The 61,440-nt window shown below is 38.1% G+C and overlaps 1 protein-coding gene across 2 annotated transcripts; it reads right to left on the minus strand.

Moving 5' to 3' along the window:
* Positions 1 to 12,490: 12,490 nt before the first annotated feature.
* Positions 12,491 to 59,937, minus strand: LOC307122976 (B-cell receptor CD22-like). Of its 2 annotated transcripts, none has more exons than XM_079811328.1 (14): positions 59,830 to 59,937; positions 59,618 to 59,674; positions 48,143 to 48,225; positions 47,971 to 47,992; positions 46,946 to 46,990; positions 25,143 to 25,490; positions 24,807 to 25,055; positions 18,164 to 18,421; positions 17,792 to 18,034; positions 17,606 to 17,708; positions 17,486 to 17,531; positions 13,524 to 13,601; positions 13,243 to 13,312; positions 12,491 to 13,095 (listed from the first exon to the last, which is right to left on the minus strand). In XM_079811328.1, exons 4-13 carry the CDS (start codon positions 47,975 to 47,977, stop codon positions 13,268 to 13,270), a joined length of 1,422 nt encoding a protein of 473 aa, XP_079667454.1. In that variant the 5' UTR covers positions 47,978 to 47,992; positions 48,143 to 48,225; positions 59,618 to 59,674; positions 59,830 to 59,937; the 3' UTR covers positions 12,491 to 13,095; positions 13,243 to 13,267. The 2 variants fall into 2 exon arrangements, with proteins under 2 accessions (XP_079667454.1, XP_079667453.1); XM_079811327.1 differs by having other exon boundaries at positions 47,971 to 48,009.
* Positions 59,938 to 61,440: the final 1,503 nt, after the last annotated feature.

Below are 61,440 nucleotides of genomic sequence, written 5' to 3' on the forward strand. Positions count from 1 at the left end.
AAAGATGATACATACCCACCCAGCCAGCACAGTCATGTGGGGCCCATATGGGCGTCACCTGGGCTGTCTAACTGGGGCCCAGCCAGTTTTGTCCTCAGTTTCCATGTAGGCCCCACATGGGCTAGCCCAGATGAACTGAACACTGCTCAGTGTGCACACTACAGGCTGTTAAATGTAACTGAATCAGTGTTGGAGTTAATGAGATAATTAAGTGATTAATAGAGTAAAGACTGAATATTACTGAAGACTCCTGATGATAACAAGCAGAATCACTGAAGGACAGAGAAACACAACAGACTTCAGACACAACTTCACAAACAGCATTATCAGCTTCCCTTTTTACCTATTAGATTGACTTTCTGTCATCTTAGTTCTTATTGATAATTAACAGAGGTTTAGATATTGAAGTTGTTTTGAAAATAAGAGTTGGTTTGATGTCACCATTGTGGTGATCAGTGTTTTCTTTAGTTGGCCCGTTTGACAACTTTTTTAATGTTAGTGATTCTCTGGCTGCTGTAACTGAGTTTGCTATGGCAAGAAAAGCAAGTAAAAAGTACAAGTGCATGTCCATAAATGAACATGGAGAGAAATACTCTGATGCTGTGACTTTAAACATCATGTGTGAGTTAATAATGGTTCAGTAACTGTGATTAGTGGATTAACAATCATAAAACATGAGTATAAAATGTATTTTGTCCTTTTCAGACCCACCCAGGAGTGTCTCAGTGTTGATGAGTGGATCTGGTGTAATAGTGGAGGGAGATTCAGTGACTCTGAGCTGCAGCAGTGATTCAAACCCTCCTGCTCTGAACTTCAGCTGGTTTAAGGAGAATGAAACCTCAGCTGTTGGATCTGGACAGAGTTTCAGTGCACTACAGAGTGGACGCTTCTACTGTCAGGCTCACAATCAACATGGATCTCAGAGATCAGACGCTGTAACTGTCACAGGTGAAGCTTTTATTAACACACTCCTGCATATACCCAGCAGGCACAGTATGTCAATGTGACGTCAGGAAGATGTTGGACTCCAACTAATCCAACGTCAGTCAGACGTCATATTTTGGTTGAAAATGAATGTCGTATTGATGTCTAAACCCAACTTTTGTTTGACATCAACCTCCAACATCAGACAGAGATTGAATTTTGGTTGGAATAAGCATCGGTGTTGCTTTGGGGGGCAGGGGTTATTCCAACCAAAATTCAATCTCTGTCTGATGTTCGAGGTTGACGTCAAACAAACGTTGGATTTAGAAGTCAAACCAATTTTCAACCAAAATCCAACGTCTAACTGAAGGAGTCTTCATGATTCATCAGTTTGGAGAGTTAATCATGATGATCTTCCTCTTTCAGTTCATCATGGTGCTGGTAGGAATGTGATTGTGATCACAGCGGCATCTGGAGGATTATTCTTCATCTTCATCATCATCCTGTTTATAATGTAAGATCAATACAATTATAATTTTTTATTATTAATTATTATTAATCTTTAAAAACAGCATTCATATCTTCAGTTATTTTAATAGACTCATGCAATATTCTGTTAAGGGTTAGTTCACCCAAAAATGAAAATTCTGTCATTAATTACTCACCCTCATGTCGTTCGACACCCGTAAGACCTCCGTTCATATTCAGAACACAAATTAAGATATTTTTGTTGAAAGCTGATGGCTGAGAAAGGCTTCAGATAGGCCTCCATTGGCATTCAGTACATAATTTTACGATGCGACGACAATAGTTTTTGTGCGCAAAAAAAAATCAAAATAACACCTTTATCCAGCTTGTTATTGTCTTCCGTGTGTGCCTCCACGACGCATGCGCGAGAATATGACGTAGCGCCGGCGTTCGGGAATCCATGAAATGCACACTTAAGCCCCATTTTGAGAACTACACCGAGACCTAAAGCACGATCAATGTAGAATCCAACAGCTGAGATACGCGCGTCTTCCTCTGCTTGTAAACAAATCCCTTCTGGGTCATGTGTCCGAGCGCCGGATCTGCGTCATATTCTCGCGCATGCGTCGTGGAGGCATACACGGAAGTAACGGCGTTTGTAACGGCGTTTTTAGTGCCTTTTATGGGTCTTGGGAGTATTAATGTACTGAATGCCAATGGAGGCCTATCTGAAGCCTTTGTCAGCCATCAGCTTTCAACAAAAATATCTTCATTTGTGTTCCAAATATGAATGGAGGTCTTACGGGTGTCGAACGACATGAGGGTGAGTAATTAATGACAGAATTTTCATTTTTGGGTGAAATAACCCTTAACAGAATATTGCATGAGTCTATTAAAATAACTGAAGATATGAATGCTGTTTTTAAAGATTAAATTTTTGGGTGAACTAACCCTTTAATGTCTGTCATTATAACAGAAAGAAACGAAGGAGTGTTAAATCTGAAGATTTCACATTGAAAGAGGTAAATCATCCAGACACAACACAAAGCAGAATCAGATCTGTGTTTCAGACTATATATCTCAGCAAACAAATTTTTGTTGTAAGAATGTTTTCCAAACATTCTCTTTTTGTTATGGACATGTTAAAATGTCTAGAAACATTCTTTTAAACATTTGAACGCCTGCTGTTAACAAGCAGAATCACTGAAGGACAGAGAAACACAACTGACTTCAGCCACAGCCTTAGATGAAATCGACTGAAGATAAAAAAGACATTAAATCTCTGAAGATCTCAGCAGAGGAGGATTAAACAACTCCACAAACAGCATTACCAGCTTCACACATTACTAACCAGATAGACTTTATTTCTGTCAGACGTCTACAGAAGCTTTGAGAATTAACAGAGGTTTAGATGTTGATGTTTTATTTAAAATAAGTTTTATTTGATTTCACCATTATGGCGACCAGGGTTTGAATTAGTTGTGCTCTTGACCCTTAAGCTGTGTTTTAGGGATGCAATGTAATGGAAGTTTCACACATTACGATTATTAATATTATCACGGTTTTGTTCAAATGTGATGAAAGTGTTCAAAAAGAACAGATGCACACACTTAAAACATTTCAACAAGTTTTATATTTGAAAATCAACAAACAACAAATAAATCAAGCAGCTCTATGCACTTTTTTATTCTGTGGGATTTCCTTCCTTATAATGACCATCGTCAATAGCAACGCATAATGCATAAATAATAATATTTTATGTAAATATAATCTCTAATATTATCTCTGTAAATATATCCTCAAGCAATATTCTCATCAGTGTAAAACTCAATAGAAACACGTGTGATTGGTTATTGGCTTTTGAGAAGACTATAATAAGTTAATCCGCCAAAGTGGCTAGTGTGAGTGACTGAGTTACCCGCCACAGCCAAAATACACCCGCTAATGGCGGCTGTTAATGTCAAGCCCTGATTATTAACCCTTAAATGTTACCCTAGACTTGTCTGAACTTGTTCTTTCGTCTTTGGCTCAAGCTTCACGTTATTATTTCCCAGACGTAATTTTGGTATTGAGGTCAAAGTCCACTTGCCTTGTTTTCGCAGATTTGAAGGCTTTCCCCCTATTACAGCGACTTTCTTCTGGCATGTTCTGCAGACAGGGTGACCATCTTCGATTAAGTTTCCCTCAGGACTTTTGCGAAAGCCAAAATATGACCACGCCTCAGATTTGGTCCTTTTTGAAGGCAAAAAAATCTCCGGGCACTGGCACTGCCAATCACTATACTGGGGTGTTAGGACCCACACAGACCACAGGGTGAGCACCCCCTGCTGGCCTCACTAACACCTCTACCAGCAGCATCCTAGTTTTCCCAGTTGGTCTCCCATCCAGGTACTGACCAGGCTCAGCCCTGCTTAGCTTCAGTGGGAAACCAGTCTTGGGCTAAAGGGTGATATGGCTGCTGGTCAAAAACTGCATGATTTGCAATGGACGCAGACAAAATAATGAATTGGTCTCTAAAGAGATAAGTGGGTTGAGCCTTCGTCCTCCATTGCGCTACTGAAAAAGAGTCATGTGAATGGCGTTTGGTGTCCACCTGAGTTGATGTAATTTGCCACCATCACTTTTTCAATGACAATCAACTCACATTGACCGAGGAATGCCGTCTGTTTGCATGGCAGACACAAATGCACATATCCGATTTGTATCAGATTTATTTCCACTTATGAATGAAGCCTGAAACCAATCTGATAATGTCCTTCTGTCTCTCCTGTAGATCTCTGATCCCAATGAAGACACATATACAGCTCTTGAGCTCAAGTCTTCGACCTCTGACCTGTACGACACAGTCACAGTAAGTGAGACGCCAGCGTCAGATCCTCCATCACAGATGATCACATGACCGATCTCTCGCTCTCTTTCACACAGACCGTTGATCCCAGACGTCCTGAAGACTCTTGATCCTCAGAGCTTTTCTGAACATGAGAATCCATCAGTAAGTGTCAGAACCTGCAGCTCTTCTCAATATAATCAATAAAACTCTCTTCAGCACGAGTGTGAGTGCTTTATGATTCTGGAGAAAGGTTTTATAATGTTGTTGATGAACTTCAGTCAGTCTTTCTTCATCTATTGTGTGTTCAGATCAACAGGAAATGGCGGAGCTCAAAGGAACCAATCCTGAGCTATGTGGGCGGAGCCACTGATGATTGACAGGGATCTTCAGTGATTATTATTTTCTTAAGAAACATGATGTAACAGTGGAATTAAATGAAAGTTAAAAGCTGGTGAATTGTCACTGTGTAAAAATATAAATATAAATGATAAAATGAAGTCTAAGGAGTAAAAACCCCTAAAGAGATGTTTAGTGGTGGATTCAAGTGTTTTCTTATTTTACGAGAATCATACTTTTAAATCACAATTGATCATTTTACTGATACACTGAAAAAAAATCAAAATTTTAATCAAAAGTTCCAACGTGCTCAATATTATCAGCTTCAGTTATTCTGACTATTGTGCTCCTGTAACTTTCCCTTTAAGTGGTCAGTTTTGTTTGTGATTTTCACATGTGCTTGTTCAGACCGCCACCAGAGGTCACCATTTCCTGCTACTGACAATTATACATCTTCATGTGTTTATTGTTTTATCTTGTCCTGTGTTCAAAGACATTTATATGTTTGCATTATAACTCTGAATGTTTCAATCCCTGCATCTCCTCTGGTTTCTTCCATCCCTGTTCCCTTTAATAGCAGCTCTTTATCTCATTATTTGTATATTTTCTATTATATTTCCTGCTTTTGGGAGAAGGGTACACTCTCAAAAAAAAAAGGTACAGTGGAGATACAATTTTGTTCCTTGGGGAACAAAACGTATGTATCTGTCCATTTAAAGGTACACAATTGGTCCTTAGGGTACAATTATGCCATTGTTTTCCTCTACTTAGAGCAGGGGTGGGCAAGTTCAGTCCTAGAGAGTCACTGTCCTGCAGAGTTTGGCTCCAACCCTGAAAGACATCTACAGAAGCTCTTATTGAGAATTAAAGGTCCTGTTCTTCGTGATCCCATTTTTCAAACTTTAGTTAGTGTGTAATGTTGCTGTTAGAGCATAAATAATACCTGTAAAATTATAAAGCTCAAAGTTCAATGCCAAGAGAGATATTTTATTTAACAGAAGTTCCCTTTCAAAGCCTACAGCGAACGGCCGGTTTGGACTACATCCCTGTACATCCTGCTTTAATTACGTCAGTAGAACAGTTTGTTGACTAACCTCCGCCCATAAGAATACGCAAAAAAGGGGGCGTGGTCTTGTTGCTCCCGCGTGGAGAAGAGGAAGTGTTGCGTTTGTATAGTTTGTTTGTCGCCATGTCGTCGAGACGCTGTTATTTTCATCCCGGAGTCAAATCACCTTTGTTTGGCTTTCCCAGGGACGCTGTACTTAGAGATCATTGAGCGCATGCATCTCCCTGTTATGGTAAGAGGCGTGACCTTACCGGGCAACGTGTGCTAAGCTGCTGTCGAATCACAACACGGGAACCGCTGGCACAATCAGAACTCGTTACGTGTTTCTGAAGGAGGGACTTCATAGAATAAGGAAATTCTCAGGCCGTTTTTAGGACAGTGAAAACAGCGGTATACAGATAAGTAAATTGTGTGAAAAATACAGTTTTTTTACACGCGAAACATGAACACATGTTATATTGCACACTGTAAACTCAATCAAAGCTTCAAAAAAACACGAAAAATGGGACCTTTAACAGAGGTTTAGATGTTGATGTTTTATTGAAAATTGTCAATCAGTGTTTCATCTAGTTGGGCAGTTTGACTCTTTACTCTCAAGACAACACACATAATCTGTTCAAATCAAAAGAAACCATACATTTAAACTTTTTTCTCCCTTGAATGTATTTAAAAATCAAAATTCAGAAGGTTTAATCTGTAGCATGAAAGTGTTGTTGGTGTAAAATTATTTATTGTTTTCAGTCAGTGACAATTTTAGTCACACATCGTTTCTTCATAACAATTTTTGTTTATGGTTTCTTTAAATCGGATTATATGTTCTGTTAACATTGTAACACTAACGCACATAAAAACTCAAGAGTCAAACTGCCCAACTACAACAAACACTGATCACCATAATGGTGACCACACATTTTCAATAAAACATCAACATCTAAACCTCTGTTAGTTATCTATAGAAGCTCAATAAGAGCTTCTATAGATGTCTTTCAGGGTTGGAGTCAAACTTTGCAGGACAGTGACTCTCTAGAACTGAACTTGTCTACCCCTGCTCTAAGTAGTGGAAAACAATGGTATAGTTGTATCCTAAGGACCAATTGTCTACCTTTAAAGGTATAGTTATACGTTGTGTTCCCCAACAGTGGCGGATCTAGAAAATGTTACATGGGGGGGCAAAGGGGTGGCAAGAGGTCTTGGCAGGGTGGCAGGGGTAGACGGTACATGGAAATCCCTATATGTGAATTGCTTTAACCCTAAAGGGACCTTTGGGACAAATGTGGGCAAAATCTTTTTTTCTTTAATTTTAAAAATACTTCCCTTAATCGGAGCGGTACAAGGCTTGGCTACTTTTTATAAGTTTGCCGCCTGAACACACACAAAAAAAAAATTGACTTGATTTTACAATGTTAAGTGGTTGAAAAAAAAACTCCTTAATTGGGCCTTCGTGGACAAAAATGGGCACCCATAGGATTGAATGGGAATTTAATAGATTTCAGGGCTTTTCTTTTTATTTGTCCAAAAAAAAAAAAAAAATCCAACACAATACAGATCATACATACACTGTAAAAAAAAATTGGGGGGAAAAATTGTGCAAATTTATCATTACATATTGGCCCAATAAATGACTTCCAAATAATTATCGCCATGCAAAAAGATGCATTGTACTAATCATAGCTTAAGGTCTTCACTCAAAATTAAAATTGTATATTCACCGAACATATTTAATTGTGCTCAGTCAATCTATGAAGTCGAAGTGAAAAATCCATGTTGGCTGAACAAGTCCTACGTCCGAAAAACGGTATACGCATGCGCAAAATGCACTTGAAGAAAACCGTTTGTGTGGAGATTTTAAATGCGGAGACACGGGAGCGGCAGCGCGAGCGGAGCCGAACCAGCAGGTGCTGAAGACCGAAACAGACATTCCCAAGAGAATAGAGAGATATTCATCTCACATAGACGTTGGTGAGTAATTATTCTCTGAAATTATTCTCCAGAGTTTTGCTTTATGACCGGGTATGAAGTTTAAAAGACATTTTGTAGAATCACGAGTTCATGCATTCATTGTTCATGCGTGTGTTCTCGTTTAATTATCTAATGGTAGCCTGTAGCCAATAGTTTTATTTTCCTCATGTCTTATATGTCTAAAACAATAGGTAATAAGGAAATTAAGTCATTTGTGTGATATGTGCGGCATGCGACTGTTGAACACGGTGCGTTTGGCGTCGGCCTCTTTCAGGGCTTGAGTTATTGCCTTTTAATATCAAACACGTCAAGCTCGTGATTTTCTTATGTCCATTCATTCGTCTCATCCTCATTATATAATGAAGAAACTTCTGTTCTGTCTCTTGCCAGATGTGATGCAGGGGAGCTTTGTCATTAATGTTTTTATTTTTATTTGCAGGTTTTTAGCTTGCAGTGCCGTGTTTTCTTCACCACAACAAGACATCCTGTTATGCAGAAGACTTATTGAATGTATTCAGAGTTTTTCCTTATTGAAAATAAGGTATTTTCACCCAAATATCCTGTGTTGGAATTTACTTGTTAATAAAGTAATGTGATAAAATGTCAACCCTGTTGTCTGTTTCTGTATTTTGCTTAATATATTTATGTTTTTAGTCATTTTCGTCTTTTGGGACAGTGAGAAATAAACAAGTGTTACTACAATTTAAAATATTTAATTGGACCAACCACACAGTTTCACTGTAAAACATAGTGTTCAAGTGACTGATCACATCTAAATGTTTTAGTTGGCCAAATTGAAAAATTTAGATAATAATTTAGAAAATTTTTAATTGGAGAGGCCTGACATTTTTTACAGTGTTGGTAAATTACATTTTTCCATTGGCTCAACATATTAGTTCTAATTGAGCCCATGTTAACAGACTGTTGCCACAATGGATAAAATTCAATTCACAGAAATTCAATTTGGCTAATTGAAAATTTTAGATGTGACCAGTCACTAGAAAATTTTGAGTTGGGAAGATTATACATTTTTTACAGTGTACACATAAATGTAGAGATCACAGCAAGAAGATCCTGGATTGAATCCCACGATTCTCTTACAATCCAAAGATGTGTGAATTACAGATGCTAAGTTGTCTAAAGTGTCTAAAGGTGTGAGCTAAGTTTCTTTTATTTTCATGATTTCTGGACAAACACACACTGTCTGTGAGTTGTTTTGTAATTACAAATGGAAAATATGTCCACAATGAGCACATTACTAGTTTTTAACCTTGAGGTTCCATGAACGTCTATATCGGGCGTGCAGAACACGTCAAAAACAGACGTCATAAAAACTTTCACTCTGGCTCCTCAGTGGACATCTTTCCAACGTACGCCTCTAGGGGCAAAGACATTGAAAAGACGTCTTTTGGACAGAATTTTGCTCAGTGGGTACTCTTGCCTGAAAAAGTCAATATGTGAAAACCTCTGGTTATCCTTGTATTACATTACACTGTAGGGCAATGTAGCTAATAAGTAGCCTATATAACAAATATACAATCAGAAAGATTTATCACATGCACACACCAGATATGTTTAGACTCCTTAATCCTATTGTATTTGTTATTTCCCCAGTTGTAACCTGGGGCCTGTACCATGATGGTAGTTTAACAAACTCAGGGTTACAGGATTAGTTTTGAGTTGATAAAACCAAACCATATTCAGGCTTTGATATGGTTCATCTATTCAGGCTTTGTTGGTCCCATGATGCTGATCATCAGCTTTCTCTGTCAACTCAGGCTTTAATCCTGAGTTTAGGATTTTTAGCTGTGACATCAGTAGTGAACAGCCAATCACTTGCTGTGATCAGTGAAACTGACATCTACTTCTCACGAGAGAAGCAGCGAAATTGATTTCTGTTTTCTGCAGAATATTACATGAAAAAATATTAAGAATTTAAACAATGTACCAGGAAGAAGAAAAGAGCTGTCTATGAAAGTGGACAAATTTTAAGAAAAATCTTACTTAGTCAGTGCAAGTAAAAGTTATGAAGTTAGTTTAGTTGATATACAGAGAGAATTGAAAATTTAAACTCACATGTAGTAAATTTGTATAGCTTTATTTATTGATTTTAAAGCTTATTTGTATTACCTTTATATAGGCTATTTATATTAATTTTATGTGCCTATTAATGATTGATTAACTAAAATGATACCTGTGTAATTGATTAAGGGTATAATAATTACATAAATTATATCATCATATAATATTTCTCAGAAGTCATTCAAAATGATTATTATTATAAATAAGCATTGTTAAAAGCCAGACACTTTAGTCTTTAAGAACCATTTGCTATGTAGTGACCTTTAATTTGGAGTAGAAACTGGGGGAATGACTTTATTGCATCAGATATGTGTCACTTTGCTCACAGCTGATTGGTCCAATTTCAGTTTGAGATCTCTTATCCAGAACATAACCTGCCCTGGACCAGGTTAGCCGTGGAGCGTAAGTTACTATGGAGATGAACACTGCTAAAAGCCAAACCACTTTAATGGTACCTAAAACCCAGGATTGGCACAAACTAAGCTTAAACATATCTGGCTAGCCAGCTAAACCGGCTTCATGGTAAAGGCCCCTGGTTTCATTGCTGTGATATCTGAGAGGAATTGGATTTAATAGGACTGCTTAGCTAAATCAAATGTAAAAAAAATAAATAATTGCATCACAATAAGTGTACTGTGATTGTCACTAACATTTTAGTAACAACTGAATTTTATTAGGTTTAGTGACAACATGTTACAGTGTTTACATGGTACAATTTCTAGTAAGCTACGCTTTTTTGTTATTTCAATTAAATTAAATTATTGTGATTTGATTTAATATTGACTCATTTGGATAAATATTAGGCACACAAGATGTACCTAATCTCAAGAAAAAACAACTCACCTAATGCCGTAAACATACAGAGAGCCCTATCAGCTGGCAGTGTTATTTAAGGTTAAAAATAACTCAAATTACATATAATGCGTTTTTTTAATTATAATAACAACTTTATTTAATGATATAAATAAAAATATAATAAATATGTAATATGGTACACTACACATATTTAGCAAAATACTCTCTAGCTCTTTTTTTCTAGCCAACTAATGTGTCATCAAATGGCTTTCCTGAGGTAAATGTTATGTGACATAATTGTTCTCCAGTTGTTTTATTGACCCCTTTGTTAGACTGATTGGTCGATATTATGTATGAGGAATATACATTTAGGTAAGTTGTAGGCTACTGTTTCTTTCAACATTGTTCATTCGTGTTTATTTACTATTAGCTATTAGAGATGATCGGTCCACGTGCAGCTAGGGATCTGTCACGTAACATTTACAAGCGCCAAAACGGCATTTATTGTTTGAATTTCGTAATAAAAGTGACAGAATCTGAGAGCTGAGATTTTTTTAATATCACAAGTAACCTGCTCTGTCTAGTCTGTCGGTCTCCGTGTCCTCTTTTCTTCGCGATTTTTCTGTGCGTGAGAAAATGTGTGTGCGGCGTGAGAGCGTGTCAATTGCGTGTGTCTCACGGTGAATGCGTGAGAGTTGGCAGTTATGGATACAATATTTTTATATTTTTTATTAAGCTGTTCTTGTCTTTACTAAAATCAAAATTAGGCTAATCAAAGGGAAGAGTGCTCTTACGAATCACAACCGCTGATTTTGGCTAATGTAATATACTCGCTGTTTTTGCTGATGCTGAATCGTCTTTAGCATAAAATACATTCATTACAAATGTAATTTTAAGTTAAACGTGTGTTTAAACTACTCCTGGGGAAACTCACTTCACCTTCAGGGGCTCTGGGGCAGCTCAGTCTCTCCAGTTGGTTTGTAGGGCCACCGCACCGCAGCAGACTCGCTGTGTGTGAGCCAGACTGAGCGAACGCCGCTCTGCACGCTTGAATCAGGGACGTAGCTAAGTATTTGAGGGGCGGGGGGAGGGGTATTTTATGTATTTTAATTTTAATACATTTAAAATTAAAAATTAAATGGCTTACTTTTGGTAAATGTATTGAACATACTGACGGGTTGTTTTTACAAGTACAGTTTTTGGATCATCAAAGTTAGGGGGGCAGCTGGGGGGGCAAGGCTCCATTGCCCCCCTGTAGATCCGCCCATGTTCCCCGAGTTATACATATACAAACTTTTGATGGTTTCTGTTCTATGGACTGTTACTACAGTATGCATGAGTGAAGAAATTAGTTTTTTGTGTTTTGACTTTGAACACTCAAAGTGCTTTACATAGAAGGGGGGAATCTCCTAAACCACCACCAATTTGCAGCACCACCTGGTTGATGTGACGGCAGCCATATTGCGCCAGAATGCCCACCACACACCAGCTGATTGGTGAAGAGGAGACAGAGCGATGAAGCCAATCATATATATGAGGATGATTAGGAGGCCATGATGGACAGAGGCCAATAGGCAAATTTAGACATTGCTTCTATGTGATAACTGCCTACAGAACTTAAAGATCTCCCTCTTTTTATTTTCTTTCTTGCAGCATTAAAGATGAAATGGTTCAACTTCCGAAAATCGCACAGTGTATGCCCAGCTTAAGCCTGTGGCTGAAGTCAGTTGTAGTTTTTGTGTTTCTCTTTCCTTCAGTGATTCTGCTCATTATCATCAGATGTCACCAATTATCAAACAATCATCACTCAATGAATCACTTAAGTACCTTATTAACTCTAACACTGCTTCAGTGTTACTTTAACACCCTGCTGGTGGTTCCCATATGAACACAGAGCGGTGTTAATTCAACACTGAGGAATTTACTGTGTGTGCTTCAAGTCAAGTTTGCAGGTTGTGTGAGTTCATAACCAGGTGAACAGAATATCATTGCATTTAAATTTTTGGGTTAACTATCCCTTTAAACTGCATGAGGTTATTAATCAGGTTTATTGAAGGCCCTAGTTATAAAAACATACAAAGTAAAACATAAAGAGGGGATTCATCATAAAATACATAATACAGCATAATACATAAAGATAAAAAAGTAAGATTACACTCCAAAAAATATTACACAAAAAAAAACAAAAAAAAACAGACATTACATTAGCCCAGCAGACAATAAGTTTTTTTTTTCTTCTTCTTGCAAAGGTTCAAAGAGAACAAATGAGGGTAAAATAAAACTATCACCCGGTATCACAGACAAGGCTTAAAATAGTCTCAGACTAAAGTGCATGTTTGAGCTGTTTTAACTGAAAGCAACTTCCATTGGCATATTTTAAAATATGTCACTGCCATTATTTTGTCTCGAGGTGCACACCAGTAATATTTTTTTTCTTCTAAGGCACATTTATAAAAGTACTTAAATGTTCTAATTTAAGTAAGACCTAATCCTGGCTTAATCTAAACCCTGTCTGTGAAACCAGGCCTTTAGACTCATTACTAATGATCCCTGTCAATCATCAGTGGCTCCGCCCACATAGCTCAGGATTGGTTCCTTTGAGCTCCGCCTCTTCCTGCAGCATCTTCCTGTTGATCTGAACACACAATAAGATGAAGAAAGACTGACTGAAGTTCATCAACAACATTATAAAACTTTTCTCAAGAATCATAAAGCACTCACACTCGTGCTGAAGAGAGTTTTATTGATTATATTGAGAAGAGCTGCAGGTTCTGACACTTACTGATGGATTCTCATGTTCAGAAAAGCTAAAGAGTTGTGCAGGAGTCTTCAGGAGGTCTGGGATCAACGATCTGTGTGAAAAAGAGCGAGAGATCGGTCATGTGATCATCTGTGATGGAGGTAGGCTTGTTCAAGATGCATCGGCGCTGCGCAGACCGATCGGCGTATGACATCAAAGTAACGCGAGAGCGATTGGAGAGCAAATGACTTGTGCTTTTGAATCGCTCTCACAGTACCGATGCAGCTCGAAAACAAGCCTTCTGACTTTGACGTCTTACTTACTGTAAGTGTGTCGTATAGGTTTAAGGTCATGGACTTGAGCTCAAGTGCTTTAAATGCGTCTTCATTGTAATAAGAGATCTGTAGGGACAGAGACAGAAGGACTTACGTCAAAAAAATGGGAGCAGGCAATATAAGCAAAAGTAAAGCATTATATATATATATATATATATATATATATATATATATATATATATATATATATATATATATATATATATATATATATATATATATATATATATATTATATATAAAAAATATAAAAACATATAATAAAATATCAACATCTAAACCTCTTTAAATTCCGACGTCCCGCCCACGGGACATTGAAGTGTTTCAGAAATTAAACTTATTGACCGAGAAAATTCAAAAAATAAAAATAAACATGTTACATATCTCTGGAAAGCTGAGATTCTCGTGATTCGAACGATGTAAACCATATTAGGATACAATCAACACAGCCGGTACAATCTGTGTCTTTGTCAGACCACCAACAGCCAAACAAACAAACATAAACTGGAAGAAACTCACCCTTGAAGCCTTCTGTTAGTTCACTGATCCATTACATTACAACAAAAATGGTTTTGTTGCACTCTCAAGGGTCCATACAATCCAATTCAGCGAATTATTTAGTCCATAACATATTTATATATCAATAAGCATCCATGGAATGTAGTAGTAGCATTTCAAGTTAGCCGACAGAGCTATCACAACTTCGATGCATTCTATGGTCTAGTTTCGTTTCACATGTAAACACGAAGAAAAATGTGAAGTCAAAATGGCCGCTGACCCCTGAACTTTTGATAGACAGGTCATTTGAGCCAATCGATTCATGATAGAGGTGTCACCAAGGTATCAATAGCCAAGGAGTGCCTATCAGAGCCATGGTACCTCCCTCTCTTTGATTGACAGTAAATCGATCCAGTTGAAATGTATGATGGAAATGATTGGCTTTTTTGATAGCCAATAGATTTCTTTAAAGAAAAACATGCAGCTTTAGTGGGACGAATCATTTGGTCATGCGTGAAGCTCGTGCGCAAAGCAGCATAGTGATTCATGCGCCCTCTGCGCCCTGCGCGTAAAGTTAGTTTTGAGCTAGATCACGAGTGGAAGACAATAGGTGAAGGCAAAGATGGCAAAGAGAACAAGAAAAACACACTTCTTACTTGAAGAAGTTATTGAAAAGTGCACTCGCCGTGATAGTGATGAGTCGGAGGATGCCATTTCTGATGAAGAGAGCGAATGTTCATCAGTTGACTCCATAGCAGAGGAGATATTTTTGGATGGTGGAGACGTCACTCTCGACAAGTAAGTTTTTTATAATATTATACAACTTATTTTACTATATATATACTGAGTTATGTGTTTGTTTTTAGGTGTACTTGTCAGCTTATGTCGTGTGTTAGGTCGAGTGTGTGTGTGTGTGTGTGTGTGTGTGTGTGTGTGTTTTGACATGTAGCTGCAAACTTGTTGTGTGCGCTTGTGCATGATTTTTTATTTTTGTGGGCTCAAGCACCGGTGTGTGTGTGTGTGTGTGTGTGTGTGTGTGTGTGTTTGTTTGTGCGCTCGTGCAGTAATGTTTGTTTATGTGGGCTCAAGCACAGGTGTGTGTGTGTCGTGTGTGTGTGTGTGTTTGTGCGCTCGTGCGCTTGTGCAGGAATGTTTATGTGGGCTCAAGTACAGGTGTGTGTGTGTCGTGTGTCGTGTGTCGTGTGTGTGTGTGTGTGTGTGTGTGTGTGTGTGTGTGTGTGTGTGTGTGTGTGTGTGTGTGTGTGTGTGTGTGTGTGTGTGTGTGTGTGTGCACTCATGAATGGTATAAGCCTGGTTGTTTGTGTGCATGTGTTTCTGTTTATATGCGTGTGGATACAGAAACAATGTAAATGTTTTGCAAATCACTTATTTCTTTATTTTTTTTATATCACAGACCATCATCTGAAAATGAATCCAATGAAGTCTGGGAGCCAGTCAGTAAAAAACAAATTACTGAGGGACAGAAGGACAGCACCTCATCAGAAGAGGAGCCCCATTCCCCACCTTCAAAGAGAGGTTCTGCCACCAAAACTCCAAGAGGCAGAGCACGGGGGAGGGTTATCTGTTGTAGAGCCCCCATAGTTTTTTTTTTGAGTAGATGTGCCACTGGTAGATATATTTTCTTTGATTCTAAAAAATATAATTTGTAAATAGTTTGAAATACATATAAATACATGTGTGTGTGTGTGTATATATATTTATTTATTTTATAGTGTGAGTTCTAAAATTAAAGTGTTTTAATGCATAGCAGTTTTTTTGTCTCTTTATTTGTAGAAAGTTTGGTTTCAAGAATTGGAAAAAAAACCACTATAATGTGTTTATACTTCAGTAACTATGTATCAGCAATTACTGACAGTGAATCTGGATAAGGTATATAATAGCTCTAATTGTAACCTTTCATTAGAGCCCAAAATTATGACTGTAGAGTAAAGTATTCAAGAATAGCAGCATGTTATGTGTCTGTGGTTACAAAGGGTCATTTGGAGTCTCCAAGTGGCCTTTTTTGGGGAGCGCCTAGACATAAACTTAGATAAACATGTGTAAAACACTCATTATCCAAGGTATTGTTATCAAATTTTAAACTGGGTTTGGTAAGGCTTCATGCTGTGATCCCATTGTGTTTTCCAGCTAATACCTCCCAGCTGGAGTTATCTGCAGTCATGTTGTTACAAAAAAAAATGTAGGCGGAAATTTTTTTCCCCTTTTTCAGTGTGTTCAAAGTTCTATTACTCAATAACAGTAAGACTTATAGTGATTCTGACAGTTCAGGAAGAAACCTCAAAGTGTCCCCTTTCAAAAGAGACCAAAACCATGCATATACTCCAAATGGTTCAAGAACAGCAAGCAATTTAATTTGGGGAGGCCTTTTTAGGCGTTGTTGGCAAAATTTGCACGACCGCGAAGAGGTTAATTCTCAATAAGAGCTTCTATAGATGTCTTTCAGGGTTGGAGTCAAACTCTGCAGGACAGTGACTCTCTAGGACTGAACTGCTCTAAGCAGAGGAAAACAATGGTATAACTTTACCCTAAAGACCAGGGTTATTCGAATCTTGTCCTGGAGGGCCAATGCGCTGCAGAGTTTAGCTCCAACCTTGATCAAACTCGCCTACCTGTGATTTTCTAATGAACCTGAAGACATTGATTAGCATGTTCAGGTGTGTTTGGTTAGGGTTAAAGCTAAACTCTGCAGGAAAGTGGATCTCGTGGGCCTGATTTGAGGATCCCTGCTAAAGACCAATTGTGTACCTTATAAAGGTACAGTTAAGAGATACACTCTTAGAAAAAAAGGTACAGTGGAGGTACAATTTTGTTCCTTGGGGAACAAAATGTATAACTGTACCTTTAAAGTTACACAATTGGTCCTTAGGGTACAATTAACCCTATAATTTACCATTGGCAGGCCAGTTCGGTCCTAGTGAGTCGCTGTCCTGCAGAGTTTGGCTCCAACCCTGAAAGACATCTATAGAAGCTCTTATTGAGAATTAACCTAATAAGTATTAGGGAAAAAAATACTATGGTAGTCAATAGTTGCTCTATCTGCTTTGTTACAAACATTCTTCTAAATATATTATTTTGTGTTCAGCAGAACAAAGAAACTCATACAGGTTTGGAACAACTTGAGGGTGAGTAAATGATGACAGAATTTTCATTTTTGGGTGAACTATCCCTTTAAGGGTACAGCCACAGTGACAAAAGGTACAATTATGTACTTTATTTTCTGAGTGTGTATAAGAGAATATAAGAGTACATATATATATATATATATTTAAGATTTACATCCTTATACTTACAATATAAGAGAATTGTCTCATATGAGTAATTTGTTTGTGAAGCTGCTTGTGCTGTGCAGATCACAGAGACAGATTACACAGATAACGGCTGATCGACTGATTTTCTGCTTCTGTAAAGTCGTGTTGTGTTCGAATGATTTACCTCTTTCACTGCGAGATCTTCAGTTTTAACACTCCTTTGTTTCTTTCTGTGATAATGACAGACATTGATCATTTCAAATACATTCATCCATATGCTGTTAATGTTGTTTGTGGTTCTCACATTATAAACAGGATGACAGTGATAATGATGAACATGACGGTGAATATTGCTCCACATTCCACTGTGATCCCGAAAACTGCATGCCAACTGGATCTATAATGCTCTGAAAGAAAGAATCATTATCAGCTAAAACTAACTGTCCAGACTGAAGAAAGTTATACAGGTTTGCTCTTACAAAAGCTTCACCTGTGACAGTTACAGCGTCTGATCTCTGAGATCCATGTTGATTGTGAGCCTGACAGTAGAAGCGTCCACTCTGTAGTGCCCTGAAACTCTGTCCAGATCCAACAGCTGAGGTTTCATTCTCCTTAAACCAGCTGAAGTTCAGAGCAGGAGGGTTTGAATCACTGCTGCAGTTCAGAGTCACTGAATCTCCCTCCACTATTACACCAGATGGACTGATGGACACTGAGACGCTCCTGGGTGGGTCTAAAAGCAGTCATCAAACTTATTATTACAAGGTTCTTAAAACATTTCCGTGCAACTAATTATTGATGAAAATCATTATAAACATACTGAAATGTTCTACAGTCTCTTGTGTTTTTATAATAAACTCACACATGACGTGTAGAGTCACAGCATCAGAGTATTTCTCTCCATGTTCACTGATGGATCTGCACTTGTATTCTCCACTGTCATCAGAGCTGATCTTTGAGATGCTGTAGATTATTCCAGATCCTACAATTGTTCCTCCTTTAAACCAGCTGAAGTTCAGAGCAGAAGGGTTTGAATCACTGCTGCAGTTCAGAGTCACTGAATCTCCCTCCACTATTACACCAGATGGACTGATGGACACTGAGACGCTCCTGGGAGGGTCTAAAAACAAACTAATTGTGACAAGGATCATAAAACATTTCCGTGCAACTAATTATTGATGAAAATCATAATATGCTGACATGTTCTACAGCACACCGCAAATTCCCCAGTGTTGAATTAACAGCGCTCGGTGTTCATATGGGAACCCCCAGCAGGGTGTTATGCTGCGTTCACACCAAACGCGAATAGAGCGTCTGGTGCGAGTGATTTCAATGTTAAGTCAATGGAAAGGCGCAATGACGTGCGTCTGGAGGTCCCGCAGCAAGGAAGGCGCGTTTCGCGCGACGCAAATCCGCCTCATTCGCGTCCAGTTCGCGCAAATGACACACAGCAAAAACTCCACTGTTAAATTAACTCTCCTGGGAGTATATGTGAGACCACACTCAAGAGTGTTAAAGTGTTAAAATAAGAGTGTTAAAGTAACACTGAAGCAGTGTTAAAGTTAATGAGATAGTTAAGTAATTAATTGAGTGATCAGTGTTTCCATTAGTTGGGCTCTTTACTCTTATTAAAGGTCAGCTTCTTTTGGCTTCTGTGAATGTGTGTTGGTAAAACACATGTGAAGTAGCAAAGGAAGCTAAAGAGAAGTGACATCAGGTGAACATGATTACCTGGTGAAGGTTTTAAAATTATCATGAATTTAATTATGTCATTTGGTTTTTACAATTGATTTATTAATGCATTTTTATTACAAACACTGTTACTGAATTACAAACTATTGTTACTGAAGCATCAGATCTTGCAGTGTTTTAACAATCAGTTAGAAGATTTTAACAAACATGAGCATAAAAATTAACTTAACTTAGCTCACACCTTTAGACACTTTAGACAACTTAGCATCTGTAATTCACACATCTTTGGATCGTGAGAGAATCGTGGGATTCAATCCAGGATCTTCTTGCTGTGAGGAGACAGTGTTTCCCACTGAGACACTGGTGCTGCCCTTAATCACAGACATAAGACACACTTTGACTATTTCTGTCAGACGTCTACAGAAGCTCTTACTGAGAATTAACAGAGCTTTAGATGTTGATGTTTCTTTTGAAGTCACCATTGTGGTGGGAAGCGTTTGCTTTAGTTGGCCTCTTGGTCCCTGTACTTGAATCAGCTTTTCTTTGGCAGCAGCTGTGTGTGTGTGAAACACAATAGTTATGGCTGAGAAAGCAAAGATAAAGTGACATCAGGTGTTGTCAGATTCTTGTTGATGATTATACTTTTGGAAAGTGAGCATCTGGGGTCTCATTTATAAAGCTTTGTGTATTAACCTTACTAAAAGTGTACGTACGCACAAAAAAATTCAGATTTATAAAACCATGAGTACGTCAGAACCTGCACAAAAATCCCTTTATAAATCACAGCCAGCAGAAGAATGTGCGTACGTGCATCTCCACCCTGAAATCACCATATATGGAGCTTACAACGCCTAGTTTTACTATGCATGACCTCATTTGCATATCATTTGCATGCACATTCCCATCCACGTGACACCATGTTTAACACTGTCAAAGGTACAAGACATAGACAAATATTAGATACAGACTATAAATGCCAATTGTGCCTTACACAGTACATTGCTGACAATCATCCAATATCATTTTTATGTTTTAGAATAAATATACCAAAATATCCATAAAAACAAAATTGTATAAAATACTTCTCAGATATTTTTTTAAAAAATAAAGTTTATTCATTAATTTCCACGGGCAAATTGTCATTTTAATTCAAAATATGTTGTTAATTTTAAACCCTTCAACTGAAATTCCTGCAGTTTTGCTGATAATGTGAACATATAGGATGTCAAGGCTATTTTAATTTAAACAGATAGGCCAACTAATTTATTGCAGTGTAAATACAATCATCTGACTCAGAGCGTCATTGACAAATAAAACGACAAACAAAAAAAGGAAACGTGCAAATCGTAATTTTTTCTTCAAGTTGTGTCCTTCAAATACAGTGGTATTTTTCATAATTTTGTGAAGACGTCTTTACACTCCGTGTAAAACCGGATAATGGACCGCTCGACCACCCAATCCTGCAGTGTCTGTGATATCGAAGTAAGTGTGCATCATTGATCATCGTTCTCGCTAAAACATATTTTGTCATAACATGAGATCTGCAGTTTAGTTTAAAGAGGAATTATTGGAATTGGCCTATATTTAATCCTTGCTGTCATTAAAACAGCCTGTCACAGGAAAAGTGGTCAAAAGTCGCACGTCTATCTACATTCATATAATTTTTGTTAAAATTCTGTGTAATGACTTTATGTAATTTCAGTGCATATGGCCAATAATGAAACTGGAACATTAATGTAAATGTGTATATCAAAATGAAAACAGAGTAAATTTGTTCTTACTTCATTACTTTTCTCACTCTAGTAAAAGAGTTTGTGCGCATTTTGAGTTACGTTTGGATTTTACTAGATGTATATAGCCTAAAACAATAGGCACAAATAACACTGTTGGATTTAATCTTCATGATAATGTGGATATAACGTATGAAATGGAGTGAAAATTAAATGTCATTAATTCTTATAATCGTTCTTCTCACATTTATTTTCTACAATCTAACGTCAGTTCACGACCTCACCATCTGTGTCGCCAATTCCCTTTGTCTCCAGAATGTGCGTACGCACGGCTCAAAGTTTGCTTAAAGGTGCGCACATTCTCCCGCCAAGTTTGTTTTTTATAGATCCCAACCTTTGCGTGGGAACTGGCGTACGTATGTTTCCAGCCCCGTTTTGTGCATACGCACGCTTTATAAATGAGACCCCTGAGGCCTATTGCACAAAACTAGGATAAGGGATTAAGCCGGGATATCTTGGTGATCCTGGCTTAATTTATCCGTGATCCGGTTGCACTAAAGCTGGATAGGATGGCAGTTGGATGTTATGGTATAAATTACCATGGAGATTTATTCTGTTGAGCTAGCCTGCTCCAGACCAGGCTAAATTCCAGGATCTATTTAATCTCATCCCTTATGTCAGTCAGCAGTCACCACAAACGGAAACCAATAGTTATTCCACTGCCCACTATACATTGTTATCACATATAACTAGACCCACTGTCATTATTTAAACGTTTGTGATCATAATTTCAATAATTTTGGATAAATTATGATTTTTAGATGATGTTGCTATCATTAGATAACTTACGGTTTCCCATAGACTATAAGGCTATATATAAAAATGATAGAATATTAGGGCCACAGAGGAAAAAAAAGAAAAGTCACAGACTTCGAAAAATTAAGTCATAATATTGTAACCCGTTGTTTTAGAGGAAGACGGTTGTTAAAATTACAGCTGTGGGGCATTTCGTGGAATTGTTCTTCAGTATGGTTTCACAAACAAGGACATACTTAATCTTTTGGCACATCAGCGTCACATTGTCATAAGTATCAGGACTGTAAAAAGAATATGCATCTTTTCCACAGAAAGAACCAGCCTCATAAATGTATGACTTTTTCCTTCTTCCTCAGTGTGGCCCTAATAGTCGGTCGTATAAAATACACATTCCATATAGGCTAAATATAAAAACACAAAGTGTAACATTAGGTTCCTTTATTGAATAAGGATAAAACAAAGCAGGTAAACCATCAGCTCCTTTCGAAACTGAAGTCACACAGTGACTCAACAATACAACAAAAGGATAAATACACATTCAAAGATAGAGATTATATATATATATATATATATATATATATATATACACACCCCGCTTGTCTGCACACTGAAATAAATGCAGGACAAATCCATACACATCAACTGAACAGACAAATGAATGGATGCAGTAGCCTCCCTGCAAGCTTGTATTACACACAGTATACAGCACAAACATCATAAGAGGCCAAAAAAAACAAAACATCGGTGGACAGCAGAAGAAGCAGAGTACAACGGCTAAGATTAAACTGTACTACTGAGCGTAGTAATTATGTAAGCCTTTGATAATAATTTATCAAAGCCTTATACAGTGTGATGGGGTTACTTTACACAATTTCACTCATATCTGTTGTCCATTTAAATTAAAAGTTAAACTGTTTCATAATCAGTGTACAACTGCATTTTTGGAGATGTGAATTAACTATTTGGATTGTAATTGTGATGTTTCAGCGGAGCGGTGAGTGTGTAATTGTGCACTACTTACGCATTCAGGAGGTCTGCAATACTTTTTCTCTTTGCTTTATCACTGTGGCGGTGTTGCCTTCCTTCTTAATTATGTCTTTTACCTCCTCGTATGCCTCCAGCCTCCAACGGGGAAAAGTACGCCGCTCTAGTTGCCATGGTGAATCAATGAATCTGTGATCGGTGGCGGGTCTATTTGAGTGAGCCGTGAGCGCGCACCTATCCAAGATTGGTTTAACCTGGCTTGATGAATCCATGTCTGCTCATCCTGGCTTGGTCTTTGTGCAACCAATTAAGCCTGGATGCACTTGTTTTGGCCTCATTGAGCTCAGCTCAGTCATTTATCCTGGATGTCTTAATTCTACTTTTGTGCAACGGGCCTCTGATGGCTTTTTTTTAAGTTTTGTGTGCTTGTTTGGGTAAGAGCCATTTATTATAACCTGTATTAGCATCAATAACATTAGCATTTATCCTGAAGGATGATAAATCAGCATGTGCACACAATGTTTTGAGCGAAAATTTCACATGGTCACACACAGACATCAAGATTTTGCATATGATTCACAACAACGGTGACAATCAAGCATGAGTTTTGTATTATGAAGCTACCCATCATGCATTGCCGCATGAAGCTTTTTTGTTTTGATTGTCAACGTTGTTGTGAAGCATAGGCAAAATCTTGATGTCTGTGTGAGATTATGTGAAATAAATACTACAAACCAACTTTAATTTACTATCCTTCAGGATAAAGGATCATTTAATGCTATTGGTGCCAAAACAATAAATTCACAAGCTTATAATGAATATAACAAATTACTATTTGCCAAAAAAACCCCACAAAACTTATAACACAATATCAGATGCTCGCTTTCTGATGAAATAGTTATCGACAAGGAGCTGACAACATCTAATGTCGCATGGTCTTTGCTTTCTCAGACACAACTATTGTGTTTCACACATAAAGTTACAGCAGCCAAAGAAAAGCTAACACACGAAGCATGGGGAGCACAACTAAAGCAAACGCTTCCCACCACAATGGTGACTTCAAAAGAAACAAACATCAACATCTAAACCTCTGTTAATACTCAGTAAGAGCTTCTGTAGACGTCTGACAGAAATAGTCAAAGTGTGTCTTATGTCTGTGATTAAGGGCAGCACCAGTGTCTCAGTGGGAAACACTGTCTCCTCACAGCAAGAAGATCCTGGATTGAATCCCACGATTCTCTCACGATCCAAAGATGTGTGAATTACAGATGATACGTTTTCTAAAGTGTCTAAAGGTGTGAGCGAAGTTTCTTTTATTTTCATGATTTCTGGACAAACACACACTGTCTGTGAGTTGCTTTGCAATTACAAATGGAAAATATGTCCACAATGAGCACATTTGAACTAGTTTTTAACCTTGAGGTTCCATGAACGTCTATATCGGGCGTGCAGAACACGTCAAAAACAGACGTCATAAAAACTTTCATTCTGGCTCCTCAGTGGACGTCTTTACAACGTACGCCTCTAGGGGCAAAGACATTGAAAAGACTTCTTTTGGACATAACTTTGCTCAGTGGGACACACTCACACACTCACTTACTCGCGCAGACACACTCACTCACTCGCGCGGACACACACACACTCACTCACTCACGCGGACACACACAAACTCACTCGCGCGGGCGGACACACACTCACTTGCGTGGGCAGACACACACACAAACTCACTCGCACGGGCGGACACACTCGCACACACTCACTCACTCGCGCGGACACACTCATTCACTCGCTTTGCACGGACAAACACACTCGTGCAGTCGCGGAGACACACACACTTGTGCCTGCCTGGCCCATAACGTTACAAGTCTGATCACGAGTGAACAAATTCAATAACACCTCCACCCTGTGACAGAACTAAGGCATGTAATCAATAGATTTCAAACGATCTGTAATGTTATGCAAAACCTCAAACACCTCAACCTGCTCAACATATTGAATCACAATGAGCTCACATATTACTCACACTGTGAGTGTCACCGTAAGAGAATGGTGAGATGTCATTGTGATCAGAGCATGATCTCACGTGTTGACTAGGTTCCACATCCTACAATTGTTCCTCCTTTTAACCATTTGATTTCTGCAGGAGGGTTTGAATCACTGCTGCAGTTCAGAGTCACTGAATCTCCCTCCACTATTACACCAGATGGACTGATGGACACTGAGACGCTTACATTTAAAACACATCTCTTGTTTTTAAACAACTGAACAAATGAATATACTCACACATGACATTGAGATGAATATCAGGAGAGATGGGATTGTTTCCGTGTACAGCACAGCTATATCTGCCTGCATCCTCTCTTCTGACTGACTGCAGCAGGAGTTCATTGTTTCTGTCTCTTCTCTCAGTTAATGGCTGTGAGTTTCTGTACCAGATGAATGTTGCTCTGTCAGTCAGAGTGCAGCTGCTTTTACATGTCAGACGGACTGAATCTCCCTCTGTCACTCTCTCAGGAGACTCCACCTGAAGATCTGAACACAACACACACATTATATCTAGTGCTGCAGTCATATACCGATTATTATTCAACATAATGCAGAAGAAGAGATAAACCTCACCAAAGACATCTGTGACAGTAAGAGTCACTCCTGTTTTACCAAACCATTTGTCTTTATCAGTGATGAATCTGAAATAGTACTCATGTGAATCCTTCAGAGTCACATGACTCAGTCTGACGGTGCAGTTCTGCTGTTTATCTCCCAGATACTGAAGCCTCTGACTGTATTCAGTGTCATTAGATAGATCTGGATACTCTACACCCTTTATAGACTCTTTAGTCCAGAACACATTATTGATCTGATGTCCAGTAGGGTATGTATAAGAGCATCTCATTATCACTGTTGAGTCCTTTAGTGCACAGATGTGTGAAGGACTGTAACTCACACCCCAACCAGCACTAGAATCCACTGAAACACAGAAATAATAATAAATAATGAATATGTTGACATATGCTCGACATAAGACATAATTGACATATGACATTCCGCCCTTGTTGACGTCACACAGACCCATACTCTGAAAAAAATGTCCGGAACTTGCAAGAAACCGGAAGGAGTATATTTAGCACAGAAATACTCTAGCAAACGTCCAACTTATTTTTTGAAACTTTGCCCTCCAACTTATTTTTTGAAACTTTGCCCATGTTTAGCATGGGAATCCAATTCTTTAACAGTATCAAAAACTCAGAATGCATGACACATTGTTCTTTGTATCGTTTGCAGGGAAGAGAAGATATTATATTGTATTGTATGTTCATTTGATGTTTTCGCTGACGTTTTGAAGAATCCGGTTCACAATGTTTATCTGGTCACCATGAAAACACTGTCAGACGCTGTGCACTCGCTGCTGCTTCAGCCATCATTATATGGTAGAAATATGTACAAATAAAAATGTGTTCAACAAGCTGACAGAAGTCGATCTATTTCTTTGTTGGAAAGGCGTAAATGCAACTGAAGCTTATTGTTGTCATTGTAAATACACAGTAAAATCCGCAGTGTTAAATTAACACTGCTCAGAGCACATATGGTCCCACTCTACAGAGTGTTAAAGTAACACTGAATCAGTGTTAAAGTTAATGAGATAATTAAGAGATTAATTAAGTGATGATTGACCATTAGTCATGACACCTGATGATAATGAGCAAAATCACTGAAGAAAAGAGAAAAACACTACGACTGACTATAAAAAGACATTAAATCTCTGAAGATCTCAGCAGAGGAGGATTAAACAACTCCACAAACAGCATTACCAGCTTCACACATTACTAACCAGACTGACTTTATTTCTGTCAGACGTCTATAGAAGCTCTTAATGAGAACAAACAGATTTTTAGTTTGATTTTGTTTAGAAAATTGTTAGTTTTTAATGTGACCATCATGGTGATCAGTGTTTTCTTTAGTTGGGTAGTTTGATGACTTTTTAATGTTAGTGTTCCTCTGGCTGCTGTAACTGAGTTTGTTATGGCAAGAAAATCAAGAGAAAACACAATCATATGATGGCAGATGCTCAGTGATAAGAATATGATCATTGTGTAGTGATGTAATTAATCAATTTTATGACTGAGTAGGAGCAATATCCTATTAACTTTTTTTTTATTGTGATTCCTGATAAGATCCATAATGGTTTAAATCAGAAAAGCTGAATTAGTTTTGAAACAGATTGTACACTAATCACTTCTAACTCCTGCAATGTTATTTCACACACAGACATCAAGAATCTGCCTATGAATCTCAACAATGGTGACATGCTTCATGCCACAATGCATTCTTTGAGCCCTAGATGAGTTTTGCGTAATGCACCCAGAATGCATTGCGGTGTCACCATTGTTGAGATTCATAGGCTGATTCTTGATGTCTGTGTGTGAGTAAAACACGCAGGAGCTGGAAGTGCTTATTGTGTGATGTGTTATTATTAAACCGGAGTACAAAACTTATGTACACATTTTTTGATGATCTTTTAGTTTATCTGACAAAAACAGTGCTGGATCTTTTGGCGTAGAGTCACAAGGCTCCTATAATCAATGACTCTCAGGAGATCAGCAAATAAGGCCATTATATGATGATAACAACTGTATCATCAACAAGCATCAAGTTTATATAGCCATTCCCACTGTATCAAAAAGTTACAGCAGCCAGAAGAAACTTATGTTAACAACTCAAGGGTCAAGAGCCCAACTAAAGTAAACACTTATCACCATAATGGTGACTTCAACTTTTATTTTCAATAAAACATCAACATCTAAACCTCAGTAAGAGCTTCTGTAGACGTCTGACAGAAACAGACATCCCAACCTGAAAAAAGTAGGGGAGGTATCAGGGAGGTTTTAACTAATTTGCGGGCATCAGGGAGCCGCTATAAATATGCGGGAGACTCCCGGTACTTCCGGGAGACTTGGGATGTCTGCAGAAATAAAGTCAGTCTGGTTAGTAATGTGTGAAACTGGTAATGCTGTTTGTGGAGTTGTTTAATCCTCCTCTGCTGAGATCTTCAGAGATTCAATGTCTTTTTTATAGTCAGTCGTAGTTCTTGTGTTTTTCTTTTTTCTCTTTTCTTCAGTGATTTTGCTCATTATCATCAGGTGTTCATCACTAATGGTCAATCATCACTTAATAATCTCTTAATTATCTCATTAAATGTAACACTGGGGATTTTACTGTGTATATAACAAAAGATGATAATATACAATATTTAAATAACCAATAAAAAGATACAAAGAGAAAAAATAGTAACCTGGGGAAAAGGACACAAAGCAGCACCAAAGAAAAGAACAGAACAAAACAAAATCCCAAGTTCAACCTCTAACCTAACTAATGAAAAGAAAGTAAGAAAAGCAAGTCTTCAGCGTTTCTCACGCCTAACTTACCTCTCCTCTCTAACAAATCAAAACATACACAGGTGGCGCTCACTTCTAACTAGTGTGTCTATACATTAGTCACTAGGTGTTGCAAGGTGTATGTCACGTGACATGCTACCTGTCCAATTTTCCCATGGACCAAGGAAACGGTCAAGCCACTCGAAATGTAACACATAAGGAAACAAAAGACAACTCAAAACTATCCAAAGTAACTTAATCAAACGTAACGAAAACAAACCAAAAGGGCATATTACACAACAAACACAAATGAACAGGAAAGCAAAGCCGTTCTTGTGTCCATCCTGTCGCTCTTTTAAACTCTGGCGCTAGACAGGATTGGCAGCGGAAGTTATGACGTCACGCCCGTTACCGAGGATGGACAGCTTCTTGGACCAATAGTCGTCCCGTGAAGGCGTGCCTAAGAAATTGACAGGAGGCGGGAGAAAGAAAAGAACACACACACGGACATCTTTTCCCGCACAATTGGGCTATTTTAAAAAAGGAGTCGCGGGAAAGGTTACGGAGCTGCGGGTTGCGTTTTTTTGGACTACTTTTATAATGTACCGCGGCCGCAACAAAAATTGCAGGCAAAGAAATATGAAAATGGAACCGTTTATTAGTTTGTATTGATCCCCCGGGAATGAATACTTGGCAACAACCGCTGCTGCTCGTGTGCATTTGACGTAACATCATCACACGAGTTATGGTTGTAGTAGAAGCATCGGTTCGGTTGTCCGTGTAAGAACAAGCAGCATTATAAATTGTCAGGTAAATGGAGAAAAACCATCACTGCAAATGCTTTCTCTCTTTACTGCTGAAATCTATTCAGAAAGGTGGGGAAGAGAGCACAAATGTCTAAAAGAAAACAGCCCTAAGATTGTATATAGTTCTGTTATGTATACACACACACACACATACACTATACCAGTCAAAAGTTTGGAAACTGTACTATTTTAATTGTTTTTAAAGAAGTCTCTTCTGCAAAATACAAAATAAGCTGTAATATTGTGAAATATTACTTAAATGTTAAGTGACTGTTTTCTATTTGAGTATATTTTAAAATGTAATTTATTCCCACTGTAAAAAATGTGGAGTAGGATTTACTTGAAAAAAGCTTGGAAACAATTTTCACTCAGAAAAGGCTAGTAAAATCTATACATAAATTATTAGTAGCTTTAATTAGAAATGTTTAAGTTAAGTTTACTTCGGAATTCCCAGTACATTTTAATGACTCTTTGTTTGTAAATTTTACTTGAGTAATGCTTATAAATATAATATGATTTATTGCATGTCTTTTACATAAGAATCCTAGTTATCTTTTTTAGTTATCCTGAGTAACCTTTACTTCAAATATTATTTAAACATTACTTAATATAATTTGTGATATATTACTACTGATGTTTTCAACAACAAAAAAACACACTGACAGACATTTTCCTTGAGTTTTATTTGAATTACACTCCTGAAAAAAACAAAAAAAACAAAACATTTTTAGAACAATCTCACTTGCTGAAAAAAGTTAGCTTAAGTTCAGGGAGTAAATGAAGCCCATGAGCACAAGGCAAGCATTTGTGAGATTCTTACAACAGCACCTCAGTCCCCTCAATGAAGTCAGCTATGTTAGCATTTTCCTCTCCTGCAGTGCTGCCCAGTACAATGATCTTCATCACATGATTGGTGAAGCTATCTTTAATCATGTCTCTGCTGTCATCCTGTCAAATACACAAATAAGTGCAAAGTGGTTAGAATCATGTACAGTAAGTTGTATGTTCTCTTTAATTTTATGTGACAAAAGTCCCACACAGAGATTTGGTCTCACCATCATTAAATCTGTTATTACATGAAGAAAGAGGGAAACAATTAAGACAGACTTAATCAAGAAGAACTGTCTGCAAGACACTTAAAGGGTTAGTTCACCCAAAAATGAAAATTCTGTCATTAATTACTCACCCTCATGTCGTTCGACACCCGTAAGACCTCCGTTCATATTCAGACACATATGAAGATATTTTAGTGTAAAGCTGAGGCTGAGAAAGGCTTCAGATAGGCCTCCATTGGCATTCAGTATATTTACACTCCCAAAACCCATAAAAGGCACTTAAAACGTCGTCACAAAGTCCATCTCACCACAGTGGCTCTACAATAATTTTACGATGCGACGACAATAGTTTTTGTGCGCAAAAAAAAAAATCAAAATAACACCTTTATCCAACTTGTTCTTGTCTTCCGTGTGTGTCTCCACGACGCATGCGCGAGAATATGACGTAGCGCCGGGGTTCGGGAATCCATGAAATGCACACTTAAGCACCATTTTGAGAACTACGCCGAGACCTAAAGCACGATCAATGTAGAATTCAACAGCTTAGACACGCGCGTCTTCCTCTGCTTGTAAACAAATCGCTTGTGTGTCATGTGTCCGAGCGCCGGCGCTACGTCATATTCTCGCGCATGCGTCGTGGAGGCACACACGGAAGACAAGAACAAGTTGGATAAAGGCGTTATTTTGATTTTTTTTTGCGCACAAAAACTATTGTCATCGCATCGTAAAATTATTGTAGAGTCACTGTGGTGAGATGGACTTTGTAACGATGTTTTAAGTGCCTTTTATGGATCTTGGGAGTGTAAATGTACTGAACGCCAATGGAGGCCTATCTGAAGCCTTTCTCAGCATCAGCTTTACACTAAAATATCTTCATTTGTGTTCCGAAGATGAACGGAGGTCTTACGGGTGTCGAACGACATGAGGGTGAGTAATTAATGACAGAATTTTCATTTTTGGGTGAACTAACCCTTTAAATTACTACCTGCAAAGCTACTGTACTGTAAAATGTTTTAGGCACTTGTGTAAAAATTCTGTAAAGTGGGGATGCCTTTAAAATGCTTTCATAATTGATTTTAATTTACCTTCTATGGACTAAATCAATATTTGGTGTGATCACCCTTTGCACTTAAAGCAGTTTTTGGACTAGGTACACTTGATATAGTTTTTCAGGTAGCTTCGCATGTATTTAGGCTGTCTCAATTGTATCTCTTTCTTCATGTTATAATAGACAGACTAAATGATGGTGAGACCAGACCTTCTGTGGAGCACCAACTGTTGTCAGACTCCCTGTGCATACAAAAATCTCCCTAGATTATTACAAACAATGGCAAAATAAATGTTTAGGAATTTAAACTGATATTTCATACACTCTAAAAAAAAATGGTGCTATAGCACTACAAGTGGTTCTTGGCTTGTAATCATAGGGGAACTACTTTTGGTGCTATATAGCACCATATTTTTAAAGGTGCTCTACAGCACCTTTATCAAATCGTACTGTGAAGAACCCATAAGGGGTGTCATATTGCATTTTATTTCTTTTCATTTTATTTTGCTAAACAGCACCAACAATGGTTCTTTGGCTCGTTAAGAATCTTTAAAGGGGCTTAACAGGTTCTTTGTACAGCAGTGGTGCTATATAGCACCTTAACCACCCTGAAGAACCGCTGAAGAACCATACAGGGGCTTAAACAGGTTCTGTATGGTAGCGGTGCTATATAGCGCATCAGTCATCCCAAAGAACCAGTGAAGAACCGCTGAAGAACCACTGAAGCAACAAGATTTGGTGCTATACAACACTTAAAGTAGTTCCCCTATGATTGATAAGGCTGCCTGAACCACTGTAGGTGCTGTTTAGCAGCATTTTTTAAATAAAATGTGATATATAGCACCTCTTATGGGTTTTACACAGCACCATTTGACAAAAGTGCTGTAGAGCACCTTTAAAGATATGGTGCTATATAGCACCAAAATGGGTTCCCCTATCAAGCCAAGAACCATTTTTAGTGCCGTATAGCACCATTTTTTTTAGAACGGTATAGCACTTGTTTTGACAAACTACAGCACAAGGATATAAAAAGTAAAAACCAATTTTGGGGATGAAAATACTAATGTGCCTTTTGCAGTACTGTACATATCCAAAGTCAAACTAAATTTTAATGTATCTAATATACCTGGAAGACTTCAATGAGCTCCTCGGATGATTAGCAGGCAACGAATCACAGCATCTCGCTTATCTTCAATTTGCTGTTAAAAACAAAAGTAAATTGCAGTGAGCATTAACAGTGTACACTTCCATCTACATACAACTGCATATCAATAAAGTCAGGAAGCAGCAGGATATCAGATGTGTAATATACATTTACCTTGCAGTAAAGTGTGAATCTAGCACACTTCTAATTTTTATGCCTGCACCCTTCATTTTAAACAAATCCAGGAGGTTTGGAGTGTAGAGGTCCAATTTTTGCAGAAAGGTTGGCTCCAGGGGAATGGAGGTTATCCTTGTAAACTCATTCTTGATCTAAGACAAAGAAAATAAAATGTAACACATTTAAGATTTAGTAGTCAAATAAACTTTTTTTTGCCAACAACACACGGACACACACACACAAACACACATCATGCTATACTAATGAAATTAAAATATTTTATTGTTTTTAATGAATGAAATACAAGTTCCAAAAGTTATAAGTACCTACATATTACCATCGAGCCAACAAAAGAAGAACTAAGGTTTACCTCAGATTCACAAAAAAGAGCTGGCCATCTCTCCATGAAATCTTTGACAGCAGGGCAGTGATTAATGACTTCTAATCTTCGATAGGAGAAAAAATATGATCAGAAAATCCAACGTGCCTAATAATTCTGCATGCAGTGTGTGTGTGTGTGTGTGTGTGTGTGTGTGTGTGTGTGTGTGTGTGTGTGTGTGTGTGTGTGTGTGTGTGTGTGGTTGTATATGTGTATGTATATCTATTGAAATCTGTGTCATACTGGTATATGCTGTAAGAATTATTGCCAATTTACCTGGCATGAGCTTGAATGGTGAGTGCAACCTGTGGGACATATGTTAGAAATGTTAATGTCAGAAATATACTTTTTATACCAAATATACTTATCTTATTGATTTGCACTGCATTCAAGTAAATATCAACAATAAATGTATACGTTAGCTCATATAAGGCTGGCTGACTTGATTAATATGCATCAACAAAGTAGTGTATTTTAGTTGATGTGAATTAATGGGGGATTGGCGGTTTTCTCCATCACTTTTAAAGTTAATGGCCTAACGTTAATTTACCCATCTCGGGGCTCGGGTAGTCTATCATCCTGGGTTCGTAAAACTTCCGAGGCTGTACATGTCCATTTTTAAATTAGGAAACTTATGTTTATAATTCGGATAGCACGTGAGGGCACAATTATTTAATCACAAAGATGAATAAACACGACGCTCGCGTCGGGCACACTTCATCTTAAAGTTCACTGTACATTAAACTTCTTTGTAGATTACATGTAAAACATAGGGCAATTGTTTTCGACACAGATGCTGTTTGCTAATAACGGATGATTCGGTTCTTTAGCATACTCAACTCGAAGTTATATATTAAAAGTAACGCGTAAACTCTTTAGCCACCATGACTGCAGACAGCCTAATAGCTCTATACTTTTCTGCAAACGTAACTAAATTGACCAATAAACAAATATTTCACAACTTACCGTGTATCATCAGACTTCGAGAAAATGTTCCGTTGCTTTCCTCTGCGCGCCATTAGGACCCCAGAAAGCATGCGCATAGATTGCCTGGCCTAATGGAGTAAGTTTTACTTGCGTTTGTCATTTTTTGCATTAGTCCATTAGATGACAAAACACTAAGTAAATATTACTTGGCCAGTTCCATTTGAATTTACTTATGTATTTAAGCACAATAAATTAAAATGAAAACTCAAGTAGTTTATTGAATTAAACATGACATTTTGAAGTAAAAAGACAAAATAGGATTTGTTTGTAAAATATACTTAAATTATGCTATCTTTATTTACAAGGTCAAAAAATCACTTTTTACAGTGTGTGATCAATTTAAATTTAATAAAGATCAATTTATGATTAATTCAAAGAAATTAATACATTTATTCAGCAAGAATGCATTAAATTGATCAAGTATAGACATTTATAATGTTGCAAAAGCTTTATATTTCAGATAAATGCTGTTCTTTATAACTTTCTTTTCATTAAATAATCCTGAAAAAAATGTGCACAACTGTTTTCAACATTGATAATAATCAGAACTGTTTCTTGAGATATATTATATAATTGCATATATTGCATATTATAATGATTTCTGAAGGATCATGTGAATCACAGAAATAAATTGTATTTCAAAATATATTCAAATAGAAAAAAAAAAGTTAGCCTATTTTAAATTGTAAAAATATTTCACAATAGTACTGTTTTTGCTGTATTTTGGTTCAAATAAAGTTTTTAATGTGACCATCATGGTGATCAGTGTTTTCTTTAGTTGGGCAGTTTGATGACTTTTTAACGTTAGTGTTTCTCTGGCTGCTGTAACTGAGTTTGCTATGGCAAGAAAAGCAAGAGAAACACAATCAGATGCTGTTGGCTGCTCGATGACGAGAATATGATCATTGTATAGTGATTTAATTCATTGATTTTATGACTGAGTATGAGCAATATCCTATTCACTTTTTTTAAAATTATGATTCTAGAAAAGATTCAACACGGTTTTAATCAGAAAAGCTGAATTAGTTTTGAAACAGATTGTACACTAATCACTTCTAACTCCTACGAGATTAATTCACACACAGACATCAAGAATCTGCCTATGAATCTCAACAATGGTGACATGCTTCATGCCACAATGCATTCTGGGAGCCATGGATGAGTTTCGCGTGATGCACCCAGAATGCATTGCGGCATGTCACTGAGTAAAACTCGCAGGTGTTAAAAGTGCTTATTGTGTGATGTGTTATTAAACTGGATTACAAAAATTATGTAAACATTTTTTGATAATCGTTTAGTTTATCTGATATAAATATTGCTGGATCTTCTGCCCTAGAGTCACAAGGCTACTATAATCAATGACTCTCAGGAGTTCAGCAAATAAGGCCATCATATGATGATAACAAATGTATCATAAACAACAAGCATCAAGTTTCTTTTGCTGTTCTCACTGTAACGAACAGCTACGGCAGCCAGAGAATAACACTTATGTTAACAAGTCAAGGGTCAAGAAACTAACTAAAGCAAACACTGATCACCATAATGGTAACAATAAGTACATTGTTATCCCTGAAATTGTTTTAATTCAAATTATTTAGGTACAATAAACATAAACTCCAACAGATTTGTTCAATTACTCCATGTTTTTCGTTTGTTGTATGATTTGAATGATTTTTTTCATTCTATTTAATTGTTTAAATTAAATGTACTTATAAGAGCCTATTTTAGTTGGTTGTCAATGCAACGCAATACAAGGAAGATGGTGATTGGCTCTTTGAACTGAAGTCAGGCATGGATGCTGCTGCGCGCATTTTTATCAACGTTTGCTGGTATAGGCCTTGTAACTTTACATTTTGGTCTCAAACAGCTAATACATTATTAATCCCTAATACATTAGATGTATAACAGTTAGCCAGTAAAACAAAATGTAAGTTTAGGCTGTGTTTACACTAAAAAAATAATTTTACGATACTGTTGACTTTATTTAAACAATTTATTTTGTTTAAGGTTTTCATTTTGAAATAACTAAATAAATCAACTGATGATAAAATAAGACATTAAATCTCTAAAGATCTCAGCAGAGGAGGATTAAACAACTCCACAAACAGCATTACCAGCTTTATGCATTACTAATCAAATTGACTTTATTTCTGTTTCACATGAGCCCCGTCTGATTGGTCGTGGCGGGGGTGTTGCAACAATCTATAGAGATATTCTTAATGTTACTCAGAAAACAGGTCACAGGTTTAATTCGTTTGAAGTACTAGTGCTAAATTTTACGCTCTTAGATGTAAGAAAGAAATCCGTATTATCTCTAGCCCTGGCTACTGTATATAGACCTCCAGGGCCCTATGCTGATTTCCTAAAAGAGTTTGCAGACTTTCTCTCAGATCTATTGGTCAACGTCGATAAAGCATTAATTGTTGGATATTTTAACATGCACGTAGATAAAACAAATGATGTGTTAGGGGCTGCGTTTACAGATCTATTAAATTCCTTTGGGGTCAAGCAAAACTTCACTGGTCCCACTCATCGTCTTAATCACACACTAGATTTAATTATATCACATGGAACCAACCCAACCGAAATAGATATTATACCGCAAAGTGATGATGTCACTGACCACTAACTTGCATACTGCGTACTGCTGAAATCTGTCATGTTGTGCCACGTTATCGACCAGGCAGAACAATCCTTCCAACCACTATAGATAGATTCTCAAATACCTTACCTGATCTGTCTCAGCTGCTAAGTGAACCCAAACAAACAGATGAACTAGAGGAAATGACTAGCAGTATGAGCACCATTTTCTCTAGTACATTAGAAATTGTGGCACCAATTAGATTAAAAAAGGTTAAAGAGAAAACTAAAGCACCATGGTACAACAGTGCTACACATGTTATCAAGAGAGAAACTCGTAACATAGAGCGTAAATGGAAACAAACTAATTTAGAGGTCTTTAGAATCGCGTGGAAAGATAGTATGTCACGTTATAAAAAGGCCCTAAAAGCAGCCAGGGCTGAGCATCTCCGCAAACTAATAGAAAATAACCAAAATAATCCAAGGTTTTTATTTAACACCGTGGCTAGACTAACAAATGAACAAGCATCGCCTGAACAAAATATTCCGTTACAGTTTAGTAGTAATGATTTTATGAATTTCTTCACTGAGAAAATAGAAAGCATCAGAAACAAAATTGTAAATGTACAATCTTTAATGATGTCTTATGATTCAACCGCAATTATTGCCCCTCAATAACTACTACACCGCTTTACAACTATAGGACAGGAAGAGCTAAATAAACTTATCATTGCATCTAAACCAACAACATGTTTATTAGATCCAATACCCACTAAACTACTGAAAGAGTTGTTACCTGTAGTGGAAGAGCATCTTCTCAATATTATTAACTCGTCTCTATCTGTAGGTCATGTTCCAAGAATATTCAAGTTGGCAGTCATAAAACCTCTCATTAAGAAGCCACAATTAGATCATAATAACCTAGCAAATTACAGACCAATTTCAAATCTTCCATTCATGTCGAAAATACTAGAAAAAGTTGTGTCCGCTCAATTGTGCTCTTTCTTGCAAGAAAATGATATCTACACTCTAAAAAGAGATGTGTTAAAAAACAACACACTGAGTGTTTTGATGGTATTTTGACACATGTTGTGTAGATATAACACACAATGTGTGTTAAGTGTTACTCTGGATGAACAGCAGTGGGTGTTTTGGCAGCCAATCACATCATGCCTCTTTTTCAATGTATTTTTCAAATGTTTTCTCCGCTTTTCACTTGTTATCACTGACCAGACTGACTTTATTTCTGTCAGACAGAAGCTCTTATTGAGATGAACAGGATTTGTGTTGATGATTCAGTGAATGTTTCATCTGAAGTCTCCAGAATCGTGATTAGTGGCTCCTTTATTTGAGCTCTTGACCCTTGACTCTTTCACATCAGTTTTTCTCTGTTTGCTGTGACTGTGTGTTGATTATGCACACTTGAAGCAGCAGAACTAACCATGAGAAATCTATGATCAGAAGATAATGTTATCATTGCATACATTTGCTGAGCTGAGGCAAGTGTTTGATATCTGAAACTTTACTGTAAAAAATATTTTGCGCTGTTAATAATTATTTTATAATATTGTTGTCATTATCTGCACATTTGTTTTTAGATACAAAGTGCACATAGGATGTTTTAGTCTATGGTGTCACACAGGCACACACACATATCAAGAATCAGCTCATGAATCTCAATAATGGTAACAAACCAAAAGCTTCATCCCGCAATGCATTCTGGGAGTCACCATAGTACAAAACTCATCCATGACTCCCAGCATGCACTGCAGGATGAAGCGTTTGTCACCATTGTTGTGATTCATGAGCTGATTCTTGATGTGTGTGTTTGACGAGTATCTGCTGGAACTCTAAACTTTCTGAAAACATTGAATTTGTATTTTTTTAAGAATTCATTCTGCACTGCTGGACATCATGGACTAACTTCACAAAACTTTTATAGCTAACAGCACATAAATAAAGTAAATGTACACCATCCATTTACACATAAACTGGATCAGATCTTGAGATTATGACTTGATCAAGAAACTTCTGATCGTGTTTTCTTTCATGCCATAACAAACATATTTGATTAAAAGGCAGTTACAGCAGAAAGAGGAGAATTGTAAGACAAGTAAAGGGTCAAGAGCTCAAATAAAGGAGCCACTGATCACGATTCTGGTGACTTCAGATGAAACATTCAATGAACCATCAACATCTAAACCTCTGTTCATCTCAATAAGCGCTGGTGTGTGTAGATTAATGATGTCTAAAACATCCAGGTAATACAATAAACAGTCAAACACACTTTATTAAACGTCAATGGACTAAACACAAGTTAACAATACGTGTCAGTGTTCATTCAAACACAAAGTAACTCTGGCAAATACACACATACAGTCACATGTAACACACATCTGACACACGTTGTGTAACTATAACACATTATTGTGTAAAAGGTTTCAACACACTTCTGTGTAAGAGGAATAACACATTAGTTGAGTTACAGGTAACACGGAGATGTGTTAAAGAAAGCGACACAGGTTGTGTGTTAAATTTTACGCAACATGTGTTGTCCCTGAGCACACACACTACATGTGTTAACATCTACACAACATGTGTTGTCCCTGAGCACACACACTACATGTGTTAAAATCTACACAACATGTGTTAAAATCTACACAACATGTGTTGTCCCTGAGAACACACACACACAATATGTGTTAAAATCTACACAACTTGTGTTGTCCCTGAGCACACACACTACATGTGTTAAAATCTACAAAAAATGTGTTGTCCCTGAGCACACACACTACATGTGTTAAAACTGACACAACATTTTTAACACATCTGGTTGTGTTGTTCTCAACACATCATGTTATAAAGCACCGACACACACCATCATTGTGCATTGTATGCAGTGTTTATGTTCTCAAACAAAAAAGCCTGAGTAAATAAAAGTTATTTATATAGAATGTTTTATCAGTTGCTACATTTTAATTTAATTCAAAGCGCAAACTCTGTCAACTGTTATCTCTTCATGATCTTTTCTCAAAAGCAGCATCGATGTGGTGTTGAAGTGTGAATAATTGAGTTTATAGAGTCATAGAGTTTGAAACATTGTACTTTGTGTGCACATGCGTTCTGTACTCGACTATTGGTTAAATGCTTAATAATTTAGTTTCACTTTATTTTTAAAATTACATCTGAGTATGTGATTACCTGACACAATTAGTGTGTTAAAATGACTTACACATTTATCGTGTTAAATTTGAAACAACATGTGTTGTCCCTGAGCACACTCACTACATGTGTAAAAACTAACACAACATGTGTCATTTTTAACACATCTCTTTTTAGAGTGTATTAAAAATTTCAATCAGGATTCAGGCCGCATCACAGCACAGAAACCGTGCTCGTTAAAATCACAAATGATTTACTTCTAGCTTCTGACCAAGGCTGTATCTCAATACTAGTTCTACTCGATCTTAGTGCTGCGTTCGATACTATAGATAATAAAATACTATTAGATCGACTTCAAAATTACACTGGTGTTCAGGGACAGGCATTAAACTGGTTTAGATTGTATTTATCAGACCACTACCATTTTGTCTGTCTAAATGGGGAAAAATCAAAGATAACTTCAGTAGACTATGGGGTGCCGCAAGGATCCATGCTAGGCCCTCTCCTATTCTCAATATATATGCTGCCACTTGGTAATATTATAAGAAAACATGGAATTAATTTCCACTTTTATGCTGATGACACTCAATTATATATTTCATCACGACCAGATGAAAATGCTAAATTATCTAAACTGACAGCGTGTGTTGATGATATTAAATACTGGATGACGTGTAATTTTGTGCTATTTAATTCAGATAAAACGGAGGTATTACTTATTGGTCCAAAAAACTGCCCACAAAACCTCGCACAATACAACTTTAACTTAGAAGGATGTCCTGTCACTTTATCCACTACAGTAAAAGACCTGGGTGTTATATTAGACCGCAACTTGTCTTTCGAAAATCATATTTCATATGTTACAAGAACGGCATTTTTCCACCTTAGAAACATTGCTAAGCTACGTAACATGCTATCTATTTCTGATGCAGAAAAGTTAGTTCATGCATTCATGACCTCGAGACTAGATTACTGTAATGCTTTATTAGCTGGTTGTCCTGCATCATCAATAAACAAGCTACAGTTAGTCCAAAACGCAGCTGCTAGAGTTTTTACTAGGTCAAGAAAATATGATCATATAACACCAATTGTATCATCTCTACACTGGTTACCTATTAAGTTCCGTATCAATTACAAAGTATTGCTACTGACCTATAAAGCCCTACACAGCAAAATCCCCAGTGTTAAATTAACACTACTCAGTGTACATATATGTCCACACTACAGGGTGTTAAAAGTAACACTTAAGAAGTGTTAAAGTTAATGAGATAATTAAGTGATTAAGTAAGTGATGATTGACCATTAGTGATGAGAAACACAAGAACTACAATTTACTTCAGCCACAGCTTTAGATGAAATCAACTGAAGATAAAAGAAGACATTAAATCTCTGAAGATCTCAGCAGAGGAGGATTAAACAACTCCACAAACAGCATTACCAGCTTGACACATTACTAACCAGACTGACTTTATTTCTGTCAGACGTCTACAGAAGCTCTTATTGAGAATTAATTTTTTGTTTATTTTGTGTTGAAACTTTTTTAATGTCACCATCATGGTGATCAGTGTTTTCTTTAGTTGGGCAGTTTGATGACATTTTAATGTTAATGTTTCTCTGGCTTCACAAACCCCTTATGATGACAAAAAGAAGGAGGACCGTGACGTTGCCCGGTATGGCGCCCTGGTGGCAACTGGCACCCTGGAGCCAGGCCTGGGGTTGGGGCTCGTATGCGAGCACCTGGTGGCCGGGCCTTCCCCCACGGGGTCCGGCCGGGCTTAGCCCGAAGGAGCGACGTGGGGACACCTTCCCGTGGGCCCACCACTCACGGGAGGGACCGTAAGGGGCCGGTGCAAAGCGAATCGGGCAGCGGTCGAAGGCGGGGGCCTAGACGACCCGATCCCTGGACACGGAAACTGGCTCTTGGGACATGGAATGTCACCTCGCTGGCGGGGAAAGAGCCTGAGCTTGTGCGTGAGGTTGAGAGGTTCCGACTAGAGATAGTCGGAATCACCTCCACGCATGGCTTGGGCTCTGGAACCACACTCCTCGAGAGGGGATGGACTCTTTACCACTCTGGAGTTGCCCATGGTGAGAGGCGGCGGGCTGGTGTGGGTTTGCTTATAGCCCCCCAGCTCTGCTGCCATGTGTTGGAGTTTACCCCGGTGAACGAGAGGGTCGTTTCCCTGCGGCTTCGGCTCGGGGATAGGTCTCTAACTGTCGTTTGTGCCTATGGGCCGAACGGCAGTGCGGAGTACCCGGCCTTCTTGGTGTCCCTGGGAGGGGTGCTGGAAAGTGCTCCGACTGGGGACTCCGTCGTTCTACTGGGGGACTTCAACGCCCACGTGGGCAATGACAGTGAAACCTGGAGGGGCGTGATTGGGAGGAACGGCCCCCCTGATCTGAACCCGAGTGGTGTTCAGTTATTGGACTTCTGTGCTAGTTACAGTTTGTCCATAACGAACACCATGTTCAAGCATAAGGGTGTCCATCAGTGCACATGGCACCAGGACACCCTAGGTCGTAGGTCAATGATCGACTTTGTGGTCGTTTCATCTGATCTGCGGCCGTATGTCTTGGACACTCGGGTGAAGAGAGGGGCGGAGCTGTCAACTGAGCACCACCTGGTGGTGAGTTGGATCCGATGGCGGGGGAGGAAGCTGGATAGACTCGGTAGACCCAAACGTACTGTGAGGGTCTGCTGGGAACGTTTGGCCGAGTCTCCTGTCAGAGAGATCTTCAACTCCTGCCTCCGGCAGAGCTTCGACCGGATCCCGAGGGAGGCTGGAGATATTGAGTCCGAGTGGACCATGTTCTCCACCTCCATTGTCAAAGCGGCTGCTCGGAGCTGTGGACGCAAGGTCTCCGGTGCCTGTCGAGGCGGCAATCCCCGAACCCGGTGGTGGACACCGGAAGTAAGGGATGCCGTCAAGCTGAAGAAGGAGTCCTATCGGGCCTGGCTGGCTTGTGGGACTCCTGAGGCAGCTGACAGGTACCGACAGGCTAAACGGACTGCAGCCCGGGTGGTCGTAGAGGCAAAAACTCGGGCCTTGGAGGAGTTCGGTGAGGCCATGGAAAAAGACTATCGGCTGGCCTCGAAGAGATTCTGGCAAACCGTCCGGCGCCTCAGGAGGGGGAAGCAGTGCCCTACCAACGCTGTTTACAGTGGCGATGGGCGGCTGTTGACCTCGACTGGGGATGTTGTCGGACGGTGGAAGGAATACTTCGAGGATCTCCTCAATCCCGCCGTCACGTCTTCCATTGAGGAAGCAGAGGCTGGGGGCTCAGAGGAGGACTCGTCCATCACCCGGGCTGAAGTCACCGAGGTGGTCAAGAAACTCCTCGGTGGCAAGGCACCGGGGGTGGATGAGATCCGCCCTGAGTACCTCAAGTCTCTGGATGTTGTGGGGCTGTCTTGGCTGACACGCCTCTGCAGCATCGCGTGGCGGTCGGGGACAGTGCCTCTGGGATGGCAGACCGGGGTGGTGGTCCCTCTTTTTAAGAAGGGGGACCGGAGGGTGTGTTCCAACTATAGGGGGATCACACTTCTCAGCCTCCCCGGGAAAGTCTATGCCAGGGTACTGGAGAGGAAAATCCGGCCGATAGTGGAACCTCGGATTCAGGAGGAACAGTGTGGTTTTCGTCCTGGTCGCGGAACACTGGACCAGCTCTATACCCTCTACAGGGTGCTGGAGGGTTCATGGGAGTTTGCCCAACCAGTCCACATTTGTTTTGTGGATTTGGAGAAGGCATTCGACTGTGTCCCTCGCGGCATCCTGTGGAGGGTGCTGGGGGAATATGGGGTCCGGGGTCCTTTGCTGAGGGCTGTCCGGTCCCTGTATGACCGAAGCAGGAGTTTGGTCCGCATTGCCGGCAGTAAGTCAGACTTGTTCCCGGTGCATGTTGGACTCCGGCAGGGCTGCCCTTTGTCGCCGGTTCTGTTCATAATTTTTATGGACAGAATTTCTAGGCGCAGCCAAGGACCGGAGGGTGTCAGGTTTGGGGACCACACGGTTTCGTCTCTGCTCTTTGCGGATGACGTTGTCGTGTTGGCCCCTTCTAACCAGGACCTTCAGCATGCATTGGGACGGTTTGCAGCCGAGTGTGAAGCGGCTGGGATGGGGATCAGCACCTCCAAATCCGAGGCCATGGTCCTCAGTCGGAAAAGGGTGGCTTGCCCACTCCAGGTTGGTGGAGAGTTCCTGCCCCAAGTGGAGGAGTTTAAGTATCTAGGGGTCTTGTTCACGAGTGAGGGGAGGATGGAACGGGAGATTGACAGACGGATCGGTGCAGCTTCTGCAGTAATGCGGTCGATGTACCGGTCTGTCGTGGTGAAGAAAGAGCTAAGCCGTAAGGCGAAGCTCTCTATTTACCGGTCAATCTACGTTCCTACTCTCACCTATGGTCATGAGCTTTGGGTCATGACCGAAAGGACAAGATCCCGGATACAGGCGGCCGAAATGAGCTTTCTCCGCAGGGTGGCTGGGCGCTCCCTTAGAGATAGGGTGAGGAGCTCAGTCACTCGGGAGGAACTCGGAGTAGAGCCGCTGCTCCTCCACATCGAGAGGGGACAGCTGAGGTGGCTCGGGCATCTGTTCCGGATGCCTCCTGAACGCCTTCCCGGGAAGGTGTTTCGGGCATGTCCAACCGGGAGGAGGCCCCGGGGAAGACCGAGGACACGCTGGAGGGACTATGTCTCCCGGCTGGCCTTGGAACGCCTCGGTGTCCCCCCGGAAGAGCTAGAGGAAGTGTCTGGGGAGAGGGAAGTCTGGGCATCTCGGCTTAGACTGCTGCCCCCGCGACCCGGCCCCGGATAAGCGGAAGAAGATGGATGGATGGATGGTTTCTCTGGCTGCTGTAACTGAGTTTGCAATGGCAAGAAAAGCAAGAGTAAACACAATTACATTCTGTTGACTGCTCAGTGATAAGAATATGATCATTGTATAGTGATTTAAATCACTGATTAACTTTGTTATTACTGTGATTCCAGGAAAGATCCAGATCGGTTTTAATCAATAAAGCTGAATATGTTTTAAAGCAGATTGTACACTAATCACTTCTAACTCCTGCGAGAGTAACTCACACACAGACATAAAGAATCAGCCTAGGAATCTCAACAATGGTGACATGCTTCATGCTGCAATGCATTCTGGGAGCCATGGATTTGTTTTGCATGATGCACCCAGAATGCATTGCGGCATGAAGCATGTCACCATTGTTGAGATTCATAGGCTGATTCTTGATGTCTGTGTGTGAGCCAATCTCGCAGGAGTTAGAAGTGCTTATTGTGTGATGTGTTATTAAACCGGAAAACAAGACTTATGTACATGTTTTAAACATTGATCAGTTTATCTGATGAAAACGCTGCTGGATCTCCTGCTGTAGAGTCACAATGCTACTATAATCAATGACTCTCAGGAGATCTGCAAATAAGGCACCATATGATGATAACAACTGTATCACCAACAACAAGCCAACATCATCTCTCATCAACTTGTCATCATCAATTTTCTCTAGCTGTTCTTCCTTTTACAAACAGTTACAACAGACAGAGAGAAACTGCTCACAAGTCAAGGGTCAAGACCCCAACTAAAGCAACACTGATCACCATAATGGTGGCGTCAAACAAAACTATTATTTTCAATAAATCATCAACATCTAAACCTCAGTAAGAGCTTCTGTAGACGTCTGACAGAAATAAAGTCAGTCTGGTTAGTAATGTGTGAAGCTGGTAATGCTGTTTGTGGAGTTGTTTATTCCTCCTCTGCTGAGATCTTCAGAGATTTAATGTCTTCTTTTATCTTCAATGGATTGCATTTAAAGCTGTGGCTGAAGTCAGTTGTAGTTCTTGTGTTTCTCATCACTAATGGTCAATCATAACTTAATTAATCACTTAATTATCTCATTAACTTTAACACTTCTTAAGTGTTACTTTTAACACCCTGTAGTGTGGACACATATGTACACTGAGTAGTGTTAATTTAACACTGGGGATTTTGCTGTGTAAATGGTTTAGCTCCAGTGTATTTAACGGATCTTCTATCGCCCTACAATCCATTGCGCTCTTTAAGATCACTAAACTCGAGGCTTCTGGTCATTCCTAGGATATCTAAGTCCACTAAAGGAGGGAGGGCATTTTCACATTTAGCTCCTAAACTCTGGAATAGTCTTCCTGATATTGTTCGAGGTTCACACTCGCTGTCCCAGTTTAAAACTAGATTAAAGACGCATCTCTTTAGCCAAGCATTCACATTATAAATACGTTTTATACTACAGTTAAATCGGATCAAAAGCATTAATATTCTGAACAGCGGCTATGCTAATTATTTCCCATCTGCTTTTCTGTTGTTATTTTGGGACACTAGTCCCGAGGTAACTAGTTCGTCAGCTCCAGTTTGTATTCAGCCTCTCATGGAGACTTCAGATGCCCCAACACCTGTGATGAGCCGACTCGACGCCTGTGATGAGACGACTCGACGCCTGTGAAGAGACGACTCAATGCCAGCGTTGTTATGGCCTAAAATAATACATGATTGATTAACTTATTCTAACATTTTTCTTTAACATTCTCTTTCTAACATTTTTCAATATACATTTATGAAATGCACTTTCTGTAAAGTTGCTTTGAAACAATGTGTATTGTGAAAAGCGCTATACAAATAAATTTGAATTGAAAGCCGCCTCAGCATGCTGAACGCCCAAACACGAGTGAAGATAATGTTCACACCATTGTTGAGATTCATAGGCTGATTCTTGATGTCTATGTGTGAGTAAAACTCTCAGGAGTTAGAAGTGCTTATTGCGTGATGTGTTATTAAACCGCAGTACAAAACTTATGTATACATTTTTTTATAATCGTTTAGTTTATCTGATGAAAAACATTGCTAGATCTTCTGCTCTAGAGTCAAAAGACTACTGTAATCAATGACTCTCAGGAGATCAGCTACTAAGGCCATTATATGATGATAACAACTGTATTATTAACAACAAGCAACAAGATTCTCTTGCTGTTCTCACTGTAACGAACAGTTACAGCAGCCAGAGAAGAACGTATGTTAACAAGTCAAGGGTCAAGAGCCCAACTAAAGCAAACACTAATCACCATAATGGTAACTTCAAACAACTTTTATTTTCAATAAATCATCAACATCTAAACCTCAATAAGAGCTTCTGTAGACGTCTGACAGAAATCAAGTAAATCTGGTTATTAATGTGTGAAGCTGGTAATGCTGTTTGTGGAGTTGTTTAATCCTCCTCTGCTGAGATCTTCAGATATTTAATGTCTTTTTAATAGTCAGTTGTAGTTCTTGTGTTTTTCTTTTTTCTCTTTTCTTCAGTGATTTTGCTCATTATCATCAGGTGTCATCACTAATGGTCAATCATCACTTAATTAATCTCTTAATTATCTCATTAACTTTAACACTGATTCAGTGTTACTTTAACACTCTGTAGAGTGGGACCATATGTGCTCTGAGCAGTGTTAATTTAACACTGGGGATTTTACTGTGTATCTATTTTTTATCCATTTTATTCCCCATTAACGAAATAGTATAAAGGGGCCATTCCTGTTATACAGAAAAAATTAACAGCCGCAATTCACCTACAGTATCCTTCAAATGTAGAAAAATAGATTTCCTGAGATTTATACGTTAATACAGACACATTATTTTATACATTGTCTGCAGACATGAAGAAATGTCAGCACAATACATTACCAACGTCGGTTGTCTCTTGTGTGACAGTTATAGAGGCCAAGACATCTGAAACAAAAGATGATAATACAAATTAATCAACAAATTACAAAAGATGCATAACAGAAAAACTGAAATTCTTGGTGATCTTGGTAAAATCTTGTTGAATTAACACCGCTCGGTGTTCATAAGGGAACCACCAGCAGGGTGTTAAAGTAACACTGAAGCAGTGTTAGAGTTAATAAGATACTTAAGTGGTCCATTGAGTGATGATTGTTTGATTATTGAAGACACCTGATGATAATGAGCAGAATCGCTAAATCAGAACCCCCTGCTGGTATTTAAACACTGCTAACTCTTTAAAAAGGGGAGGAGACTGAAAGAAACTCTGGGTTTACCAAAGAAAACCTGCTCCAGACCAGGTTAGGTTAGGTTCACAGAGTAAGTGACCCTGGTAACTGACTCTGAGTATAAGTTACCTATCTTTCAGAAACGGGCTTGACTTACCCTGCTTTCTCGGGTTTGACATACCTCCCATTCTGAAACAGAAAGCCCAGAGTTTCCCTCATTTCAGGGTTAACATACTCAGAGTTTTCACTTAACCTTCTTTCTGAAACGGGCCCCCGATGATAATGAGCAGAATCACTGAATCAGAAAACCCTGCTGGTGGTTCTCATATGAACACTGAGCGGTGTTAATTCAACACCGGGGAATTTACATGAATTCTGCCATTCAGACCCTTGAGCCATGACATTAATGTGCTGCAGCGTCTGAATGACAGAAATGTGTCACATATTAAGAGGATTAATTTTGAGTGGCTGCTCTCCAAAGATCATCAAACTCAAGGATCATTAGATCAGTGAAGGCCCAAACAAAACCTGAAGTCTTCATCTTCATCCTCATCTTCTGAGTTTAGTTTGGGGAGGATTTAAACATGGCGAAATGTTTTAATCAGATTTGAAACGCATAATGAAATTAGCCAAAATATAACAAACATGAGGGCCTGCAACAAAAAAATAAATGAGCAAAGAAACGCTGCTTATACTTACACATCATAACAGAGATGATCGTCTGTGCTCTTATAAAACCTGTCATGAAATATAAAGAACAAAACAAAAACAACTAATGAAAATGTATTTGTTTGAGAAAACTACATTCATCATCTGAACTCAGTTCATGTCATAAATGTTTCAATGAGAAGCTCTTTTATAATATACTTACCTTTGTGAAGAGAGGGAGCCATTGTCAGTTTGGTCATTCCTGTATTTCTCCTCATATAAAATACAGTTCAGACGACGAGTTTCCTTTACAGTTTAGAGAATAAAACAACAAACAAATTATGGTCCATGACATTGATGCATGACTTTAGTTTGTTTCCTTTTTGTGTCAAACACACATGGACTTTGCACTGTATTAATGCGTTCACAGAATATGTTTCAACAGTTATAAATGAGGAGAGTCTGTAATCATTCATAGACACAAGGTGGCGCCATTGCGCTTCTGTTTGTGAAAAGAAAGAGAGACGGCAGAGTTTTGTGTTTGTGCTCTTGGCTCGAGTCACAGTGAAATACGGCTGTCCCTTCAGTAAAACATCACTGATAACCCCTCGTCTGATGGTGGATCTGCTCATCATTTCATCATGTAATTTGTGTTTTCTGTCAGCTGTTTAGAATTGGAACTAACCATTCGTGAATAAATCGCTATTGATTTAATTGGTCTACACTCTAAAAAGAGATGTGTTAAAAAACAACACACTGAGTGTGTTGATGGTATTTTGACACATGTTGTGTAGATATAACACACAATGTGTGTTAAATGTTACTCTGGATGAACAGCAGTGGGTGTTTTGGCAGCCAATCACATCATGCCTCTTTTTCAATGTCTTTTTCAATGTCTTTTTCAAATGTTTTCTCCGCTTTTCACTTGTTATCACTGACCAGACTGACTTTATTTCTGTCAGACAGAAGCTCTTATTGAGATGAACAGGATTTGTGTTGATGATTCAGTGAATGTTTCATCTGAAGTCTCCAGAATCGTGATTAGTGGCTCCTTTATTTGAGCTCTTGACCCTTGACTCTTTCACATCAGTTTTTCTCTGTTTGCTGTGACTGTGTGTTGATTAAACACATTTGAAGCAGCACAACTAACCTTGAATAAACGATGATCAGAAGATAATGTTATCATCGCATACATTTGCTGAGTTCAGGCAAATGTTTGATATCTGAAACTTTACTGTAAAAAATAATTTGCGCTGCTAATAATTATTTTATAATATTGTTGTCATTACCTGCACATTCGATTTGAAATAAACAATGCACATAGGATGTTCTAGTCTATGGTGTCACACAGGCACACACACATATCAAGAATCAGCTCATGAATCTCAATAATGGTAACAAACCAAAAGCTTCATCCCGCAATGCATTCTGGGAATCACCATAGTACAAAACTCATCCATGACTCCCAGCATGCACTGCAGGATGAAGCGTTTGTCACCATTGTTGTGATTCATGAGCTGATTCTTGATGTGTGTGTTTGACAAGTATCTGCAGCAGCTCTAAACTTTCTGAAAACATTGAATTTGTATTTTTTTAAGAATTCATTCTGCACTGCTGGACATCATGGGCTAACTTCACAAAACTTTTATAGTTAACAGAACATAAATAAAATAAGTGTATACCATACATTTAATCATAAACTGGATCAGATCTTGAGATTATGACTTGATCAAGAAACTTCTGATCGTGTTTTCTTTCATGCCATAACAAACATATTTGATTAAAATGCAGTTACAGCAGAAAGAGGAGAATTAAAAGACAAGTAAAGGGTCAAGAGCTCAAATAAAGGAGCCACTGATCACGATTCTGGTGACTTCAGATGAAACATTCAATGAACCATCAACATCCAAACCTCTGTTCATCTCAATAAGAGCTTGTGTGTGTAGATTCATGATTTCTAAAACATCCAGGTAATACAATAAACAGTCAAACACTCTTTATTAAACGTCAATGGACTAAACACAAGTTAACAATACGTGTCAGTGTTCATCCAAACACAAAGTAACATGTAACACACATCTGACACATGTTGTGTAACTATAACACATTATTGTGTAAAAGGTTTCAACACACTTCTGTGTAAGAGGAATAACACATTAGTTGACTTACAGGTAACACAGAGATGTGTTAAAGAAAATGACACAGGTTGTGTGTTAAATTTTACGCAACATGTGTTGTCCCTGAGCACACACACTACATGTGTTAAAATCTACACAACATGTGTTGTCCCTGAGCACACACACTACATGTGTTAAAATCTACACAACATGTGTTAAAATCTACACAACATGTGTTGTCCCTGAGCACACACACTACATGTGTTAAAATCTACACAACATGTGTTCAAATCTACACAACATGTGTTGTCCCTGAGCACACACACTACATGTGTTAAAATCAACACAACATGTGTTGTCCCTGAGCACACACACTACATGTGTTAAAATCTACACAACATGTGTTGTCCCTGAGAACACACACACACAATATGTGTTAAAATCTACACAACTTGTGTTGTCCCTGAGCACACACACTACATGTGTTAAAATCTACACAAAATGTGTTGTCCCTGAGCACACACACTACATGTGTTAAAACTGACACAACATGAGTAAATTTTTAACACATCTGGTTGTGTTGTTCTCAACACATCATGTTATAAAGCGCGACACACACCATCATTGTGCATTGTATGCAGTGTTTATGTTCTCAAACAAACAGGCCTGAGTAAATAAAAGTTATTTATATAGAATGTTTTATCAGTTGCTACATTTTAATTTAATTCAAAGCACAAACTCTGTCAACTGTTATCTCTTCATGATCTTTTATCAAAAGCGGCATCGATGTGGTGTTGAAGTGTGAATAATTGAGTTTATAGAGTCATAGAGTTTGAAACATTGTACTTTGTGTGCACATGCGTTCTGTACTCGACTATTGATTAAATGCTTAATAATTTAGTTTCACTTTATTTTTAAAATTACATCTGAGTATGTGATTACCTGACACAATTTGTGTGTTAAAATGACTTACACATTTATCGTGTTAAATTTGACACAACATGTGTTGTCCCTGAGCACACTCACTACATGTGTTAAAACTAACACAACATGTGTCATTTTTAACACATCTCTTTTTAGAGTGTAAGGGGCCGCTTACATGTCACTGTTTTCAGTTTTATGTGTTCTAGGGCTGGGCCGATAAATTATATCGTATTGAATCACAATAAAATTAAATGATAAGCTCTGTACATTTTTACTCTGTATAGATTAGGCTACTCTAACGCCCAGTCACACACACACACACACACACACACACACACACCAGTGGTGTAACTTTGCTTTGAAAAGTGGTGGGGACACCGCACAACTCATTTTGCTATGTGTTTATTTAATACGGTGACACATTGCTGCCACATACATATTATTTTTCCACTCAATTATGTAGTAATAACGAGATCTTATGTTGTTTTAACATCTTTTCTCGTAATGTCATAAAACTACATACTCGTAATAACGAGATCGTATGTTGTTAAAATGACATATTTTTCTCGTTAAAATGACATATTTTCTCCTAATAAGGGCATGTGTTGTATAGTGATGTGTGTATATATATGTCTGTATCCATATTAGAGAATTTATTTAGCCCATGCCTTTGTCACACTTGTTTGAAAAGCAGAAGCAAGCTCAGCGTAAAATATCTCATCCGCTGCCTGTATCGGTGGCAGTGCCCATAGCACGAAATTGTTGTAGCCTAATTTATTGATGTAGCCCAGTGGTTCTCAAACCTGTCCTGGGGACCCCTTACCAGTGCACATTTTGCTTGTCTCCCTCGTCTAACACACTGATTCAAATCATCAGCTCATTAGAAGAGACTGCAATACTTTAATTGGGTGTGTCTGATGAGGGAGACATACAAAATGTGCAATGGTGAGGGGTCCCCAGGACAGGTTTGAGAACCACTGATATAGTTCTTAGCAGCCATGGGTAGCAGGTGCCATGGACCACTCATGATTAGCCTGAGTGGCGTAACTTTAACCTAGTAATGACGGACCCCGGTGCAGCCACAAATATAATAACTATCTATAAGTCCTACTGTAATTAAGACATTATAGAAATGTATTAAAATGAATGATGCTTTCAGCCTTACTCAACGGCTGCGGAAACAGGGCAGTGGGTTCAATCCATTCCCGACATTCTTATTTTGCTTCCGATGTATTAAATATACAGGCAATTAGTTTATGAAACCTTGATCAAAATTAAAATACAATTCACTTTTCATCATCAACATATAAAAATTAAAACAATAATATAATGGGCTAATATTTAAACATATAGCCTAACTATGAATCTTAGGCTACGTTTTGCATGTAGCCTACTCCACTCCAAACGCTTCAAAAATGTATTTTGTTTATTAAACACAAAGTTTTTAATTTAAAATTTAATTTCTAAATTCAGTTCATATCTCCAAATGAAATTCCGAGCCAAAATAACGAAGTGGTAAAAAAAACTACAACAATGAAAAATATTAAAGAATTCACGGGCACTTTCGTCGGCATGCGTAAGATGCGCAATATGTCTGGAGACATGGAGTGGGGTCAGACATGATTTTTATTGAGTGTTGTTTTGCAGAATTCATTTCTTTTAAGTGAATTTCGTTTTCTATAAATTGTATTTTAATTTTGATCAAGGTTTTATAAACTAATTGCCTGCATATTTAATACATAAGAAGCAAAATAAGAACGCCGGGAATGGATTGACGTGCGTAACGAACCCACTGGCCTGTTTCCGCGGCATTTGAGTAAGGCTGAAAGTGTCTTTCTTTTTAATACATTTCTAGAATATATGTATTACAGTATAGCATACAATATATTACAGTAGGCCTATTATAGAGTTATGATATTTGTGCACCGGGGTCCGTGATTTCTAGGTTAAAGTTATGCCACTGATGCAAACACGGTCCATGGCAACTGTTACCCGTAACAAAGTGGTAAAACTTTGAGTTACCAGCATGCAAATTCAAACATTTTGCTCGTCTCTGTATGTGGCAGGCTGGCAGCAATGCGTCACAATAACCTGGCGTATGTAAAAATCGATCATTCTTTACAGATGGTGCGGTATGTTTGGACAGAAGACGAGTTCTTTATTAAACTCATAAAAAACAATAGAATATAAAATGTCACAATTTACTAAGACCTTGAAGCATATAAGAGAGAGAAACACCCAGAAACACCTCATATGTGCGGCTCAAGTAGCTATAAGGGGCTTTCCTTGCCATCAGTGCTTGGGTAACACATGCGTCTCCTTCCATTAAAAATAATGGCGTGCATTGGCTATACATAAACCTAACAACATACGTGGCATAATTTTTGGAGTGACTTATAACGTGAGGAAAAAAATTGTTTTAGTCGCATAACATCAGTTAATGGAAACGCTGTCATTTCGCAATATTTTTTTTATCGACTATTTGGAAATATGGCAAATGTTTTGCACAAATCTGTAATGGAAAAAAAGCTTCTGACCGGTGGAAAAATGTGTTAAATGAATGAATTACGATTTGTAGATCGTGCTTTTGCTTTAATACACACCTTCCGCAATCTATTTTTCAATTACTGACATTATCATAATGACATCATTTTTGCCGTGCACACCCTCGCGCTCGTGCCGAGTATAAACAAGGCCTGTATAAACACACTGCAAGCGTGGCGTGAGCGTGGCGTTTCTGTTGCATGTCAGCTGCGTGGCGGCTGCGTGGTGTTTTCTGTGTCTTTGCACACCAGAAACTGTGTCTGATGTGGCGCTGCTGCTGCTAGGTGACGTAGTGGAAGGCCTATACTTCATGTTAAACATAAATATATAGTCTACTGATACAGCAAAGACAACGTCGGCAGTATTGGCAGTATACAACATTTTTTGTTCTGTATTGGCAGGTGCAATATTTGAAAATCAATAATTTTAAGAATTACAATTATATCTGCATTTATGTCAAAACCTAGAGACTTTCAAACATCAAATGTAATTTATTAAAGGGGTGGTTGCATGCAATTTCACTTTTTTAACTTTAGTTAGTGTGTAATGTTGCTGCTTGAGCATAAACAGTTTCTGCAAAGTTACAGCGCTCAAAAGTTCAATGCAAACAGAGATATTGTCTTTTAAAGTTATGGCAGTTTATTGCCTACAAAAATGGCCGGTTTGGATTACAACAAGCTTCTTCCCGGGTTGGTGACATTATAAACACCTGCTATTAACATAAACACTGCCCCCGTGAACACGCAATAAAATGGACGAGGCCACGTCGCCGTCATTACGAAAGAGAGAGAGCTGTTGCAGAACTACAAACTACATTTGGCCATCTAACCAATCTAAGACCATTTCGTTTTTCTGAGGGATCGGCTTCACAGAAGCAGGAAGCAAACGAGCCGTTCAAAGGACAGTGGAGACAGCGGTGTGGAATAAAGGTAAAATATAAGAAAAATATGGTGATTTTTTAAAAAAAGAAGTTTTAAGACATGTTATACTGCGCCCCATAAACACAAACAAGCCTAGAAAAAAAACACGGAGCCACCCCTTTAATATGTATCCGTGTCAAAATGACTATAAACATCTTTTCCTATTCTATTTTGCCTGGAAACGCTTCCGACACACTTGCGTGTCGCGTGAAAAATAGGCATTGGTTCTATTTCTAGCATGCACGCGTTTGCAGGCAGTGTGCAAGCTCCGACCTGTTAACATGGGAGCTGAAATAAAAACGGACACGCCATGCTTGGTGTGTGTAGCCGGCCTAATCCTGACTCCTGAGTATTTAATTTAAGTTGAATATATTTTGTTCTTGTGCTGTCACATGTTAAATGTGTAGCCATTTTGCACTTTGACAACCAGTTTGAGATATTTGAGTATTGTGTGTATCGGATAGTTTACAAAATCAAATGATTCAGAAAAGTTTTGCCTTTGAAATGACTGGGAAAAAAAGTGTCCCAGTCAACCTGAATTCACCCTATACTCTTTGAAATCATAATTGCATTGCATTATGTTGCTTGAACCCCAAATATTAACATTCTTCATCAACAATTATTCAGTTATTTGTAACAATGTCATTGTAAAACAAAAAAGAAAAGTAGTTTCAATGTAGCTAGCTACTTTTTGATAGTAACTTGTAGTTTAGCTACTTTTTCAAAAGGGTAGCTTGAATGTAACTTAACTACTTTAACTTTCAAGTAGCTTGTAAAGCTACAGTTTCAGAGTAGCTTGCCCCACACTTTTTTTTACTGAAAGATCAGCCACAGCAAAAAAGAGCCACACAAAAGACAGAAGAGCAACAGACAGGACAGACGGAACGACAGACTGGACAGCAGAGCCGGATTAACGCAAAGGCAAACTAGGCACGTGCCTAGGGCCCGATTGGCGGGATGGGGCCCAGACAGAGGGACAAAAAAAAAAAAAAAAATTTAAATGTACAAATGTCCTATCTACAATTTATTTCAATATTTATGAATTAACTAAAAATAGTGACGATGTTTATCTTAACCATAGACTGTTACATTACGTCACATTAACGCCAGCCCATGACTGTATTTATTATAATCAGGTCAGAGCGGGACAACAAAGCTAGCAGGCAGGTGTTTTGAGTAGGCTAACATTCAAGATGCTTTCGGTGCGGCAAAACGTAAAAAGAAAAAAAATGAAGAGGAACAAAGGAAGAGACAGCGGAGGGCTTTACAGAAGTTTCTGTCGGGCAGCCGTCCGACAGCTGTGAACCTGCTCGAGTCAGCAGAGCCAAAGGCCGAGCCATGCCTGGAGACACGGCCCGAAGACGCGGTGGAAGATGCGGCGGAAAATAAGTAAAACAACATTTCCGTGTCAAGTTTTATGCTGCGTTCACACCAAACGCGAATAGAGCGTCTGGCGCGAGTGATTTCAATGTTAAGTCAATGGAAAGGCGCGTTTACTCGCGTCTGGAGGTCCCGCGGTGCGGAAGGCGCGTTTCGCGCGGAACGCAGCATTAAGTTACAAGAAAATCTAATTCAAAATGATAATAAAAGATAAAAACAAATGTAAAAAAAGAAATAAATCATTAAAAGAATAATGGCATGGCCCTACTTTACATATGATATAATAATCATGTATGGCTCCCATAATTGTACAAAGTCCTTTATTTTACTCTTGGAGATATAAGTCAGCCTTTCCAGTCCAATGCACTCTGAAAGTTCTTTTATCCATTGTTTTATAGAAGGTGCTTCCATGCTCTTCCAGTTCAGCAATGGCTCTTCTGGCATGTAACAATCCAAAGTCCAATAGTCTAGTGTGTTTCTTTGTTTGTGAGAAACCTGTAGGATATATTCCCAGTACACAAAGTTTGGCACAATGTGGTATTTTAACATTAAACCGTTCTGACAAACAGTTTATGACATCCTTCCAGAACTTCTGTATATCAGAACATTCCCATAGACAGTGAATTAGAGTTCCTTTATAATTTTGGCATTTTGTACATATATCAGGAATATTGCTAGACATATGATTGAGTTTTTCAGGTGTTATATAAACCCTTGTCAACCATTTATACTGTAATAATTTAAGCCGCGTGTTTATGATTTGTTTTTGCGCTTTTAAACATGCTTCTGTCAATTCAAATTCCTCTATTTATTCTTGAATGGCTTTCCTCCATGCGTTTAATTTGTCTACAGCAGACTCTTTATAGTTAGACATTATTAAATTATAATATTTTGACAATTGGCCCTTTTCACCTCTTTTTTTTCAATTATTTCCTCAATTAATGAAAGTTGGGGAATGTGCATAATATCTGTAGACCTGGAAGACATAAAACTTTTAAGCTGTGAATATTTTTTTTTTTAATGTTTTGAGAGAATCTGGTGTTTATCACACAATTCTTGAAATGTAAGAAGTATACCATCCATATACAAGTCTTTAATAGTCTGAATACCTTTAGTTTTCCATAGTTTAAATCCTCCATCCTTATATTTATTATTATTTATTGTTAGACAGTTTCAAAATGTTCTTGATGAATGTGAAGGGGTCATGTTTGCCTTCTTGTTCTTAATTACAACATTTATAAATGTTGTAAGCTATTGCATTTTGCAGAAAATCTTAATTAAATGTGTTGATTAAATGTAAACAGAGCAAATAAGATAAACTTATTTGCTCTGTTTACATAGTTTACTGATACCTATTGTTTATTTACTGGTACTACTGCCTTAACAATGACACCCCCAATGGATGAGGATAATTTAATAGCATTTAATAGAGCCATGTAATGACGTATAAATAATGAATATCAAAAAATAGTCTGATGGACTGTTTAATATACAACAATTTGTAACCAAAGACTAGGCTATGTAAAATGTGAATTCACTTTTATTAGTAACTTTGGTAAGTTTCAGATTTCAATTCATAAATAACATCGATGGAGGGGGGCCCAAAAAAGGCAGCCTGCCTAGTGTAGTCCATTTATTTCATCCGGCTCTGCTGGACAGACAAAAAGTGGAACAGACAGTTTTTTTCCCGCCTTTTTGTTCCCTGTAAAAGTATGCTGTAGGTTGATTAATGTATAATCAATTTGTTCTATTCAGACAAAACCATGCCTCTATATAGTGATTTAAAGTTGTAAGTGTGTGTGTGTCTATAGGATATACAGTATATACAAAGCGTTGTATAGATGCATTCATTTTGTCTTAATAGACAGAATTAATTATGTATCAACCTATACTTTTCTATCAGAGGCAAAACAAACAACAACAAAAAAACAATACTAGGCCTACTTGAGAGCTTATTTCCACTGTGTTCTTGGCTCATTCTTCATTAGTGTCAGGTGTAAGCCTGTTCCAGAGGCTTGACACCATTGCAAAGATTGTCCTGGTGCTACCCCATTCAAATGCTGATGCGGAGAGAGTGTTTTCTGTGGTGAACCACTGATGTGTATATATATATATATATATATATATATATATATATATATATATATATATATATATATATATATATAATTTTTTTTTTTTTTTTTTTTTTTTTTGTGTGTGTGTGTGCACGGTAATGATGCTGAATGAGACCCAAAAAATGTGCTTTGTACGTGGCAAATGTTTTTTTTTAAGTTGGCAGCCCTGTAAGCACCACACTGTAAATAAAATGTTTTAAAAAAGGGTGAAATGTATGAGCAGAGGAGGATTAAACAACTCCACAAACAGCATTACCAGCTTCACACATTACTAACCAGACTGACTTTATTTCTGTCAGACGTTTACAGAAGATCTTACTGAGAATTAACAGAGGTTTAGATGTTAATGCTTTAATGAAAATAAAAGTTTAGTTGTATGTCACCATTATGGTGATGAGTGTTTACTTTAGTTGAGAAATTTGACTTGACATTGTAACACTAGTTTTTCTCTGACTGCTGTAACTGTGTTTGTTATGGCAATAAAAGTAAGAGAAACTGTGATCAGAGGATATTGTTTTGCTTGATGATGAAGATATGATCATCATATAGTGGTTTAGGGGAGAGTGGGGCACAACCTAACGCTTTTTGACTTTCTCAGTTTGTGTAAATCCACTTGGGGTTCAGATTTTTTAATTTTGACGCAATTTTTTCTCTAAATAATGTTAATATGGCAACTAGTGAATACACTAAGTTTCATCATTCTGGCATGTGTGGAAAGGGTTCAAACATGCGTGTTACAACTAACCCCGCGTTAGGTTGTGCCCCGCGCTCCCCTACATCACTGATGTCATCTAGAATCTAATCTTTTGATACTTGATCATTTTGTATTATTAATAATGGCAAGCCTGTAATTCTACATTGTCAACTAAACATTTTGATCTCCAGCATCTATTCGACTATTAATAGGGGGTGTTTTTATTCCAACCAAAATCCAACGTCTGATTGACGTTGCAGTCTACATCCTGCCTGCTGGGGCGTTTTGTATGAAATATTAAAGTGTATAAATAAGTGTTTTGGGACACCTGGCAGAGTAGCGCTATGCATTGTTCTAAAACCGGTTTTAATTCTGGCATGTCAAATTAGCATTCAACAAACACGCTGGAATTTTTTTTTCCCATAACAGAGGAAATAACTTAAAATACTCTGTCACTTTGGTCACACATATAAGAGAACATTTGAAAATGTAAAGGTGCGATATGTGACCCTGGACCACAAAACCAGTCATAAGGGTCAATTTTCTTTAAATTGAGATTTATACATCATCTGATTTATAATCAATCATATAATTATCACAATCAAAGCTGAATAAATTAACTTTCCGTTGATGTATGGTTAGTTAGGATAGGACAATATTTGGCAGTGATACAACTATTGGAAAATCTGGAATCTGAGGGTGCAAAAAATCTAAATATTGAGAAAATTGCCTTTAAAGTTGTCCAAATGAAGTCCTTAGCAATGCATATTACGAATAATAATATATTTTTTGTGAATATTTGTGGTAGGAAAGTTACAAAATGTCCTCATAGAACATGATCTTTATTTATTATCCTAATGATTTCTCATAATCAAACATTTACAACAAACCAAGCAAGACCAACAGAAAAACAATAAAATAAACACATTTTCCAGTTGTTGTTTTTTTACAAAAGTAATGTGACTGGATGAAGTAAAGACATGAAATATAAAATAGTTTTACCGTGTTTCAGTGAGTCTCTGGTCCATCAGATGTGAAATGATGAAAACGGAGTCCAATCTGAGGAAGCAGAAGGTAAGAGATGTTTCCTCATGAGCTCTTAAAGGGATAGTTCAGAAATAACAAAGAAACTCATACAGGTTTGGAACAACTTGAGGGTGAGTAAATGATGACAGAATTTAAATTTTTGGGTGAACTATCCCTTTAATGTTTACCTGCTTCTATTTCGATCTTTCTTTGATCCACATGAAACCTTTCAGATAATGAGACTTTAACAAGCATATTCTAAAAAGCGGATAGACCAAACAGAAACTCAAAGCAATGACATTAAGACAAGCCAAGTAAAATAAGGAACCTGGAAATTATGGGACAATTATGTAATAGTTAGAACAATCAGCAATAGAACAATTCAAATCTATAAACCCCCAAACATAATTTGTTGCCAGATTTGCTGCACAAATAACCGGGACAGGGGAGGGGACGTCCTCATGACCTTGTCCAACGTTCCCTAAAAGTTCTCTAAAGGTGACGGAAATCCTGAACCTTTACAGAACATTAGGGACATTCCTAAAATGTCCTCTTTAGGTTATGAAAGTGCTGCAGTTCAAGGTTCCTGATATGACTTTAGGGGGACGTTCCACCTAGATAGCAACATTGTGTCGGCCCAGATCCGGCCCACATCTGGCACTTGTGGAAAACTGATCTGGCCCACATGCTGCGTGGAATGACGGCCCTTGAGTGGACCACTCCTGTTTGGATATATATATGTAACAAGTGAATGTTGTTACACTAGATTATTGAAATAAATAACTGTATTAATTTTGGGATCTTTTATTTTGAAATTGGTATTGGAGGAACATTTCGGTATAGTCATGTGATCATAAGTATAATATGCTTATAATTTACAAAGTGTTTTTCCTTTCTTTATTTTTATATCTGCATTTGTGTTTTTGTTTGACTGTTTTTATTAATTTGTAAAATTGTAAAAAGTTAAGAAAGCATTGTGTAAGTGACGTCATGCGCATGTGTGAGGGGAAAGCTGATGCAACTTCTGTGCGCACGCTCTCTTTCGCTGGATGTTATGGAGAGAGGTATGTTTTTATCAGCTCCTCGAAAAAGTGCTCAACTTGTGTTAAATAATTGTTGTTTAGGGATTCTTTTTGTAAAATGAGTTTGTTTAATATCTCTTCTCTAATTAGAGGTTGTTAATTTGAAGTGTGAACATTCTTAAGAGTACATTTAATCGATTGTATAAAGTTTCGTAATTGCCGCTGTTGCACGTGCGATATGCTGATGCAGTTCGTTATAGGACTATGCATTCCTCGTTAAAAAGAAGTTAGGTACATCCATGTTACATGAGTTATGAGTCTACATTTGTAATTGTGTATTGTATTGGTTTCTTTTAATGATTCATGCGATTGTTGAAATGCATTTTCTTTTATATGGATTTACATTGAGACATTATGTGATGATTGACAGGCACAGCTAGACCAGAGATGTTGATGGATTATGTCTGATGGTGTCTGATTTGTGCTGACACAGAAACCGTGAGTCCAAAGTGACTAAAAGAAAGACCTTTTCAACTGCATCATCGTGTGGGCTCTTTTGAGTTACATCACCATAGCAACACCTACAACAACCAATAAACAATCAGTTACTGTTATATTTAGTCAACAACTGTTAATTTGCTGAACATTGAGGAAGTTTCTTTTAATGAAATGTTATGGATCACTAAAGACTCAATATAAAAATATTGAATATGCTGAACATTTTCAATAAATCAAGCAAGAACAACACAAATGCAATAAAATAAGGCAGGACATTTC

The sequence above is a fragment of the Gobio gobio genome (genome assembly GCF_949357685.1).
Source record: "Gobio gobio genome assembly, chromosome: 3".
Classification (NCBI taxonomy): Eukaryota; Metazoa; Chordata; class Actinopteri; order Cypriniformes; family Gobionidae; genus Gobio; species Gobio gobio.

Excerpts from the sequence above, each read along its gene's own strand:
- LOC307122976 (XM_079811327.1), bottom strand. The coding sequence starts at position 48,197 with ATGAGGAGAAATACAGGAATGACCAAACTGACAATGGCTCCCTCTCTT. Across the intron at positions 17,709-17,791 it reads AGACGCTGTAACTGTCACAG|AGCATTATAGATCCAGTTGG; the intron begins GTGAAGCTTTTG and ends TCTTTCTTTCAG. Across the intron at positions 13,602-17,485 it reads AAGATCTCGCAGTGAAAGAG|ATCTCTTATTACAATGAAGA; the intron begins GTAAATCATTCG and ends CTGTCCCTACAG.